Here is a 65,316-nt window from a genome sequence, read left to right as displayed (position 1 = left end):
AAAAAAAGTAAAAATTACAGGAAACCCTCACTCAAATGTAAATAGTACATTTCCTCAGTTTTCGCCTCATAAAGATCATCGCTCTGTGCACTGAATGCATGAAATGCCTGTTGGATCAGCAGATTAACTCCAAACAGTTTGATTATTGATCAGGTGATCAGGTGTGGAGACAATCCCAGGTATATCAGTAGCTGCATCAAGGTGAGCCGCTACCTGAGGAGCTTTGGCTCTGATGGAGAACATGGAGCCATTGATCAGAGATCAGATTGATCTGCTGGTTTCTGATCCTTTAGATTCATCCAGACTGATCATCCTGGAGCTCTGAGCAGAACTTAAAGCAGGTACCGGTACCGGTCAGTCCGATAAATGTACGCATCTAGATGCGCTACGGTAGGAAACCCTGGCAAGGTAGCACAGGTGGATAGAACAGCTGGTGCTGCTGAAGGTCAGTCGTCCAGTCGAGTTTAGTGAATGAGTATTATGAACAGGAAGCATAAATAAACATGTCGGCTGGTTCAACATGATTCCTCCGTTTAACAAACGGCCACCTCACTGCAGGGGGCGCTGTGACGCTCTGCAGCTCAAACTTTTACACTTGCATTTATTTATTTCCTCTATTTGGATTTTTTTCTTTAAATTTAAATATTTTTATTTTTTGTGAGCTGACCTCATGTGCTCTTTTAAAATATAAATTTATATTTATATAAAATAACTATTATAAATGCTGCTAAAAGTAAGGACCGTTGCCATGGTTACTGGGACACATGGCAGCATCATTTCAGGTATTTAAGACATATTTATAAAGGCGGACCAGTAGAACCAACAGAACCAGTAGAACCAGCTGGAACCAGCAGAACCAACTGGAACCAGCAGGGACTAGTACAACCAACAGAACCAGCTGGAACCAGTAGAACCAGCTGGGACCAGTAGAACCAACTGAACCAGTAGAACCAGCTGGAACCAGTAGAACCAGCTGGGACCAGTAGAACCAACTGAACCAGTAGAACCAGCTGGAACCAGTAGAACCAGCTGGGACCAGTAGAACCAACAGAACCAGTAGAACCAGCTGGGACCAGCAGGGACCAGTAGAACCAACAGAACCAGTAGAACCAGCTGGGACCAGTAGAACCAGCTGGAACCAGCTGCTGAATATGGAGGGAAGAACTTCCTCCCAGCATGAAGACAGATCCCAGGGCCCGGCCCGGATCCTCTGGTTCTGGTCGAGTGAACTGTTCAGAGATCAGAGGAAGATCTGCTGGAAGCCTGACTAAACCAATCACATGGATCTGATCGATCTGGCGATGTATCAGTAATAATCAGTGATCAGCTCTCCAGCTGTCCTGTTGGTTCGGCTTCCTGCTCGTCCTCTGATGCAGCCATTATGCGACGCAGCGTGTCGCCACTCACATGACCCGTCTGCGGTTCTGAACGCCAGGTTCTGGTAACCAACAACAGGCAGCAGCTGTACCCCGAGGGCGGCCTGGCAGGCGGCTCATCAGAGGAATGTGAGCAGGTTTTCCGGCTCAGGGAGCGATGAGCGGGCAGCCAATGAGGCGCCAGACGAGGCCTGCAGCTAAAGCCCAGAGAAAAGCTTCATTCCTGAAGCTGATCCCCACAGAAACACAGAGAAACCTGCAGCCACAGTAATTCCTGCAGGCGCACAGCGCAGGCGGGGTCCAGCAGGAGAAGCTCTGGAACGTCAATCACCACACCACCACTTTTACAGTGAAACCGTTGAATAAAGTGACGTAAGGCGACCAGCTGACTGCCATAGGACAGCTTAACACTCCTCATCATCACCATTGCGGAGCGGGAACCAGCAGCAGCAGTTTGGGGATCGGAGCGCCTCTGGTCTCGTCGTCTCCATTCCTGCTCTGGTCCGCCTCACAGACTCAGCCTGCAGGAACGGCCCCAGATGGTCTGCTGAGCAGGACGTGTTCCCACATGTCATTAGCTGCATTCCAGCAACATGTTTATTCACATTTTGAAGCATCACATAGAAATGATTGATGGAAACGGGGAAATTTGACATAAATTCCTCAATTTCATGATAAAAAGTTCTTGTGCTTGCCTGAGGTGGTTTTCTGAAACAGTTGTTGTACTGAAGCTCAGCAGGAAGCAAATGCTGCCCTCTACTGGTGGGACTGTGCCTTACCAGAGGAACCAAACCCTGAGCCGTTAAAGAGATCCACGATTAGTAATAAAACTAGACCTTGTTTGGGAAATATTTATCTTAGATGTTATTTAGTTTTTATAAATTTTAATAAAATATTGTCACAGGAATGTCGCCATCTTGTTCACGCTGCAATGCGTTCTGGGTAAATAACAGAACCAGTAGAACCAGCTGGGACCAGTAGGGAGCAGTAGCAGTAGGCTCCTCCAGCTACAACAGTGATGAGTAACGTTTTTAAGTCCGGTTCGGCAACAGCTGTTACTGGTGGTGGTTTCACATTCAGTACCGGTGATATAGCTCTGTTAGCATTCCCAGTAGTAGCTCTGTTAGCATTTCCATCAGTAATAGCTCTGTTAGCGCTGCTTGCCTTTGACGTTTCTCCCAGCATCTGTAGCGCTCTGTCCGGTTTGAGACGCTGTGTAACAGCGACACCAAACTTTACCACTGACCCGGACCTCCATGGGTCCGGTCGGATCGGTGACGTCAGTACCCAGGCAGTATAGCTCCTGATAGCATCTCAAAGAGCGTCCAGCTCTGCCCGTCTCAGCACGGCATTAATTTTTAAGGTAACGATCACCTGTCAGAGCCTTCATTGGTTCTGCTGGTATAAATGGCTCAAAGTGCTGTGGAGAAATGTCCAGGATCCAGATCAGGTCCTTCGTTGTTGTTCCACTCCGGCTCTCGCCTTCGCTCTCCTTTCTTTCATGTGGGAAATTATCCAGATTCGCCTCAGATTTTTATTTTTTTTATCACAGTCGATAGTGACACAGTGTGACGTTATCTAAAATTACACCAGTCAAACGCAATATGATCAACAACTACTGGGATAAAGTTAGCCTTCCTGTGTTTACTCTGTAGACTCCAGTACAGATTGGACCTGATGACGTCATCAACCCATCGGTGAAAAAATGGCGACCTCCATGGGTGACAAATACAACAAAAGATGTGCATTTTTGAAGTAATTATGAGTTCTGGCGTATCAAAACCAGCATTTTTTTAGGTAATAGAAAAATTGCTACATATTTACACCAACATGTTAAATAATCCTGGATCCCTTTAAAGCTGCAAATGATCAAATGCTACAAGTGATACAGATGGAGCAGATAGAGAGACATTCAGCTCCTTTTAGGGGCGACACCAAGTGAAGCAAAGGTTGCAGCGCGAGTTCTGCTTTTATCTCCTCGTTCTGCTCCGTCTCTAAGGTGTTTAACACATAAGCAGCACATAAATCAGGGGCTGTTTATGTGTTATGTCTGATATGTTGTGGTTATAAAAGCAGATAAGAGACAGAGGAAGGACACAAGAGGCATTTATCCATAACGCTGTGCCTTCTGCGTACTGAAGCATCAACATCTGACTGGTTGATTCGCTAAAACCAGGAAATGGAAACATGCATAATTCATGTTTTCTTTTTGGCAGTATTTCAAAAGTTGGCTTAAAATTTGCATGGCAACTGGATGGAAATGTGGTTAGTGAGGGAAGTAGGTCCTGACCAGGAGAACCGACAGCTGCTTCAGTTTGACAGTTACTCAGTTAATAACATGAATCCATCCTGAAGCTCAGAAGCAACATGTTGCCACACCAAACCACCTGGTCCAGACTATAACCTGGAGTCATCACACAGCTGATTTCCACCTGATCCGCTCTGAGGACTGATTGGATGGTTTAACACTCATCATACTGTGGGCGAGCCAGAGACTGCCACCTGCTGGAGGATCACAGCACTCACAGCTGAGCCTTAAATACTGATCTGACAGAGAACAGAGAGGAACAGCAGAGCAAACATCAGCAGAGCCTCAGGAAGTAACCGCGACATTCATTAACATTCATGAAGCCGCAGCATGGGCAGCGCTGACAACACGCTGCACCACAGCAGGCAGGGTTACTACAGCAGCCACAGGATATAATTATTACTGAGTCAGAGGAGGGGGGAAACAGGATGCTGAAGGAACAAGTCACTTCCTGTCACTGCGAGGAGTGCCGCTGGAATGCATCACTGTGTTTTAATAAACTTACAGTCACGTCTGACTGAGTTTATTCTCATCATCAGAAGCACCTAACTCCCACTAAAAAATTCTCATCCTAAAAAAATCTTAGAGTAAATCTCCATCGGCTCCACTGTATTCTGCCCTCTTGTGGTCACCTATTCAATATGCAGAAGCACCATGTTGTAAACAGTCATACATTAAAGTGTAGCTAACACCGTGAAAGCAAAACTCCGCCCCACAATTAGCACAAAAACATAAAGACAGAACCCGTAGGGACTGGTTTATACAGTTATCTTGATTTGGGGTTTAGTATCCTCCTCAAACACCCTGAGGACTAAAAGTAGTGGCACTACTTCAACATTTACTAGAGTAAAAAACAATAGTTAAAAAAAAATATTCAAAAAATAATAATAATAGTATTTTTATTAAGTAGCTGACAACATTTGACTTAATATTTAAAAGTGATGTCATCAGACAGAATATAAAATATAACTAAACTCTCCTGACTTTTTGGTTAAAATGTGTTTGATTTTTATTCGGTGAAGTTTCTCGCAGTCTACAGAGGATCCAGAAATGTTACTGCAGCGATGCTTCATTATACTAGAACGGAAGTAAAAGTAAAGTACGGTGATGTAAAACTACTCCTAAAGTAAAGGTAACAGAGTAAATGTAACTAGTTATTACCCACCTGTGGGCGGGACTGGTTTAATGATTGTAACAGCAGGTGTTTGCACCTTTACGGCCATTTTGAGGAAAATTACGGTTCACATTTATTGGTTGGTCCAGCAAACAGGGTTATTACAGGGCTCTCTATAAACTGTGAGATGTTCCCGCTATTCATTTAGATACTTAATTATTGTTTTTTTCCTTCTCTGTTTGATTTTGTATTCAATTTACATTTTAACCGGGATTATTACCGTGGTGTTGGACTTCAGAGAAGTTTCTAGAAACGCTTCGGATGCCCCGCTAACCGGTCAGTAACCGCCAAGAACAAGCCAATACGCTAATTATCCGTAACTAACCAGCAGCCTGGTTAACTAACCAGTTAATCTGCTACATGCTAATTTAAAACAAGAACTCACCGGCGGTAGAGAGCAGTCTGGGTAAAATAATCCGGTAAATTTGAGCTGTAGGGGTTATTTGTTATCCTTTCAGCGACCGATGCTAACCAGTTTCCGGTAGTTATCCTTCAGCTGGAACGGCTGCTTCTAAGGCGAACCACAGCGCCCCCTGTGGTCACTGTCCGGCATTACATCACTGGCCTCAGTTCTAACAGACGCCACCACTTGCTTTAATCTCTGTATTTGTCATGAAACAGAGATTTTAACTTTACAGAATTATTATTCAATTGGTTTTATTTTGTTGTTAGTTTCAGTTATTTTCAGAGGTTTGTTCAGGGAATTAATCTTGTACATGAAGCAGTTACGAGAATAAAAGCAAACTAGCTGCTCCTTTAACCAGAACAGGAAGATCTGTCCTAAACTTCTCTATTTTCCTTCAACACAAACAGCAGCAATATGGAGAACAACATCAGATATCGGATCCGGGCGCCGATGTGGTGCGCTCCTGGTTCTGGTTCTGTTGGTCAGAAAGCTAGTGCTTCCGATCCAGTTTGTTGCTCCTCTTCCCCAAAACACGGATCTCTTAATTTAAATAAAACCTTCGCTCACTTTCAGATAAAATAACGATAATTCCACATTATCAGGATTCATCAAGGCAAATCAGAAAAATGATCAAGATTTATAATAAAATATGAACAAAAATATTTTCATCTCAATTTAATTTCTCTTTATTTGTCCATTTTCAGAGGAATAACTCAGGATTAATTTCAGGCATCTCTGTGGTTTAGCAGCACGTTAAAGCAGAAACATGTCAATGACCTTTATTATAAATAAAAGTCGTTTTCCTGCTGACTGGGCCAAGCTGCTGCAGGAACAGATCACTTATGATTTGTTCTTGCGGAACCGCTGGTCCTGTTTGGACCGGACCGGGTTTCCGCAGCAGCTGCAGGAATAAAGCACACAGAATAAGGCAGCGGCATTAAGAAAAACAAGGCCTGTATAAAATACATGTTTGTGTTTTAAATAAGCAGCTCAGACAGAATTAAAGGGGAAAGGCAGGAAACGGGCTCTGCAGCGCCCCCTGCTGTATGAAGTAACAACAATAAACCAAAAGAGTTATGAAACGAAGGATGGATTTTCATTTCAACTGAGGGAGTTACGGAGACATCGAAGACATTTTCAGTGAACTGATTCAATAACATCAACAGTTATTGAATCATATTGATCTGCTGTGATGGAGCAAAGATCCTTCCAAGCTTCCAACTAGCAGGAGCTTGGCTGGAACGTTTGGTGGAAGGACGAAGGACTCTGATGGTGATGAAGATGAGGACAGAAGGTTATCTTCAGCTGGTGGTGCTCTCTGGTCATGTGATTGTGCTGGTTTCCTATTGGCCGAGCCAGCAGACAGCTCGCCCTCTGGTGGCCGTGTTCAGAGCTGTGTGGGGCGGTGACTGTGTGGCCCGGCGCCACCACCGGGGGGCGAGGTCACCAGACTCCTCAGGTACACACAAGGGTTCCTCCTCCTGCCTGGCGGGGCCTGCGGCGAGGGCGGAGCCTGCGGCACCCCGGGCGGCTTCAGGGCCGACATCAGCGGCTGCATTTCTTGCGAAGCGCCAGGCTCTTCCTCTTCCTCCTCCTCCTCCACCGGCTTCTTTTTCTTCCTCTCAGGGAAACAGAAGGCGGCTGGGGGCAGGGCCTGGGCGGGCGCCGCCCCGACAGGGCCGGTGTAGGAGGCGGGGCGGGACCCTCCCAGCCTGGAGAGGGCGCTGACGCGGGGGTGGACAGGCTCGGCGGGCGCTGGAGGCGACGAGACGCTCTCCAGGGAGGAGATGCTCTGGTTCCAGGCCTGCTGCAGGTCCACCGGGATAATCTTGGTGGCCTCCACCGACACGCAGGGCGGGGGCGACCCCACGCCGCCCTTCCAGGGCAGATGGCTGTCCTCACCGGGCGGCGACGGGGGCAGGGGCGGCGGGCTCTGGCAAACGTCCAGAGCTGCTGGGACTGAAGGACAGAATCTAATCAGCCATCATGCAGAAAGATTGCACCCCTACACCAACCTACCATCACCATGGAAACGGGCAGCTTCGTCTTCAGTTTAGCTTCATTCAATTCACAAAATAAATAATTTACAATCAATCAATCATTCCAATTGATCTAAGTTCAGTTAAATATTTAAATTAGTCTAAAACGTTTCTAAGGAAACCCAGCAGAGCATCCTGACCCGCAGCATCACTGCTTCTGACCAGCAGGGGGCGACAGTGGAGAGGAAAATCTCCCTTTTAACAGGAAGAAACCTCCAGCAGAACCAGAGCCAGAAGCAGAACCAGAACCAGATGGTTCTCAGAACACAGAGGACTCTCTAGTTAATGACAGTAAAGCGTTTAGGAAACGATTAGGTGATGGCAGCATTATGCCCTCCTTCAGCAGGAAAACATCACCATGATGTTTCCATGGCGATGAAGCAGTTTCATGGAAACCTTCATCTCCATGAAGAGATGCAAACACCAGCTGGTCTGTCACCACGGTAACTCATCTTTGTAACCATGGTAACAAATGATTTTCATTCCGTTTTCTTCAGTTTTAGTCATCAACTTTTGTAAACTTTCATGTTGACTCAACTATTTGATCTGTTCTGGATGGCTTTGCCTTTTTAACATTTATATCTGACTGCAGCTTGTCCTGTATTTTACTTTAACATTTCACTTGTCAAGCACTTTGTTGGAAATGTGACATCAGAATAAATTTGCCATTCATTGGATCACCATTTACAGGCGGTCCGGTCTAATCAGAGCCTCTCTGCTTTACCTGATTTGGGTCGCTGTTTGGGCGTCTCCGCCTTCCGAGCAACGAAGGTGATGCCGACATCTTCCTCCTTCTCCAGATCGGAGTGATCAGCTTTATCCTCCTCCGGTTCCACAGGAACGGCCACCGGATCTGAGACAGAGCGGCGGCAACGTCACACCAGTTGCTGAGATGCTGGCGAGGGCCAAGCAGAAGATCATCAACTCCAACAACATCAACTCAACCCAACGTCAACCTGAACCCAACCCGATATCAACCCAACGTCAACCAAACAACATCAACCCAACTCAAACCCGGCTGGTCGTCTCGGTACCTTTGTCCTGCCAGCTGACGTTGCGCCTGGGTTTGTCTCCTCCCTCGTCCTTCGTGTCAGATCCTCGGTGCTGTCAGCAGAAGGAGGAAAGGTCAAATGCCAACAAGAGCCGATATCAATATCTGCATCGGTCCTGATATTGAAACAAGTTCGAGATCTCATGTGCAGTTCCGGCAGAACCGGACCTCTGACTGGTTCTGTTCGGGTGCGTGTATGTGTACGTGTGTGAACCTTTTTCAGGCTGCGCTCCTTCTTGTGCCGTTTGTGTCTGGTGGACTTGAAGGTCTCCATGCGGCTCCTCATGTTCCTCTGGAAAACCTCGCGGTCCTGCCGCTCCTGCTCCCCCAGCGGCATGAAGTGTCGGCTGTAGTGGGACTGGTACTGGAAAACACACACACACACACACACCGTGTGTCATCAGCAGCTCCATGGCGGACCGTTGCTCCAGGCGCTCCTTCTCTTTACCCGTCTCCTGGGCTTGTACAGGTTCCCAGCCAGGACGTGATGCGTCTCCATGTCCTCCTCCACCTTCGACCCGGGAACGTTGTCGATCACCTGGAGGTCCAGACACACGCCGCTGCCGTTCTCCCGCCTGCAACACGTCAACCACAGGTCAGCAGGACTCGGTTTAGAGCTGAAGATAAAATCCAATGTTTTATTTCTTCTTCTTTGGATCTGTTGATGGATCTAAAGTGAAAAGTTTGTTTTTGTTCTAATTCTTCCATGAAGTTGATTTAAACAGGAAGAATGTGGGAAAACAAGATGTTTCCTGCTGAGCAGCCCCATCAGAGGTCATCAGAGGTCATCAGAGGTCATGTGACTCACAGGTAGTTGGTGACGTTGGTGACTTCAGGGAATGAGGCTCTGCTGGCCATGGAGGGCAGTGACAGCCTGGCCGAGGTCAGGACGTTCCCACCCTGCACACAGAGGTCAGAGGTTCGCAGCTGGACTTCAGTGAACCTGACGGACTCAGAACAGGCCGTCTGTCCTCAACAGTCAGCCTGCAGCGCCCCCTGGTGGTTCAGCCAGGAGGAGCAACACGACCAGTAGAACCAGCACAGGTTCTGCCGGAGCAGTTCACTCAGAACCAAACTCTGGGTCCAGAAACAACTGATGACCAGACCCAGAAAGAAGGAAAGTTAGGTGGAAGAAAAAAGTTTACAGACAGCAGAGCATTGCTGCACTGGAGCATCAGGGAGTTTGATGCAAAGAGACAGAATGGAAAAGATTAAAAATGAATAAAATAAAATAGAAAAGCATAAAAGAAAATGCAATAATAGAGAAAACAGAATAAAGGTGAAGAAAAAAATTATAAAATAAAACAAAATAGAAAAAATAAAAGAATAAAACAAATAGGAAAGAACAGGGGGGAAAAGAAAAGAAATGGAATAAAATAGATCAGACAGAAAAAGAATGAAACAAAAATAAAATAGATAAAAAATTAATACAACACAATCAAATAAAAATAGAACATAATAGAATAGCTTTGCAGTAAACTGTTTCGCTCAGGTTGCAGAAATCTTTGCTGCCTACATTATTTTGCCTCTTGCTGAGTTTCTGCTCCATAAATAAAGCCCGGTCCAAATTAAAGCCTGACCTGGTTCTGGTTCCTGCTGAGTTTCTGCTCCATAAATAAAGCCCGGTCCAAATTAAAGCCTGACCTGGTTCTGGTTCTGCTGGGTTTACTGGACCCGCCTGAAGGTCAACATGCTTCCTCGGTTTCCCCAGAGATGAAATTTAATCCTCAACTCTGCCGCCTGCCGACTCCGGTTCTGGTTCTGGGTCACCTCAATGGGTCTGCCATCCGGTACCAGATAGAACCAGAACCAGAACTGGGTGAAGTTCTGCTTGGTGAGAAAACTGGAGCTGGTTCTGGTGACCCATAAAACCAGGAATGGATCAGAACAACATTTCCTCCAGACTGAGGTGGAAAAGTTCTGGATCTACGGCTCCAACCTCAACCATGGATTGTGGATCAGAGCCAGAACCAGAACCAGAACCCAGGTCCTAGCAGCCTGTGAGACCGGACTGCCCAAAAAACCAGAACCAGAACCTGGAGCCTGCAGTCCCTCGAGTCCGTCTCTTTCCAGAACCCATTTGGACCCGACCCGGTCCTCCTACCTGGTCGATGACACTGATGGCGTCCCGGATGTTGATCTTCTGGTACGCCTCCCAAAGCTCGCTCTTCCTGTACACCGACTTCCTGAGCAGCAGCTTGCTCAGGTAGTTCTTATCGAACTGCTCCCACCTGGAGGGGGCAGGGCAGTGAAGCATGCTGGGAAACAGCGCTGGTGATGGCAGACATGTTGGTAGGACTCACTTGTCTCTCCAGTGGTGATAACCCTGGAGTCCTGCGATGTCCTCCACCGCAGTCAGGATGTGGTCAAAGGCCTGGACACACACACACACACACACACACACACACACACACACACACACACACACACACACACACACACACACACACACACACACACACACGTCACATTGATGATGAGCAGAAGAAGAGTTGTCATCATCCATCATCATCATCACCCGCTCGTGGATCTCCTCGTTGATGGTGGGCTTCCTGTTGGTGGAGCGAGGAACCTTCAGCCACTTCACCAGAGGCTTGATGGTCAGACCCTGGACCAGAACCAGAACCAGAGCCGGAATCAGAACCAGAAACAGCGGTTCCTCACTCAGGAACCCGGTGAGAACCAGGACCGGTCCGGTTCAAGCCGCTCCTACCTGGAACATGACGGTGAAGAAAACAACCACGATCGTTGTGGCAACAAAGTAATCCTTGGCTTTGACTTGCTCTGCGTCCAGCAGCACCACCAGGGCGAACGCCACCGCCCCCCGCAGGCCGCCGTACGACATCACCACCTGGTCGATCTTATCCAGCGGGACGAGCCGGAACCGGTTCAGAACCCAGGTCTGGCCGACCACACCTGAGGCCCAGAGACAGGAGAACCATCATGTCACAGAGGTTGGAACTGACCGGACCGGAACGGACCGGACCGGACCCTTCGGAGGTTCTATATGTTGTTTGACTTTCAGTAAGGTTCCTTTAAAGTCTGGGATGTTTTGATCACCACTGATCTAGAATTGGCTTCTTCCAGGAGTTTCTCTCGAAATTAGAGATTCCTTTTCTCCTATTGGTTGGCTGCAGCCTGAGTCTGCTTCTGATTGGCTGATCAGGCCCTAAGCATGACTCCTCTCCCAGAAGCTAGCAGCTAGCTGCACCAGAGACAAACGCAAAAGCAACAAAACTCTTTTCTCCGATTACGTCAGAACCAAACCTGACCGCCTGCTGGATGCGTTTCCGTCTGAATTGTACGCGTTGTCGCATTTATCTAGTTTTTATGGAAGAGGCTCAGAGCAGATTTTTTTTCTTGACAGGAATTGTTCAGTCTGCCATGAAAAAGTTGGATTTGTGTGGCCTGCTGAGTGAACGCTGCTCAGACTCGACTCAAACATGTTGCTGTTTAACTGTCTGCTGGTTTAAACAAGAACATATTCTGGTTTTAATGAAATGTCTTATTTATCTCACTAAGATAAAAAACATTCTTATATAGTGGTAATTTACTGCTCCTGGTTCTTTTCCTGGCTCCGTCAGTTAAATGCTTCCTGCTGCTGCTCTGGGGAGACACAAAAGGTTCCTACTTCAGATTTATTTAGATTAAAATCCTCAGAACTGAGAGGCGAAAATGTTTAGTGAGATTATTTTGTTTATTATGTTTTGCTTTTACTTTAATAAATCTTTAGGAATTAGTGTGGTTTGTTTTTGATTATGTAGAATTAATATAGCTGGATTAATTAAAACTGTGAGATCTGGCTCACTTTTTAAAATATTAAATTATGAGATCATTCCTGAGCATCAATTAAAGATAAATAATTTAAATAATATTTTTATTATTAATTAGTTGAGTTGCTGTTTTTAAAGGGCCAGTTTTAAGTAAAATAAACCTTTCTGATCTCTAATGTTTTCCCTGCTGTGTTGCTTTGCTTCTTTCATGTTTGAGAAATCCTTCAATCTCTATGACAACCATTCAGCTGCTAAACGCCTGGGTGGATCTAGCCCCACCTTCCAGGCGCAGCTCCTCCCCCATTCAGCTCCTTCAGACTAGCCAGCAGCAATTAGCAAACAGCTGCTGAGCTCGTATTGGAGCTGCTACTCAGATCAACGCTGGTAAAACTTTAGAGGGTTAATAGAGGAGCCATGTTGGAATGACTTCCTGGAGGCGGAGCTTCAGGAAGAGCAGGAGCTTCTTAAAGAGACAGAGACCTAATTTCAAGCTGCTAAATCAGGAAGCTAAACTTCTTTTAAGTCATATTTCATATATAGTGTTTTTATAACAACTGAAGGTGAGACAGTAACTGATTATGTTATAAAATGGAACTATGTGCCTGAAAATCACATGATACCGGCCCTTTAATGGCTGCTGTACCCATGTTGGCCAGTATATGGCGCTGATCTTCGCCTTCTGTGGATGGTTAATATGAATAATGTCAGAGTTAGAACCTGAACCAGAACCAGAGGAACTGACCCACAGCCCTGAAGAGCAGGATGAAGACCAGGGTGCAGGACACCAGCCCCGTGTCCCAGGCCCACTTGGACTTGTCCACTGCAGAGATACCCAGGAAGATGAAGATGATGGTCTCAGCGATGCTGGCCAGCGTCTTCATCGTGTACTTCACCGTGGTCCGGGACTTCTGCGAGATGTTGGCTTCTACGTACTTGTTGGCCCCGATGCCGCAGAAGGTCATCCTGTGGAGGAAGACATGGCGGTGACACGACTGCGGGCTGAGGCGGTTCGAATCGAGAGGCGGGACTCACGACAAGATGGCGGACAGCGAGAAGAGCTCGGCGGTCAGGTAGGCCAGGTAGACCAGCAGGAAGACAAAGAGCGGCTCGATGATGCGGACCTTCTTGGTGAAGCGGGTGATGAAGCCGAGGATGACGGCAAAGACCAGACCCACCAGAGTCCCCCCAACGCTGACGATGAGGAAGGAGGCTGTGGAGGTCAGCAGAGGTCAGAGGTCAGCAGAGACTGTCGAGATTTCCACCTGAAGACTCACCCACTCCTTTGAAGTAGTCGGCCATCTGGACGTTCTGCGGGCCGACCTCCACAAAGGAGATGTAGACCTTATAGAGGACCTGCAGGAGACACGGAGAGAGACACGTCAGGGACCGGGTCACCAGAACCAGACCAGGTCCTCCAGGAGCTGGACCACAAGAGCATCGAGACCAGAGGGAAAACATTTACCACTGAGGACAAAAATGAGCTTTTTCTCTCCATTCAAAACACACACAAAAAAAATTATACAATAATGTTATTGTGAAATTTTTCTCACCACAAAAATAAATTAGGAAGCTAAATGTTAAAGGGACGGTATCGTGTTTCTCAGCCACATGGTTTCATGTTATAAAACAACCAGTAACTATGTTTCCCTCAGTTGTTATAAAAATATCAAATATGATTAAAATAAATCTTATTTCCTGATTTAACGTCTTGAAATTGGGCCTCTATCTCTTCAAGAAGCTCCTGCTCTTTCTGTAGCTCCGCCTCCAGGAAGTCGTCCCAACATGGCTCCTCTATTAACCCTTTAATGTTCTTACCAGCGTTGATCTGAGCAGCAGCTCCTATAATGAGCTCAGCAGCTGGTTGCTAATTGCTGCTAGCTAGTCTGAAGGAGCTGAGTGGGGGAGGAGCTGCGCCTGGAAGGCGAGTCTAGATCCACCCAGCTGAATGGTTGCCATGGAGATTAAAGAATATCTTGGGGTGTGCTGTGGTGGTGCAGGGGTTAAGCACAACCCATATATGGAGGCCTTAGTCCTCAACCGTCGCAGGTTCGATTCCCGGCCTGATGACCTTTGCCGCATGTCTTTTCCTTCTCATTACCCACTTTCCTGTCAATTAACTATCAAATAAAGGCCACTAGAGCCAACAAATTTAAAAAAAAAAAAAGAAGAAGATCTTAAACATAAAAGAATCAAAGCAAAAATATTAGATACGACATAAACTAGTCATGAAAATCTGAGCCTAAAAATGGCAAAAACATTTCCATCTGCTGCAGAATCCACACAGAGTTATTACGAAATGAAGAAAGAAGTGGATAAGAATCTATAAACTGTTGCTCTTTTATTACGGCTTCAGTAAAAGTCAGGCATAATTTTCATATTTTGGAGGCTTTATTTATTTATTGAACATTTATTTTGTTTCTGGGACGCGTCAGTGCTTCCTGTGTCCATTTACCGCAAACTTAGAACAGAAACATGGTCAATAAAATAATATTACTTCCGTTTATTAATTTGGGGAAAGTTCATCTTTAAATTTTGCATCTGCATCGTTACTAAAACAAACTGGGTCCAAATGAGACCATTCAGAGGGCCGCAGACGGCCCCCACGCCTCATGTTGGACACCTCTGAACCTCTGAAGGTGTGGTAGAGGTGAGCGCTCCCCCAGTGGGGTCAGAGGTCACAGCTTCAGTTCTCCCAGCTCTGCTTGGGTTTTTCCATCTGATTGGGATTAGCTAATAATCTGAGTGCTGCGGAGGATTAGCCGGCGCCGCTAATCTGCTCCCGGCTTCCAGCGCCGGGCCGCGGCGTCCGTCCAGCTGCCGCGTCTGGACGACACGTGTCCTCCTCCTGGAGCCGCAGCAGCGGAGCAAAGTTCAGCTTCACGCCGCGCCGCCCGCTGCGGCAGGCCTTCACAGGCTTATCTGTTACCATGGAAACGCAGCATCACACCTGGCAGGTGAGATTTGTGCTGATTCATCCACAGCGTCAGATTCTGCTGAGCCAGATCTAACTGCTCTAGATCTGCGCTGCAGGTGGAGGGACATTAGCATCAATGATCAGACGCTGCTTCATGTTAAGAAGCTGAGAGCGTCTGCAGCAAGAGGTGCAGCTGACGCTGCTGCAGCAAGTGCTGCAGCATTGCTGTTTCCATCCCATCATGCAGAGCATCAATTATTCTGATGATTAATTGGAATAAAAATGGGAATATTATGCTCACTTTTTATCACTGATAAAAAGTGAGCATAATATTAAAAAGTGAATATAAAAAAAGTGAATATATAAAAGTGAAGCGTTTTTTATTATAAAATATTAAAAATACATTTAAGGGGCCGGTATCATGTGATTTCCAGGCACATAGTTCCATTTCATAACATGACCTGTTACTATCTCACATTGAGCTGCTATAAAACACTATTTATAAAATATGACTTAAAATAAATCTTACTTCCTGATTTAACTCCTTGAAATCGGGCCTCTGTCTCTTTAAGAAGCTCCTGCTCTTCCTGAAGCTCCGCCTCCAGGAAGACATCCAACATGGCTCCTCTATTAACACTTTAATGTTTCTACCAGCGTTGCTGTGAGCAGCAGCTCCTATAATGACCTCAGCAGCTGATTGCTAATTGCTGCTGGCTAGTCTGAAGGAACTGAGTGGGGTCCAGATGGGTGGTGCTTCAGGTTGGGATTGCGGGGAGGGGTTCCTGCTGCACCCACAAGATGCCGCTCTGGGTGGTTGAACATATCAGAAATCGCCTCTGGTTTTGGTTTCATGTATGCGGCTTAGAGTCTCTAATCGATCGACAGATTACTGAATTATTACAGGATTGATTCAATAATCTGTTGATATGATTTCACATGCAGACGATGGAAATCTCAGCATGTGTGTGTGTGTGTGGGCGTTTGTGTGCCTCACCACGGTGACGGCGTCATTCAGCAGCGACTCTCCGAACACGATGATGAAGAGCATCTCGTTGACATGGACCTCCTCGAACACGGCTAGAACCGCCACCGGGTCGACGGCGGAGATCAGAGCGCCGAACAGCAGGAAGTCCATCAGGTCGGCCTGAACGCGTTCCTCTGCAGAGACACACCGCCACAGCTGATTGGTCCACATATGGTGACATCACAGCAGGCATCAGGTCACTGAGGGGGGGTCACTCTGAGTTCATGACCTCCTGCTGCAGTGACTAGTTAAAGGGGCAGGTCACTGTTTAAAGGGACGGGTCACTGTTTAAAGGGACAGTCACTAGTTAAAGGGACGGTTCACAGTTTAAAGGGACAGTCACTACTTAAAGGGACGGGTCACTATTTAAAGGGACGGGTCTCTAGTTAAAGGGACGGGTCTCTAGTTAAAGGGATGGTTCACTATTTAAAGGGACAGTCACTATTTAAAGGGACAGTCACTACTTAAAGGGACGGGTCACTATTTAAAGGGACGGGTCACTATTTAAAGGGACGGGTCTCTAGTTAAAGGGATGGTTCACTATTTAAAGGGACAGTCACTATTTAAAGGGACAGTCACTAGTTAAAGGGATGGGTCTCTAGTTAAAGGGACAGTAACTATTTAAATTTACAGTCACTTGTTAAAGGGACGGGTCTCTAGTTAAAGGGATGGGTCACTGTTTAAAGGCACAGTCACTTTTTAAAGGGACGGGTTTAGTTAAAGGGACAGGTCACTATTGAAAGGGATAGTGACTAGTTAAAGGGATGGTTCACTGTTTAAAGGGACAGTCACTAGCTAAAGGGACGGGTCACTGTTTAAAGGGACGGGTCTCTAGTTAAAGGGACAGTAACTATTTAAATTTACAGTCACTAGTTAAAGGGACGGGTCACTATTTAAATTTACAGTCACTAGTTAAAGGGACGGGTCACTATTTAAAGGGACAGTCACTTTTTAAAGGGACGGGTCTCTAGTCAAAGGGACAGTCACTATTTAAAGGGACGGGTCACTAGTTAAAGGGACAGTCACTGTTTGAAGGGACAGTCACTATTTAAAGGGACAGTCACTAGTTAAAGGGACGGGTCTCTAGTTAAAGGGACAGTCACTATTTAAAGGGACAGTCACTAGTTAAAGGGACAGTCACTATTTAAAGGGACTGACAATTAGACAGTTTCCTGTCTTCTGGAAACCTCTGGACTGGCTGGACATCTGTCTAGCTCCAATCTCTGCTGAGGCGTCAGCAGCACGGTCTCACCTCTGACCCCATCACTGACCTATAACCCCCAGCAGCTTGGCGGCATAGAGGCAGAATCCGGTGCAGAAGGCGTTCCACAGCGTCCCCACCACGGCGTAGGTCAGGATGGCGCCCAGGTTGTCGAAGAAGAGGCGCGCGGGCATGAAGTATCCGGCGTCGCCGACGATGGTGGGCAGCAGGAAGAGGAAGAAGAGGGCGGGGTCCAGCTGGTACAGCTGCTTCTTACTGGCGATGAGAACCACGCCGCCCAGAACCAGACCCAGCAGGATCAGCATGCAGCTCTCCGGAACCACGGTGGTGAAGCGCTGCGACAGGTGGAACACTGCAGGGAGGCAGGAGAACGGGTTACTGCCGGAGGGTCACCTGGTCTGCAGCCAACAGGTGAGATGAAACAAAACGCCAGGCTGAATCACAGCAGCAGCTACTGTCACCCTAGGAAGGGTCAAAGGTTATCTCCAACCAATGAGGACATTATCTCAGACGTTGCATCAGAGGTCAGAGGTCAGAGCATGACCCTCAGGTGTCAAGTAGCCAGTCGTCATAAGCCGATGTCTCGTATCGTGTTTCTCTCTGTTCGCTTCAGAAATTTTCATCCACATGAGCCGATTCGCCCCAAGCGTTGTTTAAACATGCCGACCCATAGGGGGCAGTGTAGCGCTAAGCTAACACCTGCCAGTAGGCCTGTCGATAAACGATAAATCAATTAATCGTACCATAAATTAAAACTATCGACATCATTTCAATTATCGGCATTATCGTCTCTTCCGGCCTTTTTCTCTTTCTGTTGATGACACCGAATGAAAAAAGGCTCAACTCCGGTGCTCTCCACTGACTCCTCCTTTCTCATTTCCTTAGTGTAAAGCCCAGCGCAGACAACACGATCTTAGAGCTGTCGGCGATTGTCGGTCCATTTTCAAACCCTGACAGACCACACATTAGCCGACAGAAATCCTAGGTATAACGGTTCCATCGGGTTCGGTCCTGCCGTGTGGTGTCCAACAATGGGCACAAAATAATGGCTACAAGTTCAGTTAACTAATTTTAAAACCAGGCATTAATCAATGCTTTACTACAATCTACCTGCAATGCATGTGGCTAGTGTCAGTGTAAAGTCCTGACTGAATGAAAATCATTAGAACCTGTTTATGTCACGTTAACGAAGAACAGCTGAAAAGTTACCGGGTTTATCAACTGTGGTAGTAATTTAACTCCTCCTCTTGTCATTTCTATATTCTTTGCATGTTGAATAAACATTAATGTTGTTTCCACATATCATCTCCGATGTCCGCTGGACTTCGGGTTGCTCCGTATCAGCTGTTTGGGATTCCCCTCCATAATTTCCCCTCAGAAAGCAGAGAGGAGAATCTGGGCTTTCTGATTCAACAGGTGTCTTAAAGCGCCCAGTCGGGAAAACCCTGATTTGGATCGGAGCGGCAACGACGATCTACCGTAACACACCACACAATCTTAGAAAGACCAAGGTTTTAAGATTGTTGTAAGGGGAAAAATAGAAGCAAAAATCATGTAGTGTGAACTATTGCATCAGGTAGTCGATGTGCCCATTTTCTCTATTTAAATCTAATTATTACTGAAGGGCAACATAATATACAGACTTCATAATCTTTTGGTTGAATGCAGTATTTATTTCCACTTTGGCTTTATGTTGTTTAGTTTTTTTTTCAAGTGAGTTTTTTGTTAATGGAGACTGAGAATCCATTTTGTTTTTGGTTGTTTTGTTTATTTTGTTTATCAGCTCCAGTGTTAAATGTTCTTTTGAAAATAAAGTGTATCTATCTTTGGCAGGAAATCGCATGCATTATTACATCATTTACATTAAATCAGTGTAAAAAAGTCTTCAAACAATATTATCGCTTATCGCAATAATTGTTGAGACAATTAATCGTTGAGCAAAATTTGCTATGGTGACAGGCCTACCTGCCAGCCAATCAGATGGCTTCAGAACGAGCGACACTTCCTGTTAGGGTCCCAACATGGCGCCAGGAGGTTCGTCTGCAGGCTCAGCTGATTTTCAGCAGTATTAAAATATAAAGTTATTAAAATCAGACGATGCTGATGAGGAATCGGCTCAGAGCGAGTATCTCGGTTTATTGGGGCCTCATTTGCAGGCTGGAGCCATGAACACGATGCACCAATGCAGAAATGTCTCATTTCCACTTTGGTCAGAGTTTTTATAAATAATGGTTTTTAGTGAAATTAATGTAAAAGAAAAAAACGCAGGAAGTCAGATCTGCAGCTTCCCAGCCTGTAATCCTTCCCCTGAAACTAGTCCCAGTCGCTGCAACAAGTGCTGCTGCTTTTCCTCTGGAATTCTGGGAAGTTTTCTTGTTTAGCGGCGCGGAGCGTTGTGTTCTGCTTCCTGTTAGAGTCCCATCCTCTGTCGTCCTCCAGACGCTCCGTGGGTCCAGGGCAGGGCAGATTTTCTGGGACTACTTTAGGAGGCGGATGGATCTGCAGACTGTGATTTAAGGCAGCAGATTGTTGGATTCCTGTGGAGCCGCTGAATGTCTTCAGTGTTTCTGTCCTCACCGTCCGTCTGCTGCGGGGGAGTCTCAGCGGACTGCAGCCTGCTGTCCCTGTCTGTCTCTCCCTCCGTCTTGCTGTCCCTCTGTCTGTCTCTCCCTCCGTCCTGCTGTCCCTCTGTCTGTCTCTCCCTCCGTCCTGCTGTCCCTGTCTGTCTCTCCCTCCGTCCTGCTGTCCCTCCGTCCTGCTGTCCCTGTCTGTCTCTCCCTCCGTCCTGCTGTCCCTCTGTCTGTCTCTCCCTCCGTCCTGCTGTCCCTCTGTCTGTCTCTCCCTCTGTCCTGCTGTCCCTCTGTCTGTCTCTCCCTCCGTCCTGCTGTCCCTCCGTCCTGCTGTCCCTGTCTGTCTCTCCCTCCGTCCTGCTGTCCCTCTGTCTGTCTCTCCCTCTGTCCTGCTGTCCCTCCGTCCTGCTGTCCCTCTGTCTGTCTCTCCCTCCGTCCTGCTGTCCCTGTCTGTCTCTCCCTCCGTCCTGCTGTCCCTCTGTCTGTCTCTCCTTCTGTCCTGCTGTCCCTCTGTCTGTCTCTCCCTCCGTCCTGCTGTCCCTCTGTCTGTCTCTCCCTCCGTCCTGCTGTCCCTCTGTCTGTCTCTCCCTCCGTCCTGCTGTCCCTCTGTCTGTCTCTCCTTCTGTCCTGCTGTCCCTCTGTGCTGCACATAAAACCCACATGAAGCTCATGGCCTCTCATTTCCTCTCAGGGTTTGATGTTGGAGACAAGAGAGACGGACGTCCTGCAGGGACGTCAGTCCTCTGTGGGACCAGATTGGATCATCTAACCTGCTTCACTTTCAGATACTGAACTTTGACCTTTGACTCATGAGGGTTGACCAAAGCACCGAATGCTAACCTGCTAACAGGCAGCAGATCAGAAGGTTTTCACGGTTACAGTCAAACATGTTGGACCTAGGATTATTGTCTCTTCTGGATTTTTCTAGTTTATTTCTAACAACCTGAAGGGTTTTGAAGGTCTGGACTGAAAAACACGTTAAATCTCTGGAGTGAGTTCTGCTCTGATTTAATCTCATGTTCGGTTCTGCAGCTTGAAGCTCTGATGAAGCTGAAACTACAGGAATCCTGATGGAATCAACGAATTATGATTATTGACACATAAATTCAATAAAATAGTGATTCGATGATTGAGAATTGCAGAAATACAAACAGAAACATGTTTGTGCAAAATGAGTTGTTATTGTGAAAGTTACTGGATCTGCAGAAAAACCATCAACTCATCGTTTTGCTCAGAAGCTCAGTCTGCACCATGAAGGTTAGCTGCTCTTTTGAGTCAGAAACATGAAGCCGGCCAGGCCTTAAAACCAGGTGTGATGACTTCCTGCATCACTTCCTGCTGATCAATAAGCTCACGTCAACATGGCGGCTTCGCTGCTCGAGTCACATGCAGTCATGATGGATTACAGGAAGCAGAGGAGGATGAAGGCGCTGCATCAGTAATCAGATTACCCAGATGGTGACGACAGCAGAGCAGACCAGAGTTCCCAGTTCACAGAGCGACTGGGAATCCTGGAGGAAACAGAAACACTTTGATGTTTCCTTCCTCCTTCAGATCCACCAGGAGCTCAGCTGGCAGCCACTCCAGGTGTGTATGTGTGTCTGTGTGTGTGACACACTTCCTGCAGCTGAAGCTGTTTTTGTTCTTTCAGCTCATTGTTTTTTACAGAATCATCAGAAAAATTCTGCACAGCTCAGTTTTCTTAGTTTGAATCTGCATCAACAAGATTTATGTCTTCCTGCTTAGCTCTTCCTCTCCCTCCTCTTCCTCTGCTGCTAACCTTCACGTTGAAGCTGAAGTTTCTCCAGGTGGGAGGAGAGAGGAGGAGCCTTCGGTCTGACGGTCATAAAGAAAAGCAAACTTCCTGCCAACCACCTGTTGCTGCTCCACCTGATGATGATGATGATGGTGATGAAGCATCAACAGCTCCACCTGCCCTCCTGCAGAAAATCTGAGCTAAAGTCACACAGGAAAACTGGTCGTCTGCACTGTAAAACCGGTTCTGAAGCAGATTAAATATTAACCAATAAAATCTATTATCAATAAATATCAACTCATTAACCGACAGGCAGAAATTTAAACGCCAGAAACCGAGAGAATTTAACCAGATTATTCATATTTCAGTCAAATTAAAGGATCTTTGTTTCTTTTTAACCTGGTTGACCAACCAGGTGAGCAGAAATCAACTTAATAATTAGTTATAATTTAAATGATTTATTTAAAAACAGCACATTTAAAACATTTATTGGAATTTAGCTCATTTAATTGCCTTTTTTAGTCATTAATCTGAAATAACTCTTAGAATCAGAGAAATCAGTGAACATTGTGGGACCAGTTTGACCTTCACACCTCAGCAACGAAACTTTAAAATCATGGTTGTCATTATAGTTGAGTAAACTTTTAATTCTTAAAGTTTTTGTTGATGTCCAACTGTCTGCATCTTGAGATTCCTGATCCAGTTAAAGGTTCTGGTTCTTCTTCATCAGAACTTTTTCTGATCATCTAATAAATAAATAAATAAATAAATAAATGATCCAATAATAACCGGGAGGAGGGGGGGGCAGGAGCCCCCATCTTTTTGGCCCCGGGCCCCTCGCGGTGTGATTGCGCCCCCTGTGATTCAAACTTCCAGTAAAACCAGTTCCGGTCCAGTCTGACACCTCTCACGCACACGCACGGCGGCGGACTTACGGATCTTGGCCACGCTGGCCACCAGCAGCCAGATGGCGATGACGTAGGGCGTCTGGACGTAGCTCCACTCCCATTGGACCACCCGGTACCCGCCGCCGTGGTGAGGATGCTCCGCCGCCGCCGGCTCCCCCGGCCCGCCGCCGCCGCCGGCTCCTCCGGCCGGCTCCGCAGATCGGGCCGAGGCGACGCCGGGAGCCCCGCGCTCCAGTGCGGGCTGCGGGAGGAGGAGCCGCGGCGGGGTGGAGGGAGAGGCGTGGGCCGGGCCCCGGAGCGGAGCGGCTGACCCGGACAGCTCGGCTCCGGCCGGGAGCAGCAGCAGCAGCAGACCGAGCAGCAGCATCTTCATCCCGGAGCTCAGGGCGCTGGCATCCCGCTGAGCTTTATATACACACCGAGCGGAGAGGAGCCGCGGAGGAAGACCGGCAGCCGGGTCCAAACATCCACACACACACACACACCTCCCTCCTCCTCCTACACACACACCCAGGGAGGAGGAAGAGGAGGCTGACCCGCCCACTCACCCTTAAAGACACCGAGCCGCTCCCCCAGCTGATCTGATCACCTCTGACGACTCATGTCAATACCCTAACTCTGACGTCATACGTCGGTCCGTTTGAGGATGACTCATGAGAAAAGAGCTGCCGGTTCGGACCCAGCTCTGGGTTCTGGTTCTGGTTCAAACACCGTGGGATGAAGAGGAGCAGGACCATAGGGCTCTTCACCCCAGCGCCACTCAGTGGGGGGCGTCTCAGTGCCTAACTGAAGCATAAAATATTCAAACTGAGGTCAGAGGTCATTTTAAATGACAGGAAATAAAAACATTTTTAAACAGTAAAATGTGTAACTTGGTTTGAATCAGTTTGATGGCTGCTTTGATCACACTGGATGGATGCTGTTGGATGGCTGGTTGGATGCTCCTCGGTCTGCAGCAGAAACCTGATGGTTTTCCTTCTGGCCGTGTTGCTCCGGAGCAAAGCAGGAATAACCAGTAGGAATAACCAGCAGGAATAACCAGTAGGAATAACCAGCAGGAATAACCAGTAGGAATAACCAGTAGGCTCTCCGCTCCTCTAATCGCTTCGCCTCGGATTCCCAAAAGCTGAGTTGAAGGTCAGGTGAGGTCAGAGGTCAGCAGATAAAAACCTGAAGCTGATTATGAACCCGCTGGGAGACGATCAGCAGATGAAAACTGTGATCCTGGCTGGAAATCAAATAAAGCAAATAAACTGAAGCTCAGAGAACCAGAACCACAAACATCCGGGTCCAGTTTCCTCTGAAGGCCTGGAGGCCAACCTGGACCAAGTTCACCTCCAAGCTGCAAAGTTACACAGAAACATGAACTAGACCAGTGGTTCCCAAAGTGTGGGGCGCGCCCCCTAGAGGAGGCGCAGTGCCATTGCACTGGAAGCAGTATGGATGAAAAAAAACAACCAGTTACACAAAAGTGTTTCACTGTAAAGATGTTTGTAGTTCGTTTTGTTGCAACCTGAAGTGTGAAATAAACTTCAGTGGAGTTTGAAAACAAAATGTGTTTAAAGGTTTATGTCTGGTTGAACCATGTGTGACCAGTTGATTGTTTTTTCTTTTTGGGGGGATTTTATTGTAATCTGTAGCGGGCCCAGAAAATCTTTGAGAACCACTGAACTAAAGGATTTGGACGGTTTAGTCAGAAGAGAAAAAACTAAGTGAAAATCATGTTGATCGTTTAATAACGTCAGTTTAAACTAAATATTCAGTTTGGAAAGCTAAACATTTAATTCCAAGCAAACTGTGTAGTTAGCAAGCTAAATATGAGGCACCTAGCTAAGTAGCTAACATGCTAAATATTTGGCTAAACACTTAATGTTAGTTTAATATTTAAACTAAATATTCAATTTGGAAAGCTTTTGGCCGTGTAACTTTACAGAACCACGGGTTCTGAGCTGTTCAGCTTTAGTCAAAGGAAGTTGAAACAAACAAACAGGAAGTACTGATGGACCCACTTCCTGTTCTGCTTCTGCAGCGGTTTTGGAGAGACTGAGTCGGATCCGAGAAGAACCGAAACCCAGAACCGGACCGACAGGTTCACTCGAGTTCTAACTGGAGGAACCCAGCTCAGGTTCTACAGGTGGAAGAACCAGAACCAGAACATCAGATTTATTTAAAATCTTTATCAACAGCAGAAAAACATTCAGCCTCACCTCAGCTGAAACGTCGTCATCAGCTGAGGAACACCTGGACATCACACCAGAACCCAGTGACATCACACCAGAACCCAGTGACATCACACCAGAACCCAGTGACATCACACCAACACACATGGTGGCAGGTGAGCAGTCGGACTGCTCGGTACCAGATTAACAAGAATGCTGTGGAGGTGAGAGGTCCAGAACCAGCAGCAGGCCCAGAACCTGAGCAGAACCTCGGCTAATTTACAGCAAACTGAAGCCTCTAGAAGCTGCAGGTGGTTCTGCGGTTCATCTCAAGCAGTTTGTTCTGATCCGAGTTCTTCTGGCCGTCCACCTGCAGGACTTTCTGGATCAGAACCAACGAGACAGCAGGTAAGTCCAGGTCTGGTGTGAAGAGCAAACAGATCAGTTCTGGTTCTGATTCTGATCCGCAGTCTGAGCTGCTGTTGCTGCGCTGAAGGTTCATTTGCAAACAGATGAGGAGATAAACGCTGGAGCAGCAGGAGGTCAGGAGGTCAGCGCAGGGTCAGACTCTGGCTCCCGTCTTGCTGGGCAGCAGACCCAGAGCCTGGACCGCCTCCAGGTCCAATCCGCCCTTCAGGGTCCTCCGCACTGCAGCACACAGAGAAAACGGGTCAGAACTCAGAAACATAACGTTTTCATCTCCATCACATTAATAATAAACTCAACAGGTCAGAGGTCATTTCAGCTGCTGGACTTCATGAATCCTCAGCTGGAGGAGAAACTCCTGCGGACCAGAACGCAACATCAGAACTGGGGAGAGGTTCTGCTGGCCGTTACTCCAACATGGCCTCCCACGGAGGCGCTGCAGCGTTTTGATGCGCCGACGCTAATCCGCTCAGCGGGGATTTAGTCAGGAAGTGAAAACAGGACTGAGGAGCCGGCCTGATACCGGCTGTTTGGGAAACAGAGCTGCTGTTTGGTTTCAAACAGAACCAGAACCGGACTGACCCAGAAGGTTCCAGCGCTTAGTTAGACATCCCATCGCTATGCTAACGAGCTTTACCGCACAGCATGTTGCTGTAGCACTTAGTATTAGTTTCAGCTAAATATAGCTTTAGCGTTAGCTCCAGCTAATGATAGAAAGGGAAGTGATTCTGTCGGGCCTCAGAAGAACCTCAGAGAACCCAGGAGCGTCTGGACTCACTGGACTTCCTGTTGAGTCGGGACCGTTTGCGGGACTTTGGGCTGGCGGTTCTGTTTGACGGGTTCTGGGTCACGGACTTCACCAGTCGATCCATGATGTCATCGTTGGCGTCATCCTGAGAGCCGGTCCCATCGTCCCTAGCAGCGGTCAGAGTGGATGGACTCGCCGAGCGGTTACCTAGGCAACAGAACCAGAACATTAACTGGTCCTGACCGGACTCTAACCAGACCCAGAACCAGACCAGGGTTCTGTGGTTCTTACTGCGGACGGCTCTGGAGCGGCGCAGGCCTGCAGGATGAACGGTCAGGCTGCTGCAGCTGCTGGTCAGCAGGCTCGTCATGGTTTCATGCTCCTCCTCCTGATCAGAGCCAGGATCAGTTGCCATGGAGACGGGCGAGATGCTGTCCTGAACAGGAACGCCCGAAAACTTTTCCGTCTGAGGGAAAAAAGACAAGATGAGGTCTGAAACATCGTCTGCCTGAAACGATCCGAGGTCATTCCCAGGAAGTTCAGACGGTTTTTATGGAAAATAAACATTAACTAGTGGAGAACTCTTCATTAAACTGTTTTCAGATCATAATATAAGAAGTAATTCTCAAAGATCAATAAACTTTAATTTCTAATCAACATGTTTGTCAAATCTTAGTGAGTTTTGAAATCTTTTCTTCTGCTGCATGTCTGCTTTCAGGTGTGCAGCAGCGCCCCCTGCTGTATCTCCACTGCAGGAACAGGAGGCTGATTCAGCTGCTGTGGATCAAACTGAGCAGAACCGCCTCCTGACCTCTGACCTCTGACCCCGGAGCATTACCTCGGTGATCAGCATGCCCCGGGTCTTGTTCCGCTCCCTCTTGATGGTACGTTTGCGTCTGATGGTGAGGACGCGCTCGCGGGTGGTGCGGTACTCCAGAGCGAACTCGCTGATGATGCGGCAGAAGCTGGTGACCTTCACGTCTCGGACAGAGAAGGACGGCTGACCCAGGAACAGCAAGAAGGAGTGGAACCTGCAGGGGACACGTCAGTCCACACCCGTCCACGCCGTCTCCAGGGACGGACGGGTCGGGGCTGAACTCCCTACCTGTTGATGACCCTCCTGTGGACGACCTTTAGGATCTTGACCCTCTGGGTGCAGTCTCGTAGGAACTCCGTCATCTTGTTCTTCAGCACCGCCTTGCTCTCATGCTTGGCCACCAGCTTCAGGTTCTCCCATGATGCCTTGCAGCGCCTCTCCAGCTGGACCAGATTCTCCGCCAGCAGGTCAAAGTCCACCTGAAGCAAAACAGAACACACGAGGACGAGCTGTGACATCATAACGAGCTGTGACATCATAACGAGCTGTGACATCATAACGAGCTGTGACATCATAACGAGCTGTGACATCGTAACGAGCTGTGACATCGTAACGAGCTGTGACGTGAATGGATGTGAACAGGTGAAGACAGGACAGCGGGACAGGTGAGGCGTACCTTGGCGGAGCGGGTGATGGCGGGGATCTCGGAGTAGACGTCAGAGGATTGTGGGTAGTTGTCCTCCAGCAGGCTGCAGGTGTGGTGCAGCAGCGAGTGGCGGTGGACGGTGTCCTTCACCTCCACCACCTTCTCCAGGTAACTCAGCTCAAAGCCTTTGGCCTGGAACAGAGAAGAGCCACACTGGTGAGACTGGGAGAAACTGGGAACAACTGGGATGTTTCTGGGATGTTTCTCACATTGGAGCTGTTGAGGAAGTTGCCGATGGCGAGCAGCGTGGCGAGGATCCTCCTGAACGTCTGATTGGACGCCAGCTGCTCCATGCCCAGCTTCAGGTCGAAAAGAGGCTCCGCGATCTCCTGCAGGGGGCGACAGCTGGTCAGCGGGCCGGCGCAACCGGAGGCGGAACCGGAGCCGTGCGCTCACCTTCTCCAGAACCTCATAGTTGAGCTTGAAGGCCCAGAGCTGCAGGCGGGGGTTCAGGGCGCTGATGGAGGCCAGGGTGAGCAGGAACTGCTCAGCGGTTCCCAGCGGCAGGTCGGGGTTCGCCAGCTGGGCCTCCTGGATCTTCTGCTTCTCCTCCTCGGTCGGGATCATCGTCAGGATCTTCTACTCACAACAGAGAGGCCGTGAGGTCCGGACCGGCCCAAACGGGTCAGAGGACCAGAGGACCAGAGGCCCGGTCCGGCAGCGCTGCGTACCTCCACCCCCTCCTTGCTGATGGCGTAGTCATCGAAGCTCAGGATGGCGTTCTTGATGACGTGGACGGCAGGAAGGACGGTCAGGCCGATGTTGATGGCGTTGCTCCGCTTTGGGTCCAGAACCAGAGACTTCTTGGGTTCTGGTCCCTTCTGCAAAGGACACGTTAAAGACACGATAGAGACACGTTAAAGACACGATAGAGACACGTTAGAGACACGATAGAGACATGTTAAAGACACGTTAAAGATACGATAGACACATTAAAGAAACGTTAGAGACACGATAGACACGTTAAAGACACATTCGAGACACATTAAAGACACGATAGAGACACATTAGAGACACGATAGAGACGTTAAAGACACGTTAGAGACACGATCGAGACACGATAGAGAGACGATAGCGACACGTTAAAGACACGTTAGAGACACGTTAAAGACACGTTAGAGACACGTTAAAGACACGTTAGAGACACGATAGAGACATGTTAAAGACACGTTAGAGACACGATAGAGACATGTTAAAGACACGTTAGAGACACGATAGAGACATGTTAAAGACACGTTAGAGACACGATAGAGACACGTTAGAGATACGATAGAGACACATTAAAGACACGTTAGAGACACGATAGACACATTAAAGACACGTTAAAGACACGTTAGAGACACGATAGACACATTAGAGACACATTAGAGACACGATAGAGACATGTTAAAGACACGTTAAAGACACGATAGAGACACGTTAGAGACACGTTAGAGACACGATAGAGACATGTTAAAGACACGTTAGAGACACGATAGAGACATGTTAAAGACACGTTAGAGACACGTTAGAGACACGATAGAGACATGTTAAAGACACGTTAAAGATACGATAGAGACGTTAAAGACACGTTAGAGACACGATCGAGACACGATAGAGAGACAATAGCGACACGTTAAAGACACGTTAGAGACACGTTAAAGACACGTTAGAGACACGATAGAGACATGTTAAAGACACGTTAGAGACACGATAGAGACATGTTAAAGACACGTTAGAGACACGATAGAGACATGTTAAAGACACGTTAGAGACACGATAGAGACACGTTAGAGATACGATAGAGACACATTAAAGACACGTTAGAGACACGATAGACACATTAAAGACACGTTAAAGACACGTTAGAGACACGATAGACACATTAGAGACACATTAGAGACACGATAGAGACATGTTAAAGACACGTTAAAGACACGATAGAGACACGTTAGAGACACGATAGAGACATGTTAAAGACACGTTAGAGACACGATAGAGACATGTTAAAGAAACGTTAGAGACACGATAGACACGTTAAAGACACATTCGAGACACGATAGAGACACGATAGAGACATGTTAAAGACACGTTAAAGACACGATAGAGACACGTTAGAGACACGATAGAGACATGTTAAAGACACGTTAGAGACACGTTAGAGACACGATAGAGACATGTTAAAGACACGTTAGAGACACGTTAGAGACACGATAGAGACATGTTAAAGAAACGTTAGAGACACGATAGACACGTTAAAGACACATTCGAGACACATTAAAGACATGTTAGAGACACGTTAGAGACACGATAGAGACGTTAAAGACACGTTAGAGACACGATCGAGACACGATAGAGAGACGATAGCGACACGTTAAAGACACGTTAGAGACACGATAGAGACGTTAAAGACACGTTAGAGACACGTTAAAGACACGTTAGAGACACGATAGAGACATGTTAAAGACACGTTAGAGACACGATAGAGACATGTTAAAGACACGTTAGAGACACGATAGAGACATGTTAAAGACACGTTAGAGACACGATAGAGACATGTTAAAGACACGTTAGAGACACGATAGAGACACGTTAGAGATACGATAGAGACACATTAAAGACACGTTAGAGACACGATAGACACATTAAAGACACGTTAAAGACACGTTAGAGACACGATAGACACATTAGAGACACGATAGAGACACGTTAGACACGATAGAGAAACGTTAAAGACATGTTAGAGACACGATAGAGACACGTTAAAGACATGTTAGAGACACGTTAGAGACACGTTAAAGACATGTTAGAGACACGTTAGAGACACGTTAGAGACACGTTAAAGACACATTAGAGACACGTTAGAGACACGTTAAAGACACATTAGAGACACGTTAGAGACACGTTAAAGACACATTAGAGACACGTTAAAGACACGTTAGAGACACGATAGAGACATGTTAAAGACACGTTAGAGACACGATAGAGACATGTTAAAGACACGTTAGAGACACGATAGAGACATGTTAAAGACACGTTAGAGACACGATAGAGACACGTTAGAGATACGATAGAGACACATTAAAGACACGTTAGAGACACGATAGACACATTAAAGACACGTTAAAGACACGTTAGAGACACGATAGACACATTAGAGACACGATAGAGACACGTTAGACACGATAGAGAAACGTTAAAGACATGTTAGAGACACGTTAGAGACACGTTAAAGACATGTTAGAGACACGTTAGAGACACGTTAAAGACATGTTAGAGACACGTTAGAGACACGTCAAAGACATGTTAGAGACACGTTAAAGACACGTTAAAGACACATTAAAGACACGATAGAGACACGTTAAAGACATGTTAGAGACACGTTAGAGACACGTTAAAGACACGATAGAGACATGTTAAAGACACGTTAGAGACACGATAGAGACATGTTAAAGACACGTTAAAGACACGTTAAAGACACGATAGAGACATGTTAAAGACACGTTAGAGACACGTTAAAGACACGTTAGAGACACGATAGAGACACATTAAAGACACGTTAGAGACACGATAGACACATTAAAGACATGTTAAAGACACGTTAGAGACACGATAGACACATTAGAGACACATTAGAGACACGATAGAGACACGTTAGACACGATAGAGAAACGTTAAAGACATGTTAGAGACACGATAGAGACACGTTAAAGACATGTTAAAGACACGTTAGAGACACGATAGAGACACGATAGACACATTAAAGACATGTTAAAGACACGTTAGAGACACGATAGAGACACGATAGACACATTAGAGACACATTAGAGACACGATAGAGACACGTTAGACACGATAGAGAAACGTTAGACACGATAGAGAAACGTTAAAGACATGTTAGAGACACGATAGAGACACGTTAAAGACATGTTAGAGACACGATAGAGACACGTTAAAGACATGTTAGAGACACGTTAGAGACACGTTAAAGACACGTTAGAGACACGTCAAAGACATGTTAGAGACACGTTAAAGACACGTTAAAGACACATTAAAGACACGATAGAGACACGTTAAAGACATGTTAGAGACACGTTAGAGACACGATAGAGACGCGTTAAAGACACGATAGAGACACGATAGAGACATGATAGAGAAACGTTAAAGACACGTTAGAGACATGTTAGAGACATGTTAGAGACATGTTGAGACAATTTGGAAACCGGACTGTTGTGTCCTGAGGTGGTCGCTACGCGCTATTGGGGAGTTAGCTGGTTACCTTGGCGACCGGCAGTTCCTTGGACTTGGACTCGAACAGCGTCTCCAGGCGCGCCGTGTCCACCTCCACCTTGTCCAGCGACGCCCACACCGTCCCGCGGCCGAAGCGACATTTCTGCTGGCTCTCCGCCTGCTTCAGCTCCTTCCAGAACAGTTTCACCGTCTTCTTCTTCGTCAGGCCCGAAGGCCCGCCGCTCGGAGGGGGCGGAGCCAGGGGGACGCCACCTGGAGGGGGAGGAGGTGGAGGAGGGGCACCCAGGAGGGCGGGCGGAGGAGGAGGCGGAGGAGGTGGCGGGGGAGCGGCACATCCTGGTGGAGGCGGCGGAGGAGGAGGGACGCCTGAGAAATGGGAGGAAGAGGAGGAGTTGGTGCCCATGTCCAGGACGTCGATGTCTTCGTCCTCCAGCAGGTCGGTGAAGTCCAGGTCTTTGATCTTCAGGTCGGCGCCGCTGGGCTGCAGCTGATCCCAGGCGTCAGCCGGACCCACAGAGTTCATGGAGTCCGGGCACCGCGCCGCAGGCTCCGCCCTCACGCCGCTCTGCTGCCGGACCAAACGGTTCTGATGGGAGACGGACACACGGTCAGCCTGCTTCCTCATACAGAACAGCGAAACAGCAATGCATCATGGGCAGTGATGTCAGCAAGGCGCTACTCTGATCGGATTTCATTTACGCGTTTCCATTTCAAATCCAGTGATCAGATTACAGTTACTGTTCCAAATCACTGTGAGTTACTATTTTCTAGTGTAATTAATTTTTTCCCTCTGTGCGTCTTGAGGAGCGACCGCCGATCATCTCCTCCCGGGTTCAGAACAGGAACCAGGGAGGAGATGAACATTTTGTTGCTGGAAAAACAGGAACTATTTAGAGTTTCTGTCATCAAGTCTGATTAATATAAGCGACTTTGGGCTTGTTTTTGAACTAGGGCTGTTGTAAACAAATATTTTAGTAATCGAGTAATCTATGGATTATTCTTACGATTAATTGAGTAATTGGATAAAAAATTATTAAATAAAATATTAGTAAATCTGGCATAACACCGATGTTACTATCGGGTATCAATATCAGTCCTAACAGTTACTTTTCTGTAGTTTATAAAACTAACCTGTAACAATAACAGCTCAATTTCTACGTTAACCAGAAGAAAAGTTATACAAAGATCTGAAATTATATTCAATTTAATAATAAAGAGTCTCACAGATATGCTTATAAAAATGTCTATGCTCCAGCTTTTAGTTTATGTATTTATCTCCAGTCACTTTAATAGATGAATTCTCGCCTTGCCCCATAACCTGACAAGCTTTGGGTTTGAGAAAACGGGAAATATCTCCTGGAGTTTGGGGCGGTGGGGGGCAGTTGAACGAACGAAGTAAGATGGGAGGAAATAGACCAGGGGACGAACGTGAGAATCGGGGCAGCAATACAGGATTTTTACGGCACCTTCGTCGTCACACTCAGAAACTCGTCTACAGCCATGAACCGCCACGACGCTCCGCCAGCCGTTTGTTCAGACCGGGATGATATGAAATTTATTGTGCGGTTCGTCCGTAGAGCTACACTTACACTGTAACCATCAGCTACTCAGCCGCCCGCCGTGTTCATCAGCTCACCTGTATTAATACCTGCAGCTCTTCCCGCCGTTCGCTTTGAACCAGCAGCTCCTGGAGGAGAAAGGCTGCCGTACTGCAGGCATGGCGCCAGTCATTTTAAGGATGCTTATTGGTCCCCAAAAACCATGAAAACCTGAACGTTATCACCACTCCATAAAATCCTCACGGGCCGAACTTGAACATTGGACGTTATGCCGCTAACACTTAGCTTTGGTCAGCAACTCAGAGGAGGAAGTCAGAACTCCGCGCAACGCAAATAATGTCCCGGCCGGAACACGGCGCGCTAAATAATTAAACATTAATTAACGAAGCTTCGAGGCAGGTAAATTTTCCTTGAGGAATTTTAATAATCGAGGAACTGGAATCATTGGAGGAATCGCTTCAGCTCTATTTTGAAGGTGAAGCTGCTCATCTGGAAATAAGCAGAGGCACATTAAACTCCAGATGTTGACCCACATCCACATAGTTTCAGTCGGACTCTCCCTGTCCATCATTTCCCAGATGATCTGACCAAATGTGTCTTTGTTCATGTTTAAAATCTTATTTAGAGGTTTCTAAATAGTTTGCTAACTGTTTTAGCACTAGCTAATGGTGTTTACTGTAGCTAATTATGCTAGTTCTTGCTAATGGTGTTCTTGCTCCTGAAAGTGTTTGAGGTTTTTTTTGCATCACAGAAACAACTTTTATGTCAACAGGAATATTGAGGCAGATTTAGGCCGCCATGTTGAGCCAGTCATGGATCCGTTTTGAGAACTGATTAGCAGTTAAACTGACCCAGACTGGCTGGTTGGTTCTGACCCAACCTGCTTGCTGTCGGTACCTTCTATCTGACCCAGTACCGGTACCTTCTGCTCCTCGGCCAGCCGGGCCCTGGCCGCCTGCGCCGAGCCCTTCAGGCATTCCAACTCCGCCCTCTGGGGGGCGCTGCTCTCTGCGCCGGACTCCACCGACTGTGAGCTGAAGTTGGACAGTCGCTTTGAAACACGGCCACAAAGATCTTCACCTGGAGGAGAGCAAACAGAGGCATCACTTTGCTGCAGATTTCTGAACCTCGGCTGCTGGAAAGAGAAGATGGTCGATGAAAACTTGATTTCACTCAGGCTCTCTTTACCGACTAAAACCTGGATCTGCTGCAGCCCAGAAACCTGCGCATGCTCACCAGGTGCGAAGCTGCCTTCTTCTTCCTTAACGGAGCCAGACGCAGCATCAGTCGGGCTCGAGGGCACTGCGGCAGAGGAGTTGGAATACATCATGTCCAGAACCAACATGGTGACATCAGACAGGGTGCTGCACTGCCGCTGCACAGGAACCGCTGCAAACATGATGAACAGCACCAACATCCATCAGCTGGTCTCCATGACCCAGAGAGCTTCACCCCCCCCCACACACACCGGTGTGTCCACTTGAAGGGACAGTACCGACCGTCTGAAGCCGAGTTCTGGTCAGAATCAAAACCGTTTATTAGCTTCTTCCCCACATTTCAAAAGGTTCTGACCAGCAATGGGCACCGCTAACTAACATGCTAGCTGCGCTAACAATAATGTGCTGATCATAAACATTAGTTTACTAACATCAACAGCAGAAGCTAATGCTAAAGTGCTAACTTTAACCATGTTGCTACCCACCATAAGTCAATGTGTTATATTGACTTATGGTGCCCTCCAAAGGCTAAACCTGACATTACACTCCTTCCTGTGCGGCTGCGCTTCAGGAAAGGATTCTTTGTGCCGGACGTTTGTGGTTTCAGTTCAACGGTTGTTGAGTTTTGCTAACTCTGTAGATGATTAGCGTAGTTGACCACGGTAAAGTCAGAAAGCTCACATGACATATTTAGATTTTATGCTGTTTGATACAAACATCAAACTTTATTCAACTGAAGTTTACAAAACAGCCAGCTAGATTAGCCTTTCAGAATTCATCTGGAAAAACTCATTTCGCAGAAGCTAAGTTAGCTAAAGGTTCTCAATGTGACCAAGCATCACGTCATCAGCATAGAAATGATGAGGATTCTAGATGTGGGTCTGCGGCAGGCTGCAGGGCATTGTGGGTACTGTAGTTTCTTACCTGGATCATTCTGCGAGTCTGAGGGTCCGTTTGTCTCCAAGCTGCTGGATGTCGAGGCTGAAGAAACAGAATTAATCTAGATTACTACCAACATTCAGACATATCCGTCTGCAGGTCAGGAGCTGAACACGGCAGCTTCAGAACCGGGTCAGGCTTTTTTTTTTTTTACCCCTCCAGGGGGTCTTTTGTGGGCTCTAGTGCCCCTTATATGACAGCAGGCCGACAGGAAACAGGGAAGGAGAGGGGGGAAGACATGCGGTAAATGTCGTCTGGTCCGGGAGTCGAACCCGCGACGGCCGCGTCGAGGACTCAAGGCCTCCAAATACGGGTCACACTAACCGCTACGCCACCACGGCACGCCCGGAACCGGGTCAGACTTACCGGGTCGCTCAGGCACCACGCCGGCGCTGGGCTCAGGGCATGGACTTATGACATCATCACACAGCTGGGGAATGCTCAGGAGTTTACTTCTCCTCTTCTTGTCCCAGTTAGTGGCTGCCAGGCTGCGCAGGAAGGCACCTCTGTGAGAGAAGGAGACCAGGTGAGACCAGGTGAGACCAGGTGGGACCAGGTGGGACTAGGTGGGACCAGGTGGGACCAGGTGATACCAGGTGGGACTAGGTGAGACCAGGTGGGACTAGGTGGGACCAGGTGGGACCAGGTGATACCAGGTGGGACTAGGTGAGACCAGGTGATACCAGGTGGGACTAGGTGAGACCAGGTGGGACCAGGTGATACCAGGTGGGACTAGGTGGGACCAGGTGGGACCAGGTGAGACTAGGTGGGACTAGGTGGGACCAGGTGAGACGAGGTGGGACTAGGTGAGACTAGGTGAGACGAGGTGGGTAGTGATGTGTCGGTCGCGAACGATCCGGCTCTAAGAGCCGGCTCTTTGAAGTGAACGATTGGAACCGGCTCCACAATGGGAGCCGTTTTAGGATCCTATTTGGGAGCCGGTTTTTTTCTACAGTATATCGCTGTCTCTCCGCCTCCCTGTCGTTGTGCTTGTGCTCTGCAAGTGCCAGAGCCGATAGTTTTTCCCCACATCGTTTTATTTTGTCCTGCGGTGCCTCGCTGTCTCTCCCCCCCTTCTCCCTCTCCTGCGCGTTTTGCTCTTCTGCCAGTGCTACAGCAGAGAGTTTTTTTCCCTCGGTCGGTCCACTGCCCTCATGTCAAGCGTGTGCTCCACACATCTGACCAATCACACATAGTTTCAATTAATAATGTGGCGGGAAAACACTGAAAAAAAAGTTTATCTCCACTTTTTTTGTGGAAACGGCAGGCAACTGGCCAAGCTGTATAGCGTTCGTCAGCAGGTGTTTATGTACAGACACTCACTCAGCGTCAAGAAGCACAGAAAGAAGGGGAGTCAGTGTGAGAACTGAATAGGTGAAAATAAATGAGTGACAGAAAACGGAGCAAGATTTGGACTCATTTTAATGCTGCATCAAGCTCCAGGGCAGAGTGCAGACTGTGCAAAGTCAGCATTTCCTATCTGCAGGCTCGACAAACAACCTGCACATGCAGACATCACACGCATCGGTATTGCTATAGCATTGTTATGTGGCATTTTTACTCATCATAAGTGCTTAACAATGTCAATAATGAAACAAAATATTATAAAATTAGGTTTAAGCTATTAATTAATTAATTATGTCAAAAATATATATGGGGAGCCGAAAGAGCCGGCTCTCCACAGTAAGAAGAGCCATTAGAGCCGCATCTCGAAAAGGAGCCGGAAATCCCATCACTACAGGTGAGACCAGGTGAGACTCAAACCAACAGTCTGGATCTAATCAGATTTTTTATGTTTTGATCGGTTTTCTGAACTGAACTGAAGGATCTGTGATTCTCCAGTTTCAGATCTCCAGAACCAACACCGGTCCAGTCAATCCAGAACTCCTCTCAGCTGATCAGGATTCACCTGGTCGGCTAACGGAGGAGCTGCTAGTGAGTTTCAGCCAGGTGGATGAGGGCCTTCGTCAGAGTCATCCTCCAGAACCATCTGGACAAACATCAGAAACAGGAAGGAAGCAACCCTTATGATGGTTGTTATGGCGATAACCTCTGAGGCTGTGGCGGCCCGCAGCATCACTCATCCCAATCAAACCCAGCCTCCAGCGAACGGCTGCAGGGTGGAAACAGAACCGTCAGGTCCAGTTCCTCCAGAACCGATCAGAACCGAGCCTACTCTGCTCTCTGATCAGCTGATCTGCTGGGCCGGATCACATGACCTCATGAAGGCCCTCGGATCAAACGCCTTGAGCTGCTGGAGGTCAAAGGTCACGCTGTTGGTTTGAGTCCAGAACATGACAGCAAATCAGATTGGACCTTCACTACAGAACCAGAATCAACCCGACACTGACTCCAGAACCAACCCACCACCACCATCACTCTGATTGGCAGTCAGGCTGGACCCAGACATTCCTGACCTGGTTCTGTTAGTCAGCCTGACCGTCAGCATCTCATTATATGCGATGAGGTTCTGTTGGATCCAGCTGATCCGATTGGGCAGCTGAACAGAACCCAGAACCTTTCCTCCAGCTGAACGTTTGGACCGGGCCAGCACTCTGCAGCGGCGGTTCTGAATGTGGCTCCAGTCCGGTTCTGGTCCAGTTTAGGAGTTTCTATGGTCCTGATTGGAACCACAGAGACAGCAGAGCTGGACCAGAACCAGAACAGAACCAGAAGAGGAGAGGAGGGCAACTTTTACACTGATCACACACACCCTCACACACACTCTCACACACACACTCTCACACACACACACACCCTCACACACACTCTCACACACACACCCTCACACACTCTCACACACACACTCTCACACACACACACACCCTCACACTCTCACACACACCCTCACACACACACACACACTCTCACACACACACTCTCACACACCCTCACACACACACACACCCTCACACACACCCTCACACACACACACACACACACACACACACCCTCACACACACCCTCTCACCCACACACACACACTCACACACTCTCACACACACACTCTCACACACCCTCACACACACACTCTCACACACACCCTCACACACACACACACCCTCACACACACCCTCACACACACACACCCTCTCACCCACACACACACCCTCACACACACACCCACCGAATGCTTTGGTCCGATTTCTAGCTCACCAGAAACGAGATAAACTAACTGATAACTAATCAGATATAAGAGATTAAATCAATAATCAATAAAAAGTTCCAGATCATTCACTCATAGTGAAACGTTTTTCTGATGGCAGAGGAGCCACAACTTTTTATCAATATTAATTATTGATTTAATCTCCTAAATCTGATTATTAGTTTTTATTTCATTTCTGTAGAAACTAAACCAAACAGACTTTGTGTTTTTACAGTGTCAGAGAAAGTGATCCGCTTCCTGTGAACCCAAATGTCACCAGAACCAGAACCACACCGTGCAAGGCCCAACAGAACCGCAGGCCTCCCTGCAGCTCCCAGCATGCAGTGGGGCTGCGGCGGTACTTACTGGAACTTCTTCAGAACTGGCTTGTTCAGATTCACATCAATGTCCTCTGGGCTGCAGAGACACGACACACACACGTCACACAGCCAGACCCGACCCGACAGAACCGGCTCAGCTGCATGACAAACTCCTCACAGACCCACAGAACCCAGACAAGAGAAACCGGACCTGGAGGTTCTGCCCCCACCGGATCAGAACTCAATCACAGAAAAAACAAAGATGGAGGAAGAACAGGATGAGACAGAACCGCAGGGTGGATTAGTCGGGTCCAAAAGATTCGAAACGTTTCTGACTCCGGAGTTAATGTGGAAACACCTGAACTGGACCTGAAACCGGCGGGTCTATGCAGCTGAGCGCCACGAGGAAGAGGAGGAGGATGAAGAATACTCACCAGAAGACTTCCTGCTCAGCCTCCAGTGAGCTGGAGGAACGAGGGAGCGGACGCACAGAACGGAGGAGAGGAAGAGGAGAAAGAGGAGGAGAAACCATTAAAACACTGACAGAGAGAGAGAGGGGCGAGAGACGCTGCTGCAGGAAGCCCTGTGATTGGCTGAACTGATGCTGGGGGCGGAGCCAAGTTCCTGTCAAACGTTTAATCCATCTAAAAAACTGAAACTATTTTATACCAAGACATTATAATAATCTACAATAATAATGTAAAAAATAAATTCATTCAGTTTTATGGAGGACGATTAGTGCCAGAACTCTGATCACAAAAATGAAAAAAATCACTTAAATCTGATACGTTCCTCCTGAAAGATGGCTCTACGTCTTTACAACTCGAATCATCGCTGAAGCTGTTTGCTCCCAAATGTCTCTGATCAGAGAAAAAACTGTTTAAATTCAAAGAAAAAGTCAGAATTATTATTGTTATTATTGGTGATTGGCCCCATTTACAGAAATACTTAAAAAGATCCAAAACAATTAAAGAACAATATTTAACTTGAAATACCCAACAATGGTAATCTAAAAATAATAAGGAAATTATTCATCAACATTTTGTTAAGTTAAGAAAACCTCAACATTTCTCAACATCTTGAAAATATCTAGAAAAAATACAAAAAGAACCAAAAAAAATTAGAACATCCTCCAGAAAACAACCTGAAGCGTTACAACAAAACAAACTGCAACACAAAGGAGCCAACGAGAAGAAAGGAGGGAAAATATCCTCCAGGCATTGGTGGACACCGCTAGCTACGCAGCTAGCTACGCTAATGCTGAATAACTAACCTGAAACATCAGCTTCGCTAATGCTAAAGCGCTACATACTCGATACCTACCATGTGGACGTGAGGATCGCTCAAAACACTAGCATGATCAAAGCCTGACAGTTTGTTCATGCTAGTGTTTTATTTATTTAGTGTTTGTTTCAACTTCAAAACATTTTATTCTACCAAACATTTACAAAACACACATCAAATTAGCGCTCTAGGATTTTTCTGTAAAAATTCATTTAGGTGAAGCTGAGTGTGCTAAATGTTTTCAAAGTTATCAAAATGCTAAAGCGCTAAGCTAATTAGCTCAGATATCAGCAGAACAGAATGCCCACCACTGCCTATAGAAAAAAATTTAAAAATAAGATAAACAAATAGTTCCAGAAAATAAATAATCTAGAATCAAGAAATCCAGATAAACAGTGAGCATGAAGTCAATTTTAAGTTTACAGAGGATCCCAGAAAATCTTTAAGAAATTAACCAGACATGCAATTTGTCCAATGTTGTCCTGAAACATTCCAAAAATATTTTCCTAGAATTAAAAACTTCCCAGAAAACTTCAGGACAAAATCTAAAACCAAAGATTTAGAGAAAGAAGAGGACAGTTTCAGACACTCTCTGGGAAAAAAAGCTGAAAATAGGCGAGAACAAGAGCAGTCAACAGAACCAATACAGAACCATTAACAGAACCAAACAACAGAAAAATCCGGATCAACAGAACCGATCCAAAGAAAAATCCAAGAATCAAAAACTCCCAAATTTATCCAGGATTATTCCAGAGAGGACAAAGAGCTGGTCTAAAAGAAGATTTCTCTAAATAATTTCAGACAGAGAAACTCCCTGATGTCAGGCAGAACGTCTCCAGTCTGGTTGAACTGGGAGGACTCCAGTCCCACCAGTTCCAGAAACCAGTCAGGACTTAAACATGATGGAAAAACGTCGGTTTACTCACTTCTGACGAGGTTTGGACTCTGGTCTGACCAGCTGATCTGAGTCCTGCTGGGACGGATCCGGAGGCGAGAGGTCCGATGGAGACGAGCTGCAGGACAAACACACACCCATACACCCACACACACACACACACACACACACACACACAGAGAGAGAGAGAGACTGAGCCAAGCACATGAAGAGATGATGAAGAGTTTGCATTCTAGACTTGGTTACTGCCAGATCTGCTGCAGCGGTCTGGTTCTGTTTTTCTGCTGTTTCCAGATTAAAACCTGATTTTAACTAAATAAAACCTGAACAGAACCTCTCAGGACCCGACCCAGTCCAGATAAAACGCTCTAAACCTCGTCTGATCCCAGAATAGAATAGAATAAAATTACTTTATTCATCCCAGCAGGGAAATTATTTCGCAGTTACAGCAGCATAGAGACAAAGACACACAACAACCACCACTGAGTAGCAATGTAGACAAAATAAAATAAGAATAAAATATGACATGCTTTCAATATAAAAGCAGCTTAGAGCAGTCCTTGCAAAGATTCAAAAAGTGCAGATACAGTATTTATATGTAAATATATGTACAGCAAGTGTGCCACAGTGCAGTTGCGCAAAATCGGACTGATTAGTGCAGAACAATGATTTAGCTTTTATTGTACAGTGAGATGGCATGTGGCAGAAAGGATTTCCTGTATCTGTCCCTACGACAGCGGAGCTGGAGCAGCCTATGTGAGAAGGTGCTCCTAAAGCCCTGTGTGTTATTCTCCCTCCAGCGCCCCCTGCAGGACCAACTTCTCGCTTTTTACTGAGCTGCAATGTCCTGATCAGCTTGCAGGGGTCGCTGCAGGTCCTGCTGACAGGAGGTAGGTCAAAGGTCAGTCAGGAGGTACAGACCTGCAGCCGGGCAGAGGCTCCTCAGAGATGGAGCTGGTTTTGGAGAAGAGGCGGGACTTCCTGCCCAGACCCAGAGCCGACATGTGGTGGCTGAGAAAAGAGCGACTCCTGGTGGCCGATGGGCGCAACCGCAGCGAGACAGAGGAGAGGAAGGGAAAGATGGCGGATTAGAGGAGACAGAGGACAGAGACCAACAGGAGGACACCCAGAGGACAGAGACAGAGGACAGGTCTGCAGGCGAGACATCTGGTAACTTCCTGTCCACCTATCAGGAACATGATGATGGACCGGGCCAAGAGGAACCAGAACTATAGTAACTATAGCTATTATAGTTTACTAAAACTAACAAAATAAAAACTGAAATTGAAAAAGCAATTTCATCAACTGAAATAATATCAGTAATAATTGGGGAAAAACTAACTAACTGGAACTGTAGCAAGCATTTCTAAAACAAACTAGAGCGTGCTCTAGATGCAGCATCCGCCATTTTAGTGTTTATGAATCTTTTTTTAGCCTTTCGATGAGCCGTGGAACTGACTTCTTCCCACACAAGCAGTTTACGTCAGCTGTCAGCCAATTACGGCGCTGCGTTACGGCTACGCCGGTCCACCGAGCGGCGACAGAAAACGCAGAACAAACTTTTAGAAAATGATTTCTGTAGATTCGTTACATAATCTATGTAAACATAATCACAACACAATATTTGACCTTTTTAAATCCTGTAAAGTATAAAAAAATCAAAACTACAACTAAAACCAGCAACTCCAGCATGTCCAGCATGAGGACGGACCGGTTCCTGCTCAGAACCTGAGGACCCGGTGCTGGACCCAGAGACAGGCTGAGGACCGAAGATTCTGAAGGCTTAGACTCGGACCCGAGTGCAACCCAGTAGTGAGTTGCCGTGGCAACGGTGCAGATCTGAACTGGTGTCTGATACCAAACATGGAGGACAAACATTTCTGCTTGCTGGAGTCACCCGTCTCCAAACTGGGACAGAACCAGAACATGGTCCAAAACAGCTGGACAGAGACAACCCAACAGCACCAGCTGCCGGTCTGTGGACTTACGGGCTGGACGGCGTCTTGGTCCCCAGCTCGGTGGACCCATCGCCGCCGGGTCCAGCGGGGGGGGGCAGCGGCGAGCCCCGAGGGGACCCGGAGGGGCTGGAGGCGGAGCTTCCGGGTTCAGAGGACAGCGGCGACGAAGTGGTGCTGTCCAGCGTGGGCGAGGATATGGTGGAGGACGGGGAGAGGACAGGCGTGGAGGGGGTGGGGGACAGCAGGTCCGGCAGGTTCTGACTGGAGCGCCGGCTCTTCCTGCCCTCCTGGTCGCCGGCGGCCATCTTTCTCCTCTCCTTTCTGAGGAGGGGTGCGGAGTGATCCACGTCTCCGTCCTCGTGCCGCAGAGCCGCCTGGAGGACAGGAGACACGTGAGGACAGCAGGCGGCGCCGAGTCAGCGGACAGGAAGCGGAGCGGGAACATGACCTCGGCGACAGTACCTCATAGGTGGAGAACTGGGCCTTGAGGTCCGGCTCCGCCCGCTTGCTGCTCAGGTGTTTCCGGACCACGGCCTCCATGCCCAGACGCTCCAGGCAGTCCGTCACGTCGTAGAACGAGTCCTGGTCCGGCAGCGCTGCCAGAATCTGGACCGGAACCACAAAGGGAATGAGCCAACGGAGGCTGGTTCTGGTTCTGCTCTCTGATGGTTCTGGTTCTGGTTTCTGACAGGTCAGGTACTGGTTCTGGTCTCTCACAGGTCTGGTCCAGGTCTGGTCGGTTCTGGTTCTGGCCGGGTCTGGTTCTGATTCTAGATCTAGTCTGGTTCTGGTCTCTGTCAGGTCTGGTCCTGGTCAGGTTGGTACCTTGTTGATGAGCGTCATGGTGAAGACCAGCAGCTCTGTGTCGGCGCCGTTCTTCTCCTCCAGAACGTCCATCAGGTTCGTCCAAGGCTTCACACCTAAAGCACACACAGTGGTAACCATAGCAACAGCCCTCATCAGCACACCTGGGAGCGAGTCTGGGCCTCATCCACCTATTAGGTTGGAGCCCTGTGTGTGTGTGTGTGTGTGTGTGTGTACCTCTCTTTGCGTCCACCGTTGTCACGGCGCCGATCAGCAGAGGACTGTTGGACTCGGCGTACTCCACAAACACGATGAGGAGCTTCAGAGCCGTTTTCACCAGCAGGTGAGACTGGAAACAGAAGGAGCAGAGTCACTGTCTGACCAGCAGGGGGCGCCACCACACTTTTGATCAGGCGTCTCAGGTTGATTTTGGGTTCTGACTCACCACACTTCCTGTCAGCGTGTAGAGCCACTGCAGCGTCTCTGGGTGGTGGATCACGCCGTTCATCCCGTCCACAAACAGCATGATCTGGCTGAGAGCTGGATGGCGGGGGACGGAGGGACAGACAGGAAGACAGATGAGTCTCCACAGTCCCAGCCTCTAGGCTATAATCTGAGGCTGCGCTCTGCGGCTTTTCTGGACGTGTGAAGAGCAAAGTTTCCGTCCTGTGGGACGAGGACGCCTGTCTGACTGAGACTAAAACAGCGATCCGTTTGGATCAGCACCAAACACAACAGCAGAGACGTATGGAAGAGCTTCCATCTTTGAAACACGCCTGGGAGACACATTGATAAATTAATGAACTAATTAATCTGCTTTTTCCCACCAATGTGCTTCTTTGGTTTCTGTAGTTCAGAGTGATGTCATCACGCCCAGGGCTGCCATCTTGTTTAACAAGCATGTTTTACAGCTTCTGGTTATTTGGACATTGATTTATTTATTCTTTAAATCACAAGAGTAAAGTTGAAATGTAAGGAAAATTAATTAGTGATTGAATGAGTTTTAATGAGAACATAAAACAGTTACATTAAAATGAGGAATGCTGTGTGGAGTTACTTTGTCTCAGTTTTACAGATAAGAACATTTTTCATCTTTTGACTCATCAGGTTATCAGCAGCAGCAACGTTGAAACAAAAGCATCTGTTATGAAGCAAGAATCATACTGAGCTTCTCGCTACTCTACAAGTTTTTTTTGTAATTTTCAAGTGTTTTTCTTGTAATTAAAGAAAACTTCTCATAGTCTGGATGTAATACTTCAGACAACTCACAGGATGGGCTTTTTAGAAAGTATTTTTTAGAAGAGAAAACAAGAATTAAAATCAATTAAACCTGTAAATCGGATTTGGTATGAAAAAAGTTAGTATTTTTAGCCAGGAGTCGGAGCCACGTGTCAGGGGGCGGGGTCACGTCTCAGGGGGCGGGGCCTTACCTCTCAGGATGTAGTTCTGGTAGTTGTGGTCGGCTTCGGCTCCAACCTTGATGAAACACGCCAAGCCTTCAGATGCTACAAACTCTGGGACCAGATCCTTATCGTCCTGGAGACACAGACCATCTTCATCATCATCATCATGTCAAGACGGTTTTCCCTGAGTTCATTCTGGAAGGCAGCAGTTCCAGGATGACCTCTGACCTCCACCAGACTAGCCATTGCACCGCTCTGCAGATCGTCTCCTGCAGCTGCTGAGCTCCTCGTCCAGCAGGTGGAGCTGTTCAGGTGGAGGAGCAGCAGAAGGAGAATGCTCCAAAATGTAGCTGAGCAGCTCCCGGCTGAGTGCGCCCCCTACCAGCTGCAGGAGGAGCTGCAGCAGAGGACCAGCAGCGCTGCATGCTGGGAAATGCAGAATGGACTGCAGGAAGTCGGGTCGTGGCTCAGGTGAGTCTGCAGGCGGTTACCTGGAAGAGCTGCTTGAGGGAGAACAGACAGCGCCTCAGCTCTGGGCCTTTGGAGTTGTACAACCTCTCTGGAAACCAAGAAGAGACAGGAAGTGATGTCACAGCCAGGTGGTCGATTCAGGTCAAATTCAGTGACCGATATGGACCGCCCCAACATCAGCAACCAATCAGGACGGAGGAGGAGCTATGAGCTCCGCCCACTGCTGCAAACTACCTGCAGAACTTCCTGTTTCAGTCCCGGTGTTCATGGCTACTATTTTGTGTTGTTTTAACCAAAAAACAATTTTTCAGATTAACCATTTTGTAAATTTACAGCAGCGTGATAAAATATAGCGAAGGTAATTGTATAATATTATTCACAGTTCCATTACAAAAAAATAAAATGCTTTTTCTTTTTTTTTTACAAACCAATAATTTACCAAAAAGGAATGGGCTGAAGCCAAGGCTTGTGTGTGACAGTATGTTTATGTGCATTTTATTTTAGTTGTATTTATTTATCGACTGTTTTGCTGCTGGATATGAAAGTTTCCCTCTTCAGGATGAATAAAGTATCTAAAATATGTAATTTGATATTTGAGGAGGACAAACAGCTGGCAGCTCCTTCAAACCGTCCATCCATCCATCCATCCATCTTCTTCCGCTTATCCGAGGTCGGGTCGCGGGGGTAGCAGCTTCAGAAGGGAGGCCCAGACTTCCCTCTCCCCGGCCACTTCTTCTAGCTCCTCCGGGGGAATCCCGAGGCGTTCCCAGGCCAGCCGAGAGACATAGTCCCTCCAGCGTGTCCTGGGTCTTCCCCGGGGCCTCCTCCCGGTGGGACGTGCCCGGAACACCTCACCAGGGAGGCGTCCAGGAGGCATCCTGACCAGATGCCTGAGCCTCAACTGGCTCCTCTCGATGTGAAGGAGCAGCGGCTCTACTCTGAGTCCCTCCCGGATGACTGAGCTTCTCACCCTATCTCTAAGGGAGAGCCCAGACACCCTACGGAGAAAACCCATTCCGGCCGCTTGTATCCGCGATCTCGTTCTTTCGGTCATGACCCAAAGCTCATGACCATAGATGAGGGTGGGAACGTAGATCGACCGGTAAATGGAGAGCTTCGCTTTTTGGCTCAGCTCTCTCTTCACCACGACGGACCGGTACAACGCCCACTTGACAGCAGATGCTGCGCCAATCCGCCTGTCGATCTCCCGCTCCCTTCTTCCCTCATTCGTGAACAAGATCCCGAGATACTTAAACTCCTCCACTTGGGGCAGGACACCCCCCTGACCCGGAGAAGGCACTCTACCCTTCAAACCGTTTCAATTTATTTGGTTTTAAAATCAGAACGAGTCTCTGAGTCGGTCTGGGTCAAACAGCTGCTGCAGACGCACAGGACCGGTTTGATCCGGTCCGGTCCGTGTGCAGAACTAGCACAGGTTCTGCTGCCGTCCCGGTTCGCCGGTTCTGGTTGTTGTGAAACAGAAGTTGGTTCCTGAGAAGCTGCGGAGCAGGAGTCAGCATGATGAAGACGAGGATGATGAAACTGCAGCAACAGGCGCCGACATGCAGAGAAGTTCTGATGGGAAGCCGAGTCCAAACGCTGCCGAGAAGCAGGAGGAGTTGCCCAGATTTATCGGATATTCTGCGTCTCTTTCTGGCTCTGAACCAGAGTCCGGATGAGTCTGGATCTGTTTGGGTCAGAACCAGCAAACCGGGCCATCAGCTTCCTTCATCTCTCTAAACAAAGACGCCGCTGGAACCAGAATGCAGCTCCACAATCGGGCCAGCAAACAACTCAACCTGACCCGGCTCAGCAAGAACCCCGACTAGAACCGAACAGAACCAACCAGAACAGATCAGAGCAGAGGAAACCGGGCCGGTTCTGGTTCTGTAGCTCTAACTGGTTTTTCTGCCTCATTCCTGAATCCTGCAGGGAACCAGGTGGTCGAGACGGGTCGCACCCAGAACCGGTCCTGAACTGTGATCCGATCCAGACATAGCAGAACTCCAGCTGCTCATCCACAACCAAAAAAAGAACAAGCTGCAGTTTCCTTTCCTCCACTGACATCACTTCCTGCGTGCCGACGGTGGCTCGTGCTGACTGGCAGCTGTTTCCCACCATCAGCTGAGGAAGACGAGGATGATGAAGAGCAGCTGAGTGAAGGACTCTGAAGGTCAGAGGACCCGTCTGACCAGAACCAGAACCAGAACCACAAAAACATATTTCATGTTCAAACTGAGAACATGAAATATTTACTTTGTAATTTTTTTGTAATATTGCCTTATCTGGACCAGAACCGAACAGAACCTCCGAACCTCTGCAGGTCCAGTGCTGCAGCATGCAGATATTCATCAGGATTATTATCTGCAGCTGATCCGGATCCGACCTGCAGAACAGAACCTACATCCTGATGAAGGTTCCTGTTTATCCTCAACAGGAAAAAGTGAGGCTGATAAACCCACTCAGGCATTTCCTGTCTGAGTCAAGCAGCACGAATTCACCCGGAGGAACCGGGCCACAGCTACTGGTTCTTGTACCGGAGTTCTGGCTGAGAGGGCCACCAAGGAAGAGGTGTTTAACCTTTGACCCCTCTCTGGGAGTGAACCTGGTCTGAACTGAGCCAGAGTCTGGTTTCGTACAGACAGAACCGTCCTCCATGTCTCTCTGGTCGGAACGTTGATGTGGTCCAACAGAACCGACTCTGGTTCTGAATCCGTCTCGGCAGCAGAACTGGCTCCAGATGTTCTCTGCAGCTGGTTTCCAGTCGGAGCAGAGATCAGCGAGGCGATCCTCAAGGCGGTGTCCTCGGCCCACTGCCGTTCAGCTCCACACTGCCCCTGGTGGAGACCATAAGGTGCTACATTTTAGCCATTAGGGCGGCGCCCCTGGGCGTTGCCCCGTTGCCCCGTGCTGCATGTTTCAGATGCCTCCCTGCTTCAGCAAACCGGTCTCCAGCTGACGGCCGATCAGCCGATAATCAATCGTCTGGATCTCCGGCAGAAAAACGAGGAAAACAAGCCGAGCAGGAAGAGAAGCAGCAGAGGAAGCAGCGCGTCTGCGCTTTGTTTCAGGACGGATTCAGACGGATCGAGATCCAAAGTGTTGTTCTGGTCCGCCGCTCCATCCATACCAGAATAGAAACAGAATATCAATGTTAGAGCTGGGAGTTTAGCTCAATTTATTAATTACATCAATCTTAACGTTTTTTTTTTTTTTTTACAGAAATCCCAAACAGGAACCTTTGTATTCACTTGTTTCTGGAGCGCCCATAAATCTGACGCACAACATCCACCGTCTGATGGAGCTCTGCACGTTTTCAGAGACCGGAAACCGGCCCGGATTCTGGACAGGATCTGGATTCAAAACTCATTCAGGACATGGTGTTGTCATGGTAACGCAAGGCTGTCGACTCATTGTTTTTGGGAACCCTCCTCTTCCTCAATACCAGCCTGACTCAGCGAGTCATCGACCAGATTCCACCACACACACACCCACACACCCTGCGTGCACACACACACACCCGCACACACACACCCGCACACACACAGACACGCACTGCAGCATATGAAGCAACACACTCTGGGCAAAGATCCAGGAGAAGAAAAGCTTCATCTGGTCCTTTCCAGTTACCTAAAACTGGATCCCGTTGTTCCCAGTGTTCCCAGTGTTCCCAGCAGCAGGAATATAAATGAATAGAGACTCATTCTGGTCACGCTGATTGTCTCCACATGAATAAAAATCTATAATAATACATCTTTAGGCTTCTGGGGCAAAAACAAGATGAAATCAATATTTCTGACTCAATTATTGATTTATTTATTGATTTGTTTTTCAAATTTAGATTTAATCATGAACCGGAAAACATTTTTTATCCAGATAGTTTTCATTTCTAAGGAGTTTTACTCACATTTTACCTTCATTTTTATCTCAATCTTTTATCTGATTTTGGGTTGATTCAATTTTATCTAATTTATTTTCTGACTTTTTTAAATTCTGGTTTGTGCCAAGATTTTATTCTGATCCTATTTTGATTTTATTTAGATTTTTATGCTATGTGATTATTATACATTCAGATTTTATCTTGTTTAACATTAAATTTATTCTCATTTTATTTTGATTTTTCAGGCCAGAATTTCCTGATTCTTTTTAATCCTAATTTTAATCAGATGCTGAGGTTGACAGGTCAGAGGTCAGAGGGGGAGCTAAACGTCTGACGCTACAGGCCCAGCCAGCATCTTAAAGGTCAGAGGTCAGCTGTTGTCTGTGTGTGGTTCTGGTTCTGTTGGGTCTAAGTAACGCTGTGGTTTCTGACGTCGGCTCCTCAGCGAGTCGCCTGCAGGCTGGCAAGGCATGCTGGGAAAGCCCCGCCTCCAGCCGTGAAACTTTGCACAACTTTGTCCCGACAGACTGAAGCTGCTGCAAACAAAGAGAACCCCTCCGGGCCCAGACGGGGCAGCCGCCTGCAGAACCGGCCCGGCTGCAGCGCCGCCAGCGTTTAGCTCCTCCCCCCGGATGTTTGACAAGTTGTAACAGGCCAGAACCAGAACTTTAAACGGGTCGAGCAAAAACACAACAACTGAGACAAAAACAGAGCAGAGAGGAAACCCGAGAGGAGAAAAACCACCAGAAACCAGGACGGTTCTGATCCAAACGGGTTCCGATCCAAACTGCTGGAGGAGACTGAAGCCACAAACAGGAAGAGAGCAGCAGCCTTCTGGGCTCAGATAAGGTCAGAAAATAACGGGCTAAAAATAAAAGCCTCAGTCTCCACGGAAACACACAGAAAACACGCTGAGCAGAAACACACACAACCAGAACCAGAACCTCGACCCGGTTAGAAGAACCCGTCAGACTGAAGAACATTTAATCTGATTGAAGATCAGAAGAGTTTCCTGAGGTTTTCTCTTCATCTGCTGCAGCGTTTTTATACGGCAGAGAAAAAATGGATCCGTTTCATCATGAAGGTTTAAATAATGAAACATTAAAATCACAAGCATTTGGTAGAAGCTGCAGATTGTAACTTCCATAAAAAACATGTCAGATAATCTATGAAAAGATTGATGTCCTCCCTGATCAATTATTTCTGTCTGAAGATATCAACCAAAACCAGAACCATCAGAACCCGTCCCGGGTGCAGAGGGACATGCGGTCTGGTCCGCTCTGCAGACGTCGGCTGGTGTCCTCAGGTTTCCATGGAAACAGAGGTTTGGTTTAGCCCTCTCAGAGGTTCCAGAACCAGGCGACCCAACAAAACCGGCTGAGTCAGAGGAAACTCTGCCTGCCTTTCCTGTGAGTCAGCAGACGGAAACATTTACCCAGGATGAGGTGAACGCGGACGGAGAGCTGGTTCCTCAGGACCAGGATCGGCTTCCTGCCCTTTCTGTGGAAACAGAGACACAGTCAGAACCCGGTGCCGGTTTTGGTACCACAGCAGCAAGGGTCGGGGGTCGGGGCTCAGACTCACGCCAGGTCCTGGTAGAAGGTGTCCAGCTCATCCCGCTGCTCCGCCAGAGACGAGTCCAGGTCCAGGTACGTCCCGCTGGGAGACACCTGCAGGGCGCAGTCCTCCAGCTGCAACACAACCGGATCGGTTTCACTCCTAGCTGGATGTTAGCCACAGACTAGCTAGCTCAGAGGTGGGCAATCCTGGTCCTGGAGGTCCGGTGTCCTGCAACTCTTAGACGTCTCCCTGGTCCAACACACTTGAATCCAACAGCTAACTCACCTCCTCAGTGCAGTCAGGTTCTCCAGGTTCTGCTAATGGCCTCATTATTTGACTCAGGTGTGTTGAAGTAGAGACACATCTAAAGGTTGCAGGAGACTTTTAGGCCCTCCAGGCCTGGAGTTGCCTACCCCTGAGCTAGCTGGATGTTAGCCACAGACCATCTAGCTGGATGTTAGCCACATACCTGCTAGCTGGATGTTAGCCACAGACCATCTAGCTGGATGTTAGCCACAGACCATCTAGCTGGATGTTAGCCACAGACCATCTAGCTGGATGTTAGCCACATACCTGCTAGCTGGATGTTAGCCACAGACCATCTAGCTGGATGTTAACCACAGACCATCTAGCTGGATGTTAGCCACATACCCGCTAGCTGGATGTTAGCCACAGACCATCTAGCTGGATGTTAGCCACAGACCCGCTAGCTGGATGTTAGCCACAGACCATCTAGCTGGATGTTAGCCACAGACCATCTAGCTGGATGTTAGCCACAGACCATCTAGCTGGATGTTAGCCACAGACCATCTAGCTGGATGTTAGCCACATACCTGCTAGCTGGATGTTAGCCACAGACCATCTAGCTGGATGTTAGCCACATACCTGCTAGCTGGATGTTAGCCACATACCTGCTAGCTGGATGTTAGCCACAGACCATCTAGCTGGATGTTAGCCACATACCTGCTAGCTGGATGTTAGCCACAGCTGGATGTATTCAAACTTTATCGGAGTTATTTAATGAGGAATAAAAACATGAAATAAATAAACTGGATTATTTGTATTAAAAGAATATAAATATAGAGACTCAAGCTGGGAAATATTGAAGATCACAGGCTTCATTCATTTATTTATAGATTATGAATCATTTTGCAGCAGCGACGTCAGAACCAGAGAGAGAGAGAGTGTGTGTGTGTGTGCACGCGCATGTGTGCACCGTAAACAGATCCAGCAGCAGCTGCTGCCACAACAAACAGAACCAACTCAACTGGACCCAGAAGGATCAGGAACTCAGAAGATCACGACCCAAACTCCACCAGAACCAGAACTTCCTGATCCAGAACCATTTCTCTAGCGAAGTCCAATCTGGTCTAGTAATCGTCTCTAGTCCTCCTGGCTCTAATCGGACCTCGGCCAGTCAAGCAGCACAGACAGAGGTTCTAGACCAGTAGAACCAGTAGCACCACATTCTGCCTGCTATTTCTGGACTGGAGCTGAGGAAGAGGAGGATGATGAAGCTCAGCTCCACATTTTAAAGCAATGCAGTAACTGCAGCGTGCTGGTTCTGGTTCTGGTCTGGTTTATCAGAGTGAGCTCACTGCCCAGCTTTAGAAACTGATTCTCAGGTTTCCTGAGGTTTGGTAACGTTCAGTGGCCCAGTTCGGCCTGATTCTATTGGACCAGGCGGTTTGGTTCTATTGGATCCAGTTTGATCCAGAGTGTTGCTGTGGTGGAAGCAGGGAGGTTCTGGGTTCGAATCCCAGCGCATAATAATCAGCTCTGTCTTCCAGTTGGTGGTTCTGAAGCAACTGGACTGAACCAGAACCAGAACTGGCCCAGTAAACTCGTGGCATCAGATTGTAACCATGGTAACAACAATCACACTTTTTTTCTTACAGTTTTAGAAAGTGAACTTTAAGTGTTGAAACCAATAAATCAAATTTTAAATCTGCAGACCTGAAGGCTTCATCAGCTGACAGTGGGCGTGGCCATAATGGTGGGCGTGGTTATAATGGTGGGCGTGGCCCGTTTTGTTTTTAATGCGATCAGAATTATTATGAAACAGAGCAAAGAGGTAAATCTGGAATTTGATCATTTAGACCAGGGGTCTCAAACTGCAACTTTTAGAACAGAATAATGAGGTTGTTAGTGAGGCTGGGAGACCTGATCCACACCAGGAGGAGGTCATGAAGTCGTTTCATTCCAGCGTTTTGTACCTGTGGTACATCTAAAAACTGCAGGACAGCGACTGGAGGCCTGGAGTTTGAGACCCCTGATCTAGAGGTTTATTGCAGGTCATTGATAAATATTTAAATTATGAAAACCCAGAAAATCTCCTGAACGTCGCAGAACGTCAGGCGCCCAGGCGTAGCGCCACCTGTGGTTTGATCGAGGAGGAGCTTCAGATGGACAGGCGGACCAGAAGTCTGGTCGGGTCCAGGTTCTGATCAGAACCACCGGATTGACCCGTCCAGTAGAGGAGAAAGGCGGACTGCTCCTTTAATCCTTTAAACAGGAAGGAAACGCTGCAGTTAGCTTATCGGATGCCCCGCCCACTTCCTGCTGGGGGCCGAGGAAGAGGATGAAGACCTCACACCCTCCCAGGCTGCGGAACCGGCCCCAAGGCATGATGGGAACAATCAGAGGTCTGAACACTCCTGCAGGCCTCAAACGCCTCACAGCAGACTGGACTCGGACCGGTCGGGTCCGACTTGTCATCGTTACTAAAGGTCAACAACCTGAAGTTTAAATAGGAGTTTTCAGTTCTGATGCATTTTATGATCATAAAAAAAATCTGGAAAATTTTCTGATAATTTAAAGTTTAAATAATAATAATTATAATAATAATAATAATAATAATCTCTTACTGTGATAAACAGAAACTTGTTCTTTTCAGATCCTCAGATCCTGGTCTGGAGACTGACAGGTTCTGGTTCTGGTGGGTTCAGGTCAGACAGGTCTGTCTGTCTCTGTCTGAGGACTCTGACCTTTGACCTCTGGCTCCACACTGAGTCGCCTCTGAATCATTTTGCGGCACTTTGCTCACTTCCTGTTTGGCAAAACGGAAAAAATCTGCCAGGAACAAGAGGACTGGGAGAGAGACTGGGAGGACTGGGAGGTTTGTCTTCAGACTGGTCGTTTCCTCTGCAGGACGGATTTCACTGCAGCCTGAAGGACCAATCAGCTGCAGCTCCTGAAGCCCCGCCCCCTGGTCTACCTGCCCAGGTGCTGGAAGCCCCGCCCCCTTCACTGCTGGTTGCTCAACAGGTGAGCAGAAACTTTGACCCAGATCAGAACAGAAAACCTCTGACAGCCCAACACAGAAACATCAGAACCTCCAGAACCAGAAGATCCAGCAGAACCTCCACAGACCCGGATCCATCTCAGCAGAACCGGTTCTGGTCCACGCTGGTTTCCAACTCCGGTTCAGATTGTTGTGGTTCTGCTCTCCGAACGTCCCATCACAGCCTTCCAGGACTTTGACTAGGCCATTGTGTGTGCTGTGGACCGGCTGCTGTGTTTGGTTCCCGGTTCTGACCCGGTTTGGACCGGGCCTCAGCTACTGAAGAGGTTCAGATTTATCTGACGTGTTTCCGGTCAGTAAAGAGGCGGGACTTCCTGCTCCTCCGGACTCACCTGTCCAGGTGAACCTTTAACTGGACCGGATTCGTTTTGTGTAATTATTCATCATGACGTCACCCTGGCTACGAGACACCTCACCCTGGAAACCTTTCCTCCCTCCATGCGCCTCACCTGACAGATTTTGGCACTAAGCTCACGCTGAGCCCGGTTCCGGCCCGGTTCGGAGTGTGACCCACCTTCAGCGGCGCCCCGAGCAGCTTGTGGATCCCGGAGATCTGTTCGCTCAGCGGCTGGTCCTCCTCCAGGGAGACAGTCGGAGGTCTCCGCGGTTCGGGAAAGTTTGTGCAGATGAACGGGTCCGAGTCCTCCAGGTACTGGACCCGGCAGGTGACGGAATCCATGGCCGAAAGTCAGCGACCAGACTGCGGCTGGGCTGCTGAGGGAGAGTCGGTGCGGCTCGCTGCGCCGCGGAGGAAAGTTTAAATGAAGCTGAGCGCAGGAGGACCTGGCTGCACAAAGGGGCGGGGCCTAGGGATGACGTCAGGCCCATATTTGGAACTGGCATTTTACCACACACAACCAGAGACTACATCCGGTTTGGCCTTTCAGAATAAAGCTCATCCGATCAGAGAGCCGGCCTTTCGCTTTAGAAAATAAATCCAGCTGAATAAATTTGTTTTGATTTTCTGATTCAAAATAATAAAGAGGTGAAATCAAAGATGGCTTCTCTTCATAATCTGAGCAACACGTCACTATGACATCACTGCTCATATATAATAGACTACAAAATAAATTAATGTATGACTAAAATAATGAAGTTAAAAGAAAACTAAGAAAATAAGAGGAAAGAGGAAAAATGGAATCTTAGATCAGTGGTTCCCAAAGTGTGGGGCGCGCCCCCTATGGGAGGCGCAGTGCCATTGCAGGAAGGGGTTGGGGGGACAGGAAGCAGTATGGGTGAATGAAAAAAAACCAACACAGTTACACCAAAGTGTTTCACTGTAAAGATGGTTTGTGGTTGAACAATATGTGACCAGTTGATTGTTTTTTCTTTTTGGGGCGATTTTGTTGTAATCCATAGGGGGGCCCAGAAAATCTTTGGGAACCACTGACTTAGATTATGGTGATAATCTTAGTTTAATACTGTAGTAAACTATAAAACAATTTGTTAATATTCAGATATAATACACATTATATAATTAGGTTGGACAAATTCTCATTTTTTTCTATGTGTTAAATGCAATTTTTGCCAAATTAAATAGTTTATCAAGCCGTTTGTTTATTTGCGTATTTATTGATACTTTTGGCAGGTTCAGTCCTAAACAATTAAAAACAGAAAAATAAAATAAAGTTTTCTGCTCAATCACATTTAACACAAATACAGAAAACTTTTTTAAACATAATATTTAGGATTTAAAGCAATAATCCAGGAGGCCTTCAGAGCCCAAGCAAACTGAAAATATTCTCTCATCTCCATTTCAAAGAGAGTTCTGGGTCTGGTTCTGAACCAGTTCTGCTGCTGGCCGTTCAGATCGGTTTATCTGAACTCCAGAAGAGGCAGAAATATAAATCTGAAATAAATCTGAGCCAACTTGAACTCAGGATGCTAACCTGAACTCCAGCAGGAGAAACGTTTTCATCTTTAACGTCCAGCAGAAACAGAAGAGACGATTTGATGACTTCACCGTAAACAGCTGTTCAGTCCTGCAGAACCTCCAGAACCTCCAGAACCTCTGGGGTAACTTTATATCTTTACATGTTTTCCAGCATCTATTACAGTGAACGCCAGGCTTTTAATGTGAAGGAGTATCCTAGAAGTTCCGGTTTGGTGGTGAGGGTGTTTGCTCACGTCAGAATGACATCATGAGCTCAGGGAGTCGCGTGGAGCTGCTCTGGGATCAGTTTAGAAACTAAACTTGATTCCATTATTTCAACAGACCGGGGAGCTGCTGCACAGCGCCTTCTGGCGGCTGAAGCACTGCCTCGCATCTGAGGACAGTTACTACTAATGTTTTATTTTAAGGCTTCTTCACCCGTTTCGTCTTGTTTAATTTATTTTTTATTTTAAGGTTTCGCCTCTTGCCGGTCCTTCTATCCTCCGGAGTTTTGCATTTTAACTCTTCATCAGTGATTTTCACTTCGTTATGAATCTTCCCTGTCAATATTCTTCATGTTATTCTACATTTCTGAGACCTTTTTGAGTATTTCTCCTCTCAGCGCCTCCTGGTGGCAGCATGTTGGAGCAGCTCTGCTGGACGCTAAGCAGCTGGAAGATTTTCTGCTTTTACCTTTTAACTTTTGCAATGTTGTTATGTTGCGTAACCATAGCAACGAGGTGTTTTTACAGGTGGGAGCAGCTGATAAGCATCTCAAAAGCTCAGATGAACCGTGAACTTTGACCCCGGTCAGAGAGGAGCTGATCAGGAGGCTGATGGAAGTTCAGCCATGTTTTCCAAGAATCGTTCCGAACTCCAGCGTCTCTCTGACCAAAAAGCAGCGACTCGTCTGCTGCCTGGATGCTAAGCTGTCAGCATGTCAGTCAGAGGCCTCTTCACATTCGCTGCCACACTGACTGCTACTGGAGATGCTTTATGGTGTTTTATGAAAGTGGTTCTCCATCCAGAACGGAACTTTCTTCTTTAACTTCTGCAGAACGTTCTGAGTCACGTTGATGTTCTGAAGGGAATCAGCAGTTCAGAGATTAATGACATAATCTGAATTATTGCAATTTAATTTGTTGGGATTAATAAATGATTATTTATTCTGTTTTTCTCTCCACCATCCCTTCATATCTGCATGCAGAAGAGAACCATCATGATTCTAAGGTTTCCTTTTAATCTGAAACATTTTGTGACTTAAAAAAAAAATATTTATTTGATTTTCTGCCTGTGGATTCGAGCAGCTGGAACATCTTCCCTCCAACTGGAGATGAGAAGAAGAAGCAAAAATAAAAATACAGGGTGTAATATTTTTTTAATCATAAAATTTACTCTGCTTTTCAATCATTGTTATAAAATAGAAGGTAAAATAATTGATTGAAATGTTATTTGTCATGCTCATCTTTCTGACTGGCTGCTTTGCTGCTACTGTTAGCGTCGCGGCGCTAAATGGAAAAGTTTGTGACCAGAAACAGCAAGAAGGAACAGTCCAGCTGCACAAACAATAAGTGAATAAAAATGAGAGATAATAATATATTATTATTATTATTATATGGATGCATGTTGGATGATTTTACAGTAAGTCACCTGCAGATGGAAACCAGCTGAAGCTAAATCTGTAGAAAATCTCTGCCACTTGTTTTTTTAACATCGTCCCTGATAAATAATCAAACTGAGCTGATCACACGGTGCCGTTCATGGAGGCTCCAGCAGGGGGCAGCAGCGCTCCACGGCTCCTCCGGTCCCACGGCTTGCAGCGGGGTTGCGTAAGAAACGTGATGAAAGACACTGAAACACACACACACACACACACACACACACACACACACACACACACACACACACACACACACACACACACACACACACACACACACACACACACACAGTCTGTGGTTGATTATCTCGCTCTCTTATCGATCCATTGATCATTCTGTCACATCAGACCACGCCCACAAGGCTTCTAGCAGGCCGTTGCCATGGTAATCGCTCTAACCAGACCCAGACCGCGCAGAGTTCAGCTTCATCTGGGAGGAGAGGAACAGTCAGGGGATGGCATGTAGGACTTCACTGACCTTTGACCTCACAGGTGAGATTTCCCCAACCAGTCAGAAGATCCCAGTTAATCCAGTTAGATCACTGGTTCTGGTTCAGCCTCCAGCAAACCTGTCAGGGTGGGAAGACAGCAGGGTGTACTTACTTTCTTCATTTTCTCTATCTTCTCTAAATAATGCCAGTCTGGATCAGCTGGGTGTTTTCTGGAGTCAGAACCTGGACGGGGTGTACATACATTTCACCTGGGGTGGGTCGGTGGGTCAGTCGGTCAGTCAGTCAGTAAGTTGGTCAGTCAGTCAGTAAGTCGGTCAGTCAGTCAGTCACTTGGTCAGTCAGTCAGTAAGTTGGTCAGTTGGTCAGTAAGTTGGTCAGTCAGTCAGTCGGTCATTCTGGCGGTCAATCAGTTGATTGGTTGTCCAGCTCAACATGTCTTTGAGTTAAAAGATGTTTAAAGTTTAAAATACGGCTAAAAGACATTATTAACAAAACCTAAACAGAAAATTTAAAGTTTCTTAAGAAAGGAAAAAAAATACAGTTACAATAAATATTTATTCTCTTCAGTTGTTTCATCCTAATTAAAGTGTCCAAATATTTTGATCCATTATTGACTTTATTAGCTGAAGTTGTTAACATGTTGTTAGCATGACCAGGAAGTGGATAGAGTTCAGGTGAATGACCTCTGACCCCAGGCTGTGTTCACATACTGACGTTTTCCTGTTGCTGTTTCTGGATAAAATCTGAATGAATCTCAGCCTGGAGGAGCAACTGGAGGCTGGCAGCCCGCCAGGCTGATGAAGGCCTGGAGGTAAATTCATCCGTCCATCTCCAGTCTCAGGTTTCAGCCCTCCGGCCCCCGTCCTGCTGACTCGGCTCTTTATCCCTCAGATCAGCAGAACCTCCAGAACCTCCCAGCTGCTGTTTCTCAACCTCTGGGCCGGTTTCCAGAGGGAAGACAGACGTCCTCACAGCAGGACGGTCGTCCGGGCGTCCTGGACTTACGCAAGACAAGTGATGGGCAGACGGAGACCTCCTGACCCCTGAGTGACCTCTAACCCGGCCCTGATGTTCTGCAGCGGTCGGTTCGGTGCGGTCCAGCAGCACATCATTCTGTCACACGGTGAATTATTGGGAAGTAAAAACAGAAACTCAAAAATATTTTGTCTTTTGTGTTTATTTTTCAGATGTATCCAAAGACCAGAAACGGCTCAGAAAGACTTTAAGTGTCCAACTCGTCACTGTGAACCACAGCATCAACTCAGGACTTTGACTAGGCCGTTGTGCTCTGCAGTTGTTTATTATTGTAACCAGGTTGCTATGTATTGCAAATTTTTTGCTCAGGTCCCTCCTGAAAATGAGATCTAGATCTGAACAGGGTTTACCTGGTTAAATAAAGGAATTAGTGAAAAACATTTCAGCAACAAGACAGTTCATCGTTCCACAGAAACATCATAAAGTCGCCAATTATGAAACAATAAACATCACGTTTTGTCTCATCAAATACAAAAAGAGGAGACAAAACTGAGCCAGAACCAGAACCAGGACCTGAGAGGTCTGAAGGTTGATCCAGCAGATCTTTAATGAAAACATGATGAGTTTCTCTGATCTCCATTCAGGACATTTCATCCCAGCGCTGCGTGTCCCGAGGCCGAAACATCATCAGTGACCCCTCACACCCCCACCATGGACTGTTCTCCCTGCTGCCCTCTGGAAAAAGGTTCTGCAGCATCCGGTGCAGGTCCACCAGGTTCTGAAACAGCTTTTTCCCACTTGCCATCAGACTGCTGAACTCTTAACTGGACTGCACTCAAAATCTGGTCTCCACTTCATACCTTGCACATGTACAGAGCTAAGTAACTTCTATTTTACTGTCAGTCCTGCACTTTATATTTTATATTCATATTTTATACTGTATTTTATTTTATTCTGGAGTAACCTCATAACATTGGAAGCTCAAACATTGTCCTGAGCCGAATGCAACGAAATGTCGTTCTGTATTCACCCTGCATGCAAAATGACAATAAAGTCAGTCTAAGTCTAAGTGATCTGAGACTTTAGTCTCTGGTCCTGGAAATGTTCTGGAGCTGCTAGAAGGTCCACTGTGGAACCGAAGGCTCAGGTCAGAGGTCAGAGGTCAGCCTCTGGTTTACAGCTGGAACAACTGAAGCTGACTCTAGATCTATAGCTCTAGATTGTTCCTCTTTAGGTCCAAATATAAAACTTCACTTCTTCCATGATGGACAACATCACTCCACTGGTTCCAGTAGTAACTGGGACGGCCCAGCAGAAGTCTTCATCCTGTTGGCTCTCACTCCACCTATTGCCCAACCCTGCTGGGATTTGACCTCTTGACCCCGGCTGCACGCCTCACTCAGAGCCTCAGCTCAGAGGGGGCCGCTCCCCCCCAACCCCCCCGACCTTTCCCCCACTTCTTGGGCCAATCAGAGCTTACAGGAAGTGGGTGAGGGGTGGCGGCGGGTTGCTCAAGCAGCCGGCCTCCTTGTTCTTCCTCTTCTGCCTCCTCTTCCTCACACTCTGAACCGTGTGTTTCTGCATCGCCGCTCCCCGGGGGGGGGGGGGCTCTAACGATGAAGAGATGAAGTGATTAACGAGGCGCTGCTGACGGAGCGGCTCCGGGAGGCGCAGCGTTCCGTCCCCCAGGACCAGAACCGGTCCAAACAACCGGCAGCTCCCTGCATCAGCTGGAGCCTAGATCTGATCCTAGATCTGGACTCATCTAGATCTCTGATCCAGTCTGGTGGGTTTCAGCAGAACCAGAGGTTCATGTTCATCTCACCTGCAGCTCCTGTCGGTAACCTGCTGTAACCATGGGAACCATACCTCCCGACAGTTTCAGACACGATCGTGTTCCTGCATGTGTTGTGAACAGCCCAGGCTCCTGCATCCTGTAACCATGGCAACCAACAGGTAAGCGACGGAGAGCGTTAACTGCAGCGGGGAGGAAACGGTCTCAGTCCTTCAGACGCTCGGTCTGCGCTGATGAAGCTCCCCTCGCCTCAGGATGCTGAACGCACGAACCAGATCTGTTCAGTGATGCTAACAACGGCCTCACCAAAGGGGGCGCTAATGATCCCGATGCTGACCTCTTTCTGATGTTTGGCCCTCTGCATCGCCGTTTCCATGGAAACCACGTGACACCAGCTTCACTGAGACAAACCGAGCAGCCGCTCCGTCCAATCAGGAGGCGGGACGCCGGAGAGCCTCGGTCACCGAAACATTTCGACTTTGCCAACATTTCCATCGACGCTAAAACAGATGTTTTTACTGTAATTTAAAAAGTTTAATTTACTCACATTTCTGTTGATCCATTTTTACATCTGTTGGTAAATTCATGTTATTATATTTATATTAAAACCAGAAATTATAGTGGAAAATATACTGCACAACATGTTAAATACATTAAAATATTGTTGAAACAAACTGCAGAATTAAAAGTCATTTTTCAATAATCAATAGTTTGGAGTCAATAATTCAAACTCAGAAATTTGCATGGCAACATTAAAGCAGAGCTGTAAACACCTGACCAGTTTTATACCAGGAAAATACTGAGTTCAACCTGAGATGCTACATTAGTGTGGCATCATGCAGTTAGCATGATGCTACGTTAGCATAGCATCATGCTAACTGCTGCGGTTCATGAGTTTTAGCAATCTGCAGCTCCTTTAACAACATGACTGCTCGCATATAAACTGGAAAAGGCTCAAAAGTTTCCATGGATTTCAAAGTCCTTCAGTTATTTAGGAGGGATGGAAGGCAACCTTTGACCTCAGTCAGGATTTGACCCCAGAAGAGACTAAAATGGCATTTAACTCAGAGAAAGTTCAGGGTAAAGCTAAACGTTTCTGCTGGTGAACCGGTTCCGGTCCGTTTAGCAGCTTCTCTGGTTCTGATGAATGAGGCGCGTGTTTCCACGCGTCTGTGATTTGACTAGGCTGGATTTATGGCCTCTCCGTAACAACTGCAGCCGCTCACATGAAATAACTCATGTTTAGGGGAAGAGCAGGATCAGTGGAGCCGCCTGGCGCTGATTAGCTGGATGTGGAAGAACCGAGACGCTGATTGGATCCAGCAGGCCAGTCAGCTGGAAAACTGATGGGTCTGGATCCAACATGGCCGCCGGGGCCCCGTCGCTCCTGTTGGACTCGATGACGGCCAGAAAGCTTGGAGGTGAGAGGATCAACACACCGTCTGGTTCTGATCCGCAGAACCCTCACCTGTCCAGGTAACCATGGCGTCTGTCGCAGCCAATCAGAGCCCAGAAGCCTCTCCCTTCTCCTCCACTTGGACGGCCTTCGTCCTCCTCTTCCTCCTGCTGAGGTCAGCGCTGCTGCGGGCAGACGGCCAACCTGGTTGGCCGAGCTCCCAGTCGCCACGGCGATGCAGACGACACGTGAACAGCACGCTTCCAGTGTTGCTCAAAGGTCCCTGGGCAGACCCCCCCACAGACACACACTGATGTGTTCAGAGGTCACACACACACACAGAGTCGTGTTTTCGTGTCTTGTGGGGCCTTTCCATTAACTTCCATTCATTCTGCAACACAAAGCAGCATTTCTGTTCACCATCTCACATTGCAGACAGAAATGGCTCCCAAAGGATATAAAAACCTGGTTCTCTCTCTCAAACACACACACACACACACACACACACACACACACACACACACACACACACACACACACTTTACCATTTAAACTGACCGAAAATAAAATCTCATAAAGAGACTGAACAGTTTTTTGTTGCTGATGATTTCATTTCTTTACTTTGCCCCGTCGCCTGTTTTCCCAGCAGCGCCACCTTCAGGAAAAGATTCTCCAGTCGGGTTGCACCGTTTAACTGGACGCTGCGTTTCCGTTACTGATGACCCAAATCTTTGTCGATTTTCTGCTAAATTTGTCGATTTATGTCGACAAAACATCATTTTTAACGGCGTCGTTTCCATTAATCAAGAGATTAAACTAAAATCAATATGTTTGTTCACATGATAAAAACATGGCGGCGGTGGCATCAGAGTAGAGGAACTGGAGAATCGTAGGCGGAGGCCTCGGGCCTCAAGGCCGGCGTCAACGGTTCGACTCCCGGCCTGGTGACCTTTCACCTTTCCCCCCTTAAACTGGAGGTTATTGTGGGAAACGTTCTGAACGGAGCTCATTGTCCTGAGACATTTCCTCCGCCTGCCTGCAGGGGGAGCTACAGAGCCATCAGCTCACCTGTACCACCAGCAGGTAGCCGGCCTTGCTGTGAATGCTGAGCAGTCTGTGTCTCTACGACCTTCCTGTCGCCTCCTGATCCTCCTGGGATCCATCCGATTCCTCTCGTCGCTCTGCAGCTCAGCCAGCCTCCCATAATTCCTTGCAGCTTGATCAGCAGCAGATTTATGAGCTGCTGCGGCAGCTGGCGCTCCGTCAATCATGTGACCTCATCAGAAAGCTGTCAGAGCGGGTTACCTGCTGCTAGCCTAGCCGCGGCGCGCCCTGCCAGGCCGCAGCGCTGAGTTATGGTTCGGCTTTAATGCGACGCAGCAGCAGCCAATGAAGCAATTACCTCCAGAGCCGTAAGTCATGACACCCACAGCGGCGCAGGGCGGAGGCTTCTTCACGCTACTGGACCGGTTCCATCCGGTTCTGATCCGCTCTGGGTGCAGACGAGGTACACTTCCCACCGCATGCTGAGAAACAAGGACGAGTCAGGCTGCTACCTGCAGGAAGGGTCAGAGGTCACCATGGAGACCCATCAGAAGCTCACAGCTGGAAACCTGACTTCACTTCGTTTACAGTTTCACTTGATTCATCCTTAAAGGCCAAAGGTTATCAGCAATGATTTGGGTTGTTTAGTCAGTTTTAAAGTCACATTTCATTGATTCATTTATAAATGTTACAGTTTCAAACTAACATTTAGTTAACAAGCTAAATAGTTGAAATAGTAAAAGGTGAATTTACTTTGACTAACCCATTCTAAGCCATGAGTCAACTCTGATAATCCATCCCATAATGCCTGTTTATTATGGGATGGCCGCTGACCTTTGACCCCAGTCCTATTGCAGAACTAGGTCTTTTATGACGTTTTTTCAAGATGGCCGCTGGCTAGGAGGGAGTGTGTGGATCTGTCCGGCAATTAAGTAAAAATCTATTGAATATCTGAAATACAACTAAACATCCAAGCAAATGTTGAAGTTCTGCACTTTGAACTAAAATAGTAAAGGATCCGATAAACTTTCACACTGGAATAGAGATTGATGGTGTTCAAGTCCCAGAGAGAAAAATCAAAATATATCAAATAAAACAAATAAAAGAGGGGTGGGGTAGAGTCCCTCCCAGATGTTTGGGTTGAGTCCCAAACCGGGTTAAGAGAAAAATGGAACCACAGATTTCTAGGTCAGTGTCCTAGTTAAAGTCCTTAACAGTGAATAAGGCAGATGTTTTCTTGAGTTTTGGTTTTCTAAATTAAGGGAACTAGACCTAAAGACCTTTATGGGAAATAAAGACCATCTTAAAGAGGCAGAGCGACCACAAAGCTGATTTGTTGGATTCTGCGAAGACTTTTGCAGTCTAAAGAGGAAATCCCACCCAGTTCAGGACCAACGGGTCAACGTGGTTCCACAACGCAATTTCCTCGTCGGGAAGAACTGTTTGACTATCTGATAATGAAATATTAAAAAGAAAAGAAAAAAAAGCAGAGGAAAATGAATAAAGAATAAAAGTGCTGAACATAAATCGTAAATCCTTTGTGGATTGGTTCCCATACTGGGAATGTCCAACAGGAGACCGACAGTCGTTCCCTGAGTGGACGGTCGTTCCCTGAATGGACCGTTGTTCCCTGAATGGACAGTCGTTCCCTGAATGGACAGTCGTTCCCTGAATGGACCGTTGTTCCCTGAATGGACGGTCGTTACCTAAATGGACAGTCGTTCCCTGAATGGACAGTCGTTCCCTGAATGGACCGTTGTTCCCTGAATGGACGG

At 47.5% G+C, this 65,316-nt stretch overlaps 3 protein-coding genes and 1 long non-coding RNA gene across 10 annotated transcripts; 2 read left to right on the top strand and 2 right to left on the bottom strand.

Annotated features, from left to right (window-relative positions):
- Window positions 1-5,934: 5,934 nt before the first annotated feature.
- On the bottom strand, window positions 5,935-23,922 carry LOC102237052 (sodium/hydrogen exchanger 5-like). Of its 2 annotated transcripts, XM_023332736.1 has the most exons (16): window positions 22,549-23,922; window positions 17,337-17,639; window positions 16,036-16,199; window positions 13,402-13,480; window positions 13,160-13,337; window positions 12,870-13,090; window positions 11,068-11,270; window positions 10,873-10,962; window positions 10,658-10,728; window positions 10,459-10,585; window positions 9,163-9,254; window positions 8,803-8,929; window positions 8,569-8,718; window positions 8,338-8,407; window positions 8,028-8,156; window positions 5,935-7,223 (listed from the first exon to the last, which is right to left on the bottom strand). In XM_023332736.1, exons 1-16 carry the CDS (start codon window positions 22,892-22,894, stop codon window positions 6,652-6,654), a joined length of 2,922 nt encoding a protein of 973 aa, XP_023188504.1. In that variant the 5' UTR covers window positions 22,895-23,922; the 3' UTR covers window positions 5,935-6,651. The 2 variants fall into 2 exon arrangements, with proteins under 2 accessions (XP_023188504.1, XP_023188505.1); XM_023332737.1 differs by lacking the exon at window positions 5,935-7,223 and having other exon boundaries at window positions 8,079-8,198.
- Window positions 23,923-24,668: 746 nt separating this feature from the next.
- LOC102237305 (FH1/FH2 domain-containing protein 1-like) lies at window positions 24,669-55,318 on the bottom strand. 5 transcript variants are annotated; one of them, XM_023332734.1, is made up of 28 exons: window positions 54,861-55,318; window positions 51,067-51,173; window positions 50,918-50,982; window positions 45,623-45,690; window positions 45,159-45,264; window positions 44,174-44,268; window positions 43,966-44,077; window positions 43,750-43,844; window positions 43,387-43,530; window positions 42,955-43,298; window positions 41,888-41,995; window positions 40,998-41,084; window positions 39,222-39,251; window positions 38,834-38,884; window positions 35,689-35,828; window positions 35,308-35,364; window positions 34,403-34,468; window positions 34,089-34,246; window positions 31,636-32,193; window positions 28,049-28,198; window positions 27,774-27,956; window positions 27,587-27,706; window positions 27,348-27,509; window positions 26,960-27,150; window positions 26,693-26,885; window positions 26,146-26,320; window positions 25,885-26,061; window positions 24,669-25,328 (listed from the first exon to the last, which is right to left on the bottom strand). In XM_023332734.1, exons 1-28 carry the CDS (start codon window positions 55,023-55,025, stop codon window positions 25,243-25,245), a joined length of 3,993 nt encoding a protein of 1,330 aa, XP_023188502.1. In that variant the 5' UTR covers window positions 55,026-55,318; the 3' UTR covers window positions 24,669-25,242. The 5 variants fall into 5 exon arrangements, with proteins under 5 accessions (XP_023188502.1, XP_023188498.1, XP_023188499.1 ...); XM_023332730.1 differs by having other exon boundaries at window positions 34,403-34,555; window positions 54,861-55,317; XM_023332731.1 differs by lacking the exon at window positions 39,222-39,251 and having other exon boundaries at window positions 34,403-34,555; window positions 54,861-55,317.
- On the top strand, window positions 51,411-54,851 carry LOC111608435. Its single transcript, XM_023332738.1, has 2 exons — window positions 51,411-53,771; window positions 53,939-54,851. Exons 1-2 carry the CDS (start codon window positions 53,624-53,626, stop codon window positions 54,523-54,525), a joined length of 735 nt encoding a protein of 244 aa, XP_023188506.1. The 5' UTR covers window positions 51,411-53,623; the 3' UTR covers window positions 54,526-54,851.
- A 2,842-nt stretch (window positions 55,319-58,160) lies between the features above and the next one.
- Window positions 58,161-59,928, top strand: LOC111608453. Of its 2 annotated transcripts, XR_002752673.1 has the most exons (4): window positions 58,161-58,371; window positions 59,090-59,142; window positions 59,223-59,421; window positions 59,519-59,928. It is a non-coding gene; the product is annotated as an uncharacterized LOC111608453 (long non-coding RNA). The 2 variants fall into 2 exon arrangements; XR_002752672.1 differs by lacking the exon at window positions 58,161-58,371 and having other exon boundaries at window positions 58,702-59,142.
- The last annotated feature ends 5,388 nt before the right edge of the window (window positions 59,929-65,316 follow it).

The sequence above is a fragment of the Xiphophorus maculatus genome, chromosome 4 (genome assembly GCF_002775205.1).
Source record: "Xiphophorus maculatus strain JP 163 A chromosome 4, X_maculatus-5.0-male, whole genome shotgun sequence".
Classification (NCBI taxonomy): domain Eukaryota; kingdom Metazoa; phylum Chordata; class Actinopteri; order Cyprinodontiformes; family Poeciliidae; genus Xiphophorus; species Xiphophorus maculatus.
Note: the sequence above shows the minus strand (reverse complement) of the source record. Positions and strands in the feature narration are given on the sequence as shown.

What these genes read in the sequence shown, in the direction of transcription:
- LOC102237052 (XM_023332736.1), bottom strand. Translation starts at nt 22,894, where the DNA reads ATGAAGATGCTGCTGCTCGGTCTGCTGCTGCTGCTGCTCCCGGCCGGA. An exon ending in GGCCAGCGTGGCCAAGATCC is followed by an intron (nt 17,640 to 22,548) that starts GTAAGTCCGCCG and finishes GCCTCCCTGCAG; the next exon opens with TGTTCCACCTGTCGCAGCGC. An exon ending in CGACTACTTCAAAGGAGTGG is followed by an intron (nt 13,338 to 13,401) that starts GTGAGTCTTCAG and finishes TGACCTCCACAG; the next exon opens with CCTCCTTCCTCATCGTCAGC.
- LOC111608435 (XM_023332738.1), top strand. Translation starts at nt 53,624, where the DNA reads ATGAAGACCTCACACCCTCCCAGGCTGCGGAACCGGCCCCAAGGCATG. An exon ending in ACTTGTCATCGTTACTAAAG is followed by an intron (nt 53,772 to 53,938) that starts GTCAACAACCTG and finishes TGTTCTTTTCAG; the next exon opens with ATCCTCAGATCCTGGTCTGG.
- LOC102237305 (XM_023332730.1), bottom strand. Translation starts at nt 55,025, where the DNA reads ATGGATTCCGTCACCTGCCGGGTCCAGTACCTGGAGGACTCGGACCCG. An exon ending in AGAAGGCAGCTTCGCACCTG is followed by an intron (nt 34,247 to 34,402) that starts GTGAGCATGCGC and finishes GCTCTCCTCCAG; the next exon opens with GTGAAGATCTTTGTGGCCGT. An exon ending in CCATCACCCGCTCCGCCAAG is followed by an intron (nt 27,151 to 27,347) that starts GTACGCCTCACC and finishes GTTTTGCTTCAG; the next exon opens with GTGGACTTTGACCTGCTGGC.